This window comes from Carex rostrata, chromosome 6, assembly GCF_964058835.1.
Source record: "Carex rostrata chromosome 6, lpCarRost1.2, whole genome shotgun sequence".
Lineage (NCBI taxonomy): Eukaryota > Viridiplantae > Streptophyta > Magnoliopsida > Poales > Cyperaceae > Carex > Carex rostrata.
The window spans coordinates 5,571,396-5,641,798 of NC_135923.1; the positions used below are offsets into that span (position 1 = coordinate 5,571,396).

A 70,403-nucleotide genomic window follows, 5' to 3' on the forward strand; every position below is an offset into this window, starting at 1 on the left:
AGATGAACCATGTTGGAAGGAATCAGATTAGCAGGAGAATCGATTCAATACATTAAAGGTCAAGATTGTACTAACATTGGGGATGCACACACTGATAAGCTTATATCCTCTCATGTATGTGTTGAAACAGACTAAAGAGGGAAGGCGGCAGTTGTCACAATCAATTCCCTTGATTCCTTAGTTAATTTGTTTCCTTATTCTAGAATATTGTTCCCTAGTTAATTTGTTTCCTTATTTTAGAAGATTGTAATAATAAGAAAAAGTAAAAAAAAAATTAAAAAATTAAAAGTATGATCTAGAAAATTGGAGGGAGGTTCCTTCTATAAAACCTACCCTCCTTCCTCTGTAAGAATTATTCTTGTGTAAGAAATAAAAAAAGGTGTGTGTGAGTGTAGAGGACGTAGGTACCAAGTTGGTACTGAACCTTGTTAAATTATGTGTGAATTTCCGTTGTTCAAATTGTTATAGTACGTGTAAGGTGAGAGTCACTACTTTACAGGTTCAGATTAACTCGAAAACAGTATCTATTTGGAATAGCGTGGGGTCAGTATTATTTGTACTTTGAGATTTGTGCAAAGTTAAAAGACCGGTCCGGATCCACTGATTCTTAAAGATTTTCTTTTACGGTACCGGGAGGATCCGAATTCCACACTGATAGCGGGCTCAGCGGCCAACTGAGTAATCACCGTCAATCTTTATTTACTTTTACTCTTAACTATGTAAAATTTTGTAGTTGAATCAATTATCACAACCTAAGATTTCAGCCCAAACATGTTGAATCAGATATCTCAATGCGTGGACCACAAATACGGAAATACCAGTGACTTAAATTTATATAAAGACAAGATTTTGCATAAAAAGAAACTAAAGAAGACGGTCTTAATTTAAAATAACTTGATGCTAAAAAAATAATATCAAAATACTTAAACAGTTAAGAAAGTTCAAAAAAATTAGTACAACCAAAAGATGTGTCGTCGAATCAAACGGCACCATATTAAATATCCAACCAAACAGAAAACAAACAAGTAAAGCAATTTAAATTTATATCTAGTGAATAACTTATTTTAATATCTAAATTGCTGCAAAATATGTAAATCTTACATCATAAACGTAGAATAATACAGAGTAGTTTAATTTATTCTCATTGTTGATTATTGATTTAAATTGATAACATGGGTTAACTTATTTTAATACTTCGAGAGTAAATGGGAGGGAGGAGCGAGAGAGTCTCAGACTCTCAGGTAGGGGTGAGTAAATCGCTCATAACTCGTGAGCCGCTTATAACTCGCTCATTAAAAGCTCATCTAAACTCGCTCATTTATCCGCTCATTTAAACTCGCTCATTAACAACTCGCTCATTTACTTAATGAGCGAGCATGAGCATGACCCAACTCGCTCATAACTCGCTCATTAAGAATTTACCACACCTAATCCCTGCCACATTTAATCCTATGTAATTTTGTATAACATTAACCTTGCCTCATTAAGATTGATAGATAGTGAGCATAGTTTCATATTTAATTATGTGTAATATAATGAGTACAATGTAACATTTAATCCTGTGTAATATACTAATATTCATAGTTTCATATTCATTTTTTTTGTAAATCGGCAGAACCAAAACCTCCGCCAAAAGTCCAAAATAAGTAATAGTCATAACAACTCGCTCATTTAAATGAATTATGACAATTTATTGGATTTTATTATGATGACTTTTAACAAATTTTGTTATGCGTGAGCACACTATATAATTTTGTTATGAGTCATAAGTCATAACTCGTGAGCCGCTCATAACTCGCTCATTAAAAGCTCGCTCATTTACAACTCGCTCATTTATCCGCTCATTTAAACTCGCTCATTAACAACTCGCTCATTTACTTAATGAGGGAGCATGAGCATACCCTAACTCGCTCATGCTCGCTCATTAATCACCCCTACTCTCAGGTATGTAGATGATCTCTTTCACTTTAGAGATTTGAGCTAGCACAGAGGCAGTATTATTGGACTTTGAGATTCGTGCCAAGTTAAAAAAAACGGTCCATATCCACTAATTGTAAAAGATTTTCTTTTCAGATAACGGAGATGATGCAAATTCGGAGGAGCGAGGGGTGGAAAAATTGGAGTCCACAATAGCACTTCGCAAATTATTTTAGAAGTGGAATATTTTTTATTTGATGATTTTCGAAAAAAAAGAAACATTTTGTAAATTTCCCTCTGCAAATCTTAAAAGGTGTTGTGCCAGCATTTGATTTTCATCTATTTCACTAAAATCAAGCACTAGATCACTCACAATGCATGTCCGAAACTGTAGATCAAATCTTAACACTTTAAGTTTCAAAATTCTACCAATAAGTCATTTGTTCCGAAACCACTATTTATAATATGTAATAAATAAATAAATACAAACTAACATTACTTCCAAGGCACTCAAAATTTGCACAGTTAATTCAGAGGCGGAGTCAGACTTTCAAGTTATGGAGTTTAAATATAAACGAGGATCAATCATATAAACAAAATTTGCTACAAATGGGGATCAATTTACACTACCTATAATATTTTTATTCTAAATTATATATAAAATAGAGTATAAGTATACAAATTTCGAAAAAAAATAAAGGTCAATTGGTCCCATTAATTTAAAGTGACTCCGCAACTAAGTTAATCCTAACCACAAATTTTATTTTTTTTAAAACTTAAAACAACAATCCGCGGTCTAACGCTCAAATGCGTCAAAAAACATAACCATGAATTTAATTTACAGGCTCAAAATACTATTCATTTACGCAAACTATCCAGCCAAAAAAAAAAAAACTTAATTTCATCTACCATAAATGTATACCAACCGAATCCTCGTTCTAACCACACAAGATCGGATCTGACTTATTTTAAATTCTAAATTTATTCCTGATGATTGTAAAAATTGTTAAAGTAAAAGTTTGTTTAAGTAATCTATCCTAAAAACCATAATGTCTATTCCATGTGAATACTTCAGCGAGCAAATAGTTTGGTGGATACTATCCGAGAAATTTAGAAACTAAAAGCAATAAATAACAGTCATCCTCATCTGATTTTTAATTTTAGCATAAACAAAAGATTCATTGATCTGACACCTCGCTAAAAATATCACAAGACATGACAAGTGACACTAATTATATCACTTGATTAAGCTGGATGCATGTTTGTTTTGTGAAAAAAAAAATGAAAGATAAAAAATAGGATCAAAATCTGCTCCTCTTTTCTAAACAAAGAAGCATCCTCCTTTTCTTCCATCTCAATCGTTGAAATTTTATCAACAGCTTAGGTTAAAAAGAGCACATTCCTCTTAAATTGTTTGTCTATCAACACACTCTTTTTGAACAGTTACGGGCTAAAAGCAAATGGTGGGCTCCATCCTTGGGTCCCGTACAGGTTGGACTGGGAATTCGTATCCTCTGAGATATCTCAAACTTTGCATGACTTTATGGAAAATCCCAACCGTTTAAATACGTTCTGCACGAATCTCAAAGCACATATAATACTGACCCCTACTTCACCCCCGAATAGGCACCGGACACGTCGGTCACGCAAAAATTGAGATATCTCAGAGGATACGCACTCTTGGACTGGACGGTTCTGTGGTCATTGGATCCAAGCGAGAGGGCATAGGAGGAACCAGGATCGTGCGATAGGAATTTTTCTATAAATATTTGCACTATCATGATTCATGACAAATACTTTTTTTTTTTAATGATTTTGATAAATTTTAAAAATAAATTCATTTGATTCTACTGCTCAAAATTAACGATTTTTTAATGTATCACCAAATAATACTTAAATTATATTAAATCTTATCATTACGTTATCTATTATATGTTGACTAAGAACGTAACTGATCCCTTCTTTAATTTAAAAATATATTTGGTTGTGTCCATCTCACAAGCTCAATCTGATACAATCGTCTTTAATGGGAAATGCGTAGCATAAGGGTCTTCATGCAACGGCTCAATATTTGAATTTTTAAAATCCTAACAGTCAATCTGAACAGTTCAACATCATCTCCATATGAATATGTACTTACAAACCAAATTTTATATTTTTTGAAATTTTTTTACTATTTTTTTAGATTTATTGGATATCGCTGTTTTTTATGGTCCAGATTTGTCTAAAAAATAACGATTTTCAATAAATCTAAAAAATTAGTAAAAAATTCCCAAAAAAATGTAAAATTTGGTCTCTAAACACATATTATTAATATGGAGAACAAGATGAATGGTTTGGATTTTGAAAACTCAAATATTGAGCTGTAACATCGTAGCCCTCTATGCAACCGATAGCACCGTAGCTAAATCCTAATTCTTAGATCAAGTGTTTTACTACCTATCTAAAATAATAGTACAAAAATTCTAAAAAATATAAAATTTGGTCTGCAAGTATATATTCATATGGAGATCATGTTGAACAGTTCGGATCGACCGTTAGGATTTTGAAAAATATAAAATTTGGTTTGCAAGTACATATTTATATGGAGATCATGTTGAATGGTTCGAATCGACCATTAGAATTTTGAAAACTCAAATATTGAGCCATTACACGGAGGCCCTCTATGCTATTCGTAGTGCGGTAGCCAACTCCCTCTTTAATTGTGAACATCCATTTTATTACTTTCTTTTTCATTATATCTAAGTTATTGAAATTTGAAAGGGGCAAAAAAACCTTCAATCACGTAAATAAAAAAAGAAAGTAATAAAAATAATCTTGACAATTAGATATAATGAAAAAGAAAGTAATAAAATGAATCTTCACAATTAGAGAGCATGAAAAATAAGGGAGCATCTGTCAGTTTATTTTTCAATAAAAACAATGAAGATAAGGGGATAAATAAATGATTGTACGAACCTGACAGGCAGATGACCAGTAATTCAGATCATCACATTCTGACAAAATTTTAATATCGAGCACAACAAACAGCACACGTATTTTTTCGAAATAAGAATTCAGATTTCATAACACTAACGCTAACGGAAATAAATCTGCTGCGATTCTTTGGAATCGCAGGACCTGCTTTTTCAAATCGAATCATCCATTTAATTTGAGATTCGTGGTTAAAACTAACTGATTTTGAGATCCGTGTATTCCAGAAAATGGATGGTTTAATTTGAAAAAAGCAGTCCCAGCGATTCATAAGAATTGCAGCAGATTTATTTCCAACCTAGCGCTAAAAATAGAATTCGTATCCTCTGAGATATCTCAAACTTTACGTGACTTTATGGTAAATCCCAACCGTTTAACTACGTTCTACACGAATCTCAAAGCATACATAATACTGACCCCCTACATCACCTCCGAATGGGCACCGGACACGTCGATCACGCAAAAGTTGAGATATCTCAGAGGATACGTCGGTCACGTCGGTCACTCATAGCAACAGGCTAACAGGGTGACAGTCTCATAGAAATTCACATCATTCAAGGTAACTCAAATTTTGTGTTTATAAATGGACAGTCCGATCTATTTAGACACGAATATTAAAGAACCCAGTGCATTCCATCTCGTATGGAATTGGCCCGATTCCGATTGAACGGTTCGGATCTAAACTCAAAATTTGAGTGACCTCGTCTCCTATCACAGGATGGTTGTTTTATTGTTTAGTCTCTGAACAGTGAGCACGGAGCCGGAAGCGACAAGCAGAGAATAAATAAAGTAACCCCTCGAAGCGACATAATAACGCTTTATTACTATCCTCTGCTCCTCATTCCAACGCTAATTTCAGTTCTAATTCCCAGTTTTAGTTCTAAAACCCTAGTTTCTTCATCTCTGGCAATGGCGATCTGGTGGCCATTGTTTGTGATTGGGATTGCCTATGCTTTGTGTCGCTTCTTACTCATGCTTATTCCACCCAGTGTTCCCTCGATCGAAGTAGATACATCTGACGGTAACATTTTTTCGATAGAATATTTTTTTCTTAGTACTTTTGAGGTTTAACTGACTTTGATTTAAATAGTTTTGGAGGATTCGAGTCAGAACAAGGAGAACAGCTTCATTTATGTAAGTTAGGTTCAAATGTTCTAATTTCACGATTTTAATTTTGGCTGAAGCTATTGCATGTGATTAGTTTTAGTTCTGGGACTGTGATTTAAGCCCCCTTTAGAGAACGAGACTGGAAAACCTGTCCTCCAGGTTAAAATTATTTTGGTTCACTTGCAGATTACGGATCACATAAAGAACTGATTCTGTAAAATGATTAATCATATGAGATCAATTGCTATCTTGTACAAATCTTTATTAGTCTCCCTTGTTCATCCTCACTCGGATTTGTACTGACAGAGGAAAAAGCTGTGCCATTGCTTCAAAAAAAGATCTGTAGTCTGCTAATGATGGATACTGAGGATGCTCTAACATTCAATATTCAATTGTGTTTACTTGTTCTATCTAAATCATATTGCAGATACCAAGGAGGGGTAAGACAGTTCAAACAGATAAAGTTCAATGTTATGAGCCGGCTACGATGAAGTACCTGGGATACTTTCCTGCTCTGACACCTGATGAGGTAAATCATGCTACAGCAAATAGCATTTCAGCTTCAAAATAATATGATGTTCTTTCGCGTCACTTCATTTATGCAACATATTTATTTTTATATTTATTTACTATGTAAACTTTGTATTGGGCTAGGTTAGGGAGCATGTGGAACAGGCAAGAAAGGCCCAAAAAATTTGGGCAAAGAGTAGCTTTAAACAGAGGCGCCAATTTTTGCGAATCTTGCTCAAGTACATTATTGAACATCAGGAGCTTATATGCGAGTAAGTAACTTCAATGCATTGTTTGCAGTTCTGTGGATTTTACGTGCTTTTATTTTTCTTACCCTGATAATGATAATCACAAGCAAGTAACGAAGAACATACAAACCGGGAACTTTTTCACAAACAATTTCCATACAGGTCTCGTGCTGTACTAGTATATGTGATTATGGAAATCAGCTGAACAGTTGAGATTTCAAAGCTTGAACAGACTAGACATTCTTTCTATTATGAAAAATAAGAAACTTTTTTTTTTTCATTGTTAAGAGTATCATCCCGCGATACTGGAAAAACAATGGTGGATGCTTCTTTGGGAGAGATAATGACCACCTGTGAGAAGATCACCTGGCTTCTAGATGAAGGCGAGAAGTGGTTGAAACCCGAATATAGGTCAGCCTTTGGTTCATTAAAAGTGTCAGAATTGCACTTTAGAAGTCCCATTAGACTACTATAACTTTTTTTTATTCCCCTTGATTTTGTGGTGTAGATCATCTGGACGATCGATGTTGCATAAGAGGGCAAAAGTTGAATTCTATCCTTTGGGAGTGATTGGGGCAATAGTCTCTTGGAACTACCCATTTCACAATGTGTTCAACCCTATGCTAGCTGCAGTCTTCTCTGGAAATGCTGCGGTTATCAAGGTACGTCTTTTGTTGTGTCATTGAAATTCTGTATAGTCAAAGTGATCTCGGTATCAACTGGTTATTTTTGGCAACTAATATCAGCAGAAAATGTTGACAGGTTTCTGAGCATGCGAGTTGGTCGGGGTGCTTCTATTACCGGATCATACAATCTGCTCTTGCTGCTGTAGGTGCACCAGAAAACCTCGTCCACATAATAACAGGGTACACGGCCTTTTCCTTTTTTCCTTTTCACAATTTGTTAATCTCGTTGCCAGTACAAGCTGTATATATCTTTGATATTTATAATTTATTTATTTATCTTTGCCCTCTCAGGTTTGCTGAAACTGGACAAGCTCTTGTTTCTTCCGTCGACAAAATCATTTTTGTTGGATCTCCAGGCGTAGGAAAGATGGTATGCCCTCCCCCTCCCCCTCCCCCGGTAATTAACTGTGTTTATGTTTTGGTCAGGATACTTATTTCTATACCTTATAATAACAGATCATGCAAAAGGCTGCAGAGACTCTAATACCGGTCACTCTTGAGCTTGGTGGAAAAGATGTATTTATTGTCTGTGAAGATGTGGATCTACCTACTGTATGCATCTCTTTCTCATTTAGGGCCTTTTGCTTTTGTTGTTGCGATTTGCTAACAAAAATGAACTTCCTGTTTTTTGTTTTGAAGGTTGTGCAAGTTGCTGTGCGAGCAGCTCTTCAATCTAGTGGCCAGAATTGTGCTGGAGCTGAGAGATTCTATGTCCACAAAGATATCTATCCTGAATTTGTTGTTCAAATTGTCAAAGTCATTAAATCTATCTCCGTTGTAAGTATGCAGTATTCGCTAATTTTGCTCTTTGTACTGGTGACATGCTTTGGTGGCTGCTTGATATGGCTTTTATTGCTTAGCTTATATTTTTATCACCTTATTTCATAATAAGCCTTCAACTTTATATTTGTTAGATTCTCTAATGCCTCTAGGTTAGGGTGACATTTTTGTAGCAATTTATGCATTGATTGGAGTTAAACTGGCAGGGCCCACCATTATCTGGCAGATTTGACATGGGAGCGATTTGCATGCAAGAACACTCAGAAAAGCTTCAGAATCTAGTGAATGACGCTCTCAACAAAGGTGCTGAGATTGCTGGTAGAGGCAGCTTTGGTCATCTTGGGGAAGACGCAGTTGATCAATTCTTTCCTCCTACTGTGCTAATTAAGGTTGACCACACCATGAAAATAATGCAGGAAGAGGTACCTTTTTCACACTATTTACATTAAATTACATTATTTTATCCTAATCTGTTGCTGCATTGATAATATTGATATATGCAACTTGTATAGGGAGTGGTAGTTTTGACTTTTGAGTAGTTTAGGTTCTAAAGCCATATGCTTGACCAGTACAGCACTTACTAGAAATGGTCCATGCTCAACTTGCAATATGCCACTGGTGGCTCAATTATACCCATGTATTCTTGAGTTCAATCTTTATTTTTTACGAGTTTTTCCTTACATATGTGTTGTTTAACGGGGACTTTTAAATATAGACCAAGGTAGATGCTATTGTTTTGCTTGGTCACAAATGCCAAGTTGCTGCCTCATCTGCATGTGATACTGCTCCTAAGCATCTAATGAAAAATATGTATCATATTTTCTTTAGAGTAGGGACAATGCTGATGGATTTTGGCACCAAATGGTGCCAACTTTTTTCTTCGTGCTGAAATTAACAAATTTAATATGTTGAATATATTTTATATCATCTCAATTATACAGGCATAAAAAAATAGAGGATTATGACTTCATTTAAAAGACACCAAGAGGGAAAAAATTGGTAATTTGATTTTTTTAGCTCATGATGAATATGCTGAAATAAAGTCGAAATAATGCATTTTTTTGTGCGCGCATAGTGTATCATATGTACAAAATATTAAATCAACTACTGTTATTTGAAGGTTTTAAAAATATTATTTGAGATCTAGTTTTATTGGCACTGAAGTCATTGGCATTGGATCCCTGTATTTTTACTTATCTAGATATTTAGTATAAAGTCCTGAAATCTTGTGACAATTGAACTGGATTTTTCGGCAGACATTTGGACCTATATTGCCGATTATGATGTTCAGCACGGATGAAGAGGTAATTGAACTGGCAAATGACTCCAAGTATGGACTTGGGTGTGCTGTGTTCTCTGGAAACCAGAAGAGGGCCATCCAAATAGCCTCCCAATTGCAATGTGGAATTGCGGCTATTAATGACTTTGCTTCATCTTACATGTGCCAGGTAAATGAATATGAAACAACAGTTGATTCAATCTAAAACTGAAAGCACTATCTTGGGTGTTTCGTGACTTGCACTTGAAATATGCGTTTTAACTTCCACTGTAGTCTGTACTAATTGATATGTTGCAAACGTACAGTCTTTGCCTTTTGGTGGCGTGAAGCACAGTGGATTTGGGAGATTTGCAGGAGTTGAAGGCCTGCGTGCATGCTGTCTTGTTAAATCTGTGGTTGAAGATAGATTTTGGCCTTACATCAAGACCAAGATTCCCAAGCCTATTCAGGTTTGTATTGAAATTTTGGTTAGTTATCATACTGTTAACTTTTTACCTTTCATCAAATTCTCACTAATGTTGCATGTCTCAATTGCAGTATCCTGTTTCAGAGATTGGTTTTGAATTCCAGGAGTCGCTGGTGGAGACACTTTATGGTCTCAGTGTGTGGGACCGGCTGCGGTCCCTGGTTAATGTGTTAAAGATAGTTTCTGAGTATAATCCTGCTACTAACTTGACGAAGAAGACCCGATAAGGGCGGCTTAGTTTCCCTTTTGGCTCTGTGCAGACCCGTGTTAGGTGCATTCCAAATTCTCAAAATTATGTTCTCAGATGTTTCGAGTTGCTGTCACATTCAGTTGCTTTTTATTTATCTGGTCGATATAGGTGGTTGTTTTGGGGGGGGGGGGGGGGGGGGGGGGGGGGGGTGCATGTCTTTGGGTATTATGGTTAATGAAGATGTTGAACAGTCTTGTCAGTGTATTATGGTCAATGAAGATTTCACCGTTGCATGTCTTTGGGTAGGGATGTGGTGAGGAAAGGTTTTAATGGCTGCTCCTAATTGAAATCCTGATGTTTTGACTAGACAAGCCCTCTCAAATTGCTTGTTCATATATCGTGCTCAATTAAAAATGCGTTAGATAGGCCATAGTTGTCGTCTGAGGAAGAGTTTTGATTAGATAGATCTTCGAGCAACGTCCTTGTATTCTTTGATTGATTGCATGTCTCATTTAAGCTTCATACTGCTGCTTGTACAATATCTGTCGAACTTTGATAGCTCAGGGTGCTTAGAAATATGGTATCGTTTGGGGGCCTAATATTTACCAGTGTTGCCAAGCTATATCGATCTTGGCCAAACTTTGGTTTAAATAGTGTTTATCGTATCATAGTGGCATGGTTAAAAAAATGGTGCTATGGCCATAGCGTTGATAGCGCCATAGTTTTTATGGTCCGAAATCACTATAGTGGTGCTATAGCGTGTTATTTAGAACCTTGATCTTGGCTTCAGGGGCGGAACCAGAATGAAAATTTGGGGGGTGCCACGGCAGTCTCCATTTCTCTCTCTCCCACGACAGCTTCAGAAATACCTTTTAATGATATTGGGTTATGGGCTATTGAAATTTATAACAAGCAAATTATTTTTCTTAATGAGGCTAAATGGATACTTAATATTTAATTGTGAACTTGGGGGGTGCCATGGGTCCTAATCCTTCCATATATCTACTGTAATTTTTGATTTTATGGGGGGTGCATGCACCCCCTTGCACCCCCTAGTTCCGCCACTGCTTGGCTTTGCAAAAATAGAAGTAAAATAAAAATAACATACACATTCGGATGCTCTCCAGTGTCGATTTATACAGCTGACAGTACCGGTGTGCAGCTGCCAAAGCCGCATCCACTAATTGCAGCATAATTGTTTTATATTTTCATCAATCAAAATAATTGCCTCGTGCCTGTTGTCAAATTTGCAAGCCAAGCCAAGATATCACTTAATATGGCCTGTTGTTTGATTGTGGAGTTGAAGAGTTTACTCCCCACTTTTTAAGTTATTAAACGAGAATAAAATAGATGTAACATGAAGTAAGAACAGAGCTGATCTGAACCAAGTTATTTGACCTTTTCAGACGGATAAGTTACTTCATATATAGGTCCTCCTGTTATAAGTAAAGATAAAAATTTACAAGATGAATAAACCAAGGCAGCAAGTCCGGATTTATTCCCAGTCAACAACTTCGGTATTTAACGCAAACAGCACTCGACCCAGAATTGACATAAAGCCCAATAAATCCATATTGATCGAGCTATTGGGCTAAGCTCCTTGGTCAGATTCGCCTTCCCCGACCATTTCTTGTCCTTTGCCGCCCCCAAATCCGAGCGAGCCGGTTGCTCATTCCCTGGTTTTATCCTCGCCTCTGTAACCTGTCACCGTCTCGCAACTCTGCTCCTTTCTACCTTGACACAGCTCTAAACCCTTTTCTCCCCTCTCGTTAAAATTCTTCACTTCTTTCTCTGAGTAAATTTAACCCTTCCATGTCAAAGCGAAAATTTGGTTTCGAGGGTTTCGGGTTAAACCGACAGGCGAGGCACAACTTCGACCGGCCGGAGGCGCCGCAGCGCCTCTACATGCCTTCCTCTGACGACAATCACGAGGATCCTGACATAGATAACATCGAGTACGACCAGCAAGAGGGAGCCGAATCGCACAACGCCTCGTCAGCTGCTGACGATGGCGAGATCGACCCGCTTGATGCTTTCATGGAGGGAATTCAGGACGAAATCAGTAAAGCTCCCGCTCCAGCCCCTTCTAATCAAAAGGTTTTTAGTCTAAGAATCAGCAATAATCAGACTTACATTACGTTTAGTTCCTTTTTCTCCCCTCTATTTTTCAGTGTCCTTTTGTAACATTGAACACTTTTTTGACTGATTGAAATGACTAGAAAGGGTAGGAAATAAATATAGGTTGTTGCAGAACAGCTTGTAGTGGTCTTCTCTGCTTAATTACATGGATTTTAACAATAAAATTCTTCGCTCCCTTGTTGCATATCTGAATATATTGATCATTATTTTCATTCTGATAGAAATAACATATTATAGTTATCATTTGATTCTCTCAACAGGTTGACAAGTACATAGAGGATGAAGAAGATGATCCAATGGAGAGTTTTCTGCATTCAAAGAAGGATGCAGGGTTAGCATTGGCAGCTGATGCATTGAATGCTGGGTACGGATCTGATGAGGAGGTGTATGCTGCAGCCAAAGCTGTGGATGCTGGCATGGTTGAGTATGATTCTGATGATAACCCTATTGTGGTGGATAAGAGAAAAATCGAGCCAATTCCATCTTTGGACCATAGTGTAATCGATTATGAGCCATTTAATAAGGACTTTTATGATGAGAAGCCCTCTATTTCGGGTAAACTAGAGCTTATCCTTTATTATCATTTTTAGAAATTGAAGCCCTAGATACAAAAATCTTTGCATCAACTTGTGGTTGATTAATTCTTTTTGTTTTATATATATTTTTTTTGCATACATGTGACTCTTACTTATGACTTGGCATTGTCTCAGTGGATTGATGATTCTTATGGAGTACTTTATCTTATGGTTTTACAAACACTGCAATTTAAAATTGCAATCTTTTGACTTAATAAATCATGATAGAGGATCATCTTGACGTCAAAATACAAAACAAGACATTGCCATTCTTTTCTGTTATCAATATATATATTTTTTCTATGCAGGAATGAGTGAGCAGGATGTGGCAGATTACAGAAGAATCCTAGCCATACGGGTTTCGGGCTTTGATGTACCCAAACCGATAAAGCTCTTTGAAGATTGTGGGTTTGGGGCTCCCTTAATGAGTACCATCTCTAAACAAGGATATGAAAAACCAACACCAATACAATGCCAGGCACTACCTGTTGTGCTGTCTGGCAGGGATATAATCGGCATTGCAAAAACCGGGTCTGGTAAGACTGCAGCCTTTGTACTGCCTATGATAGTACACATCATGGACCAACCTGAATTAGCGAAAGAAGAGGGCCCCATTGGTGTAATTTGTGCTCCAACAAGAGAATTGGCACATCAAATTTATCTAGAAGCCAAGAAATTTTCAAAACCTTACAACATTAAGGTATCGGCTGTGTATGGTGGTGCTTCTAAGCATGAACAGTTTAAAGAGCTTAAAGCTGGTTGTGAAATAGTAGTTGCTACTCCAGGGAGGTTAATTGATCTTTTGAAGATGAAGGCTGTGAAGATGTTAAGGGCGACTTATTTAGTGCTTGACGAGGCTGATCGCATGTTTGATCTAGGGTTTGAACCACAGGTCCGTTCAATTGTGGGCCAGATCAGACCTGATCGTCAGACTTTGTTATTTTCAGCCACTATGCCATATAAAGTCGAGAGGTTGGCCAGAGAGATATTATCTGACCCAATTAGGGTTGCAGTGGGTGAGGTTGGTATGGCGAACGAGGATATTAAACAACTGGTGCATGTAATCCCTTCTGATGCTGAAAAGACGCCTTGGTTACTTGAAAATCTACCCCGACTGATAGATGAAGGGGATGTTCTTGTGTTTGCATCCAAAAAGGCCACCGTTGATGAGATAGAGACCCAATTGGGCCAGAAAGGGTTTCGGGTTGCAGCTCTTCATGGAGATAAGGATCAGGCTTCTAGAACTGAAACATTAAAGAAGTTCAAGGCAGGCACATACCATGTACTAGTTGCAACTGACGTGGCAGCACGTGGGCTTGATATAAAATCTATCAAGTCGGTAGTGAACTTCGACATTGCTAGAGATATGGACACACATGTGCATAGGGTTGGGCGTACTGGCCGTGCTGGGGACAAGGACGGTACGGCTTACACTCTCATTACCCTGAAAGAGTCGAGATTTGCGGGTGATTTGGTCGGTAGTTTAATTGCGGCTGGGCAAGATGTCTCGATTGAATTGATGGATCTTGCTATGAAGGTGAGGTTTCCATTTGTTCCATATATTGGACTTTGCAAGGGTTTCGTTGTATTTGACTTTAAAACTTGTTGACTAGATAAAAGGCTATAATTTAGTTATTATATATTATACTATTTCTCTTTAGTACTTACTGATTTTATTCAAACTGAAAATTTATGAACTTTCTCTTTGTTTTTTCTGATTTGTAGGATTCGAGGTTCAGATCAAAAAGAGATTCTAGGAAAGGTATGTTCATACTTCATACTGTGATACCAATGAATATTTCTTTACCTCTCTTTCCTTCTTTTGTTGAAAACTTCCTGTGCATTCACTGCTTTCTGGGAAAGTATAAATTAAAAATATAACATCAAAAATTCCTTCAGGCAACAAGAAAGGTGGCAGGGGAAAAGGTGGGGCAGGTGGTCGGGGTGTGCGTGGTGTTGACTTCGGCCTCGGGATTGGTTACAACCCTGAAGGACCATCAAGTGCTGCACCATCCCAATCTAGTGCAAACCGATCTTCTGTTACAAATTCACTGAAGAAAGGCATGGCGCAGCAGTTTCGGAGCAGTTTCGTCTCTGCTTCAGCGAATTCTCAGGGCAATTATGCTGGGGTGGTTCCTGTTGCCAGGCCAACAATGCGTGGGTTTGTTTCGGGCGGTACAATTGGTGGTGATTCTTATAGAGCACAACCAGTGGTGACCAACGTGCCGTCGTCTACAGTTGATCCTTCAAGTCAACATGGAAATAGGAGTAATGACAGGTTAGTGTGCTTTTTCAGTAAAAGTTTCCAAGTAGAATGTATATGCTTTACTATTGACTGCATATTGAGTCGAAATTGGACGTCTTTATATGCAACAAGGGTTCAATAGTATGTTGTTCCGTTTTGTCGTATGCTGTTGGCCAGAACCAAAGTATTAATTTTGAACACTTCGTGAGCCAATTACCATCACAGCTACTGTTTGGGGTTTGGAAACTTCTAGTTGCCCATAAATTTTTATTTACTTTTCGTTGTCTGATAGCACAATTCAGGATGGAGGCATAATTGAGGATTGTATAAGTTGCATTGCATAGCTAATTTGAAAGTGACCAACCTGTGATCATGTCTGATATAATATGCACGTGATAAAGTGAGATGTCAGGTCACTTGGTTTACACCTTTGGTATTGTCAACCATGCCCTCACTGGACAATTTTTTTAATTTTCTCTTTTGCCTAACATAGCTAATGTAAATTTTTGTTGTGTGGTGTGTGCAGCTCAAGGGAAAGAACGAGGGAGAGAAAACGACCTTCTGGATGGGATCGCTAGCATCTCTTCTTTTTGAATCACTCTATATCTAGGTCATCCAAGTCGAAATTGTAATCTATACTTTTTCCTTGATGAGTTGTTGTCGTCACACTTTGTAATCTTATTAAATTAGATGAGTAATTGAAGGTATGAAGCCTGCATTTTAACCATCTTCTTAAAGTAGGAATTATTTTTCTGTCGTGGTACCATTGTATAATTCTCACGATAAGATAACAAAAACTGATAGTTAGATCTTTCCTTTTTAATCTTATCTTATAGCACCTTTCAGTGCAGTCTGACAATCCCTTCTCCCGCTTTAGTTATATTCATTGATCTGTACCAAATATATGCGATAGGTTGTGTTCTTACATAACAGGTCTGTGGACACTTACATATGGAGGTACCCGACTCAGGTACGAGGTTGATGAGAAGTTTTCTGCACAAGTGGTCAAGTTTTCACACTTGCTTGTTATATTTTATTCAATTCCTCGATCAAGCTACTATTTTGAATCTATCTTTTGGAATGTATGATTATATGGATAACTGGGAATTTTAAGAAGTGGGTGGGTAATGCAACTCTCGGATAACTCCAATCTGGTAAGAGCAAATCAAACTTGAGCACAGATTTTAAAAATTCCTGTGCATTACAGGTGGGAGTCGAATTGGTCCAGATTCTGATTGGACAGTTCAGAGCTAAACTCAAACAATGTGTTAATGCAGAGGATGGGAAATCACTAGATATCTACAAATGAAATATTCATTATGGACGTTTGGTTTGTGCTTTTGAGAGGTGATTCTGTCATTATAATTTCGTTCCTGTGCTTGACAAAAATAACAGGGAATAAAAATAGTACAACGCGATTCTCTTTGCAATTACGGAAATAAGTCTGCTGCGATTCGAATTTCAGGAACAGCAATCTTGAAATTTCAGTTTTTCCAAATTCAGCCGTTCAACTTTTTATGTACATGCATCTCCAAACAGTTGGTTTTCTGTGCATATATGTCGAAACTACAGTTGGTTTTCTGTGCATATATGTCGAAACTAATTGACAGTTGAATTTGAAAAAACAGAAATTTCAGATACCGTTCACATGTGAAGAATTGCAACAGATTCGGATCTTGCAATTACAATTCTCTAGATAATGGCTATCTGCTAGCCAAAAAGAAAAGGTGGAATTTTCAGATTCCCACCGGATGGAAATCCCTCCTCAGCGCTCCTAAAACATATTCTTAATTGTTTTCGCTCCTTGCTATTACAACTCGACTTCTCTCCTGTGCTCTCCATCTCCGTTGCCGACTTCATAAGTTTGCACTCTCTCTCTCTTCTTCGATTTTTTGCTCTCTCCTCCGACTTCGGATTTAATCCATAAATTTTCTTTTATGAAAGAAACAACTTTATTTCAATTAATTGATTTAACAATTAAATGATTGCATTCAAATTAGGCATTCCTGTTAGTCTAATTCAATTAATTGATTTAACAATTAAATGATTGAATTTACATTAGATCACATATATTTATTTCAATTGCAAGATACAAAAGATCCGGCTTTCATATTCAAGTCAAAATGCAAGATAAACAACTGCGAGAGGAGCTAGATGATGAGCTAATTATATATATTTAATCAACATATGAATAGACCAATTAGAGGGATAATTTAGCTCAAGAAATATTTACTATGTGGAGGAGTTTCAGAAATAATCATTGAGTCAGTATGCTATTAGTTGAATGATATATTTTTCTCTCTTGTCATTTAAATTTTTTAATGGATATGAAGTATATAGTTTATGTATATATTGGGCTTATGTATTAAAAAGTTTGTAAAGGGATATTCTTAGATAATACTTAGTTTCTGTTACATTAATTTGTCAATATTTTACGTAAGCACATGTATGAGAATTGTTTTCTGGTTCAACTTAAACTGGTGCCTTATTGAACTGAACTAACTAGAATTAATTAAATAAATTAGTTTCCTATAAGAATTTGTTATATTTAATTTTTAATTAACTATGTATGATATATAATTGTTTATGTCTGTACGAAACTTTGACTAAATAATTAAAAATAAATAAATTGGAAGAGAAAAATTGTTCTATGCCTTGTACAGTTGTACCAGTCTACGAAGATATTAATTGGTATTATGATTTGATTAATTCAGTTTATATATATATGCGAATTAAATAAATTTTTTGAACAAAATTTAATTAATAATTTACAAGTAGTAAAAAAATGTTTCAATAGCTATTGTAATAATAGTCATGTGCGAATCAAATATAATAATGACACATTCTCTTATAATGCTCAAGTGATAACTATATACAAATCAAAAATAATAATAACACATTTTATAAAATAATATTCTTTGATATTATATTTATATATATTTTTTTCTGGAATGATATATGGGACGAAGTTCGAACCAAATGACTCGGGTATCAGGGTTGCATTACAAATTCGTAGTTCGTGAATCGATTCGAGTTTGATTCAAAAAAGTTCGTAAAAAATCTGATTCAAAATTAATTCAAATCAAATTCAAACTGGAGTAAGTTCGATTCAGTTTGATTCGTTTGCAAATATAATAATGTTCGTGAATCGACTCGGGTATGCTTGTCCATGAAATTTAACAAAGTTGTTCGGAGGAAATTTTAAGCTGCCCAAGGCGAATTCACATCCTCTCTAATACCTGATAAGGGAATCTTTTACAATTATTAGATCTGGACCGTTTTTTTTAACTTGGCACGAATCTTAAAGCCTAAAAATACTGTGCATATGGTGACCTGAATCTCAAACTGGTTGAGATTTAATCTCATATCGTAAAGTGAGGATAATCCTCTACAATACCTGAGATACAGATTCGCCCAAGGCAGTCCCCGCGATGCCAAACCACCCGGGTCGAATCAAAATCTGCTCCTATATTCTTTGAGGATCCTCCTCTTCTAATTTTGTGTCTATCTCTTTCTTGGAAGAGAGAGAAAGAAGGAAGAGAGAGAAAGAACAAGGAGAAAGACAAAAGAAAGAGAAATAACCAGGGGAGAAACCAAACTTAGTTCAAAATAACAAGAAGAGAGAATCCGTATCAATCCAGGTACATGAGGTGCAAGCTGAAATCCGGTCTGTTCATTTCACTTGGCACGAATCTTAAAGCATCCCCTACAGTCACAGCAGAATTAAGTTTGATTTAAATATAATTAATCTGGACCTTTCGTTCCTTTAAATTGCACCTCAGGTACCTGGGCGGATACACACTCGCCCCTCTCTCTCTCCCACTTGCAAGTGTAAGTGTTTGATTAGGCGCAGCCATGAGCGGAAGCCATAAAAAGCTCACCTTTTCAGATTATTTGTCTTTCTTTCGAACCCGCAATGGCGACGAACTCACCTACGATCAGCTCGTACAGGTCTCTTTTCTCTCTCTTTTTCTCCTCTTTCTTCCAAGTTCTTTCAATCTCGTACGGGTACTGGAGGCGTATTATTTTGGTTACCATCTGCATCTCCTGATTCTCGTTCAAATGGAGAAAATATGAAATAAATTTCTTTCGTACATTTTTGCTGAGTTGCTCTTTCTATTATCAGGTTCTCTTCATTCATGGATTCCTCAAAACGAGAGCGCACAAGGTCGAATTTCTGAATCAAATAGTTCTTACTTCTTACAACAAACTTATATACGTATAGTCTCCTAAAAGCTTATACCTTTCAATTTGACCTATACCTTTCAATTTGACCTTTCCCGTTGGCCGTTATTTTCATTTTAAAATTAGTTCGCAATTTTAGATTACTTATTGTACGGGCACTATTTGGCATTTGAAGTTTTTATATTAATTGGCTACGGCTTCAGAACTCGCCGTGTAAGGAGAAGAAAGGGGAGGGGAGGGAAGGGAGGGAGCACCATAAAGTTCACCTTCTCTACACTCCTGTTCGGAAGTGACAAAAATTGCCTAGTTTATATGCATAGTTCTTATCAGTTGAGGCCTCCTTGATCAGATCCAGTCACCCTTACGCAGTTACGCTCCCTCCCCTCCCTTCCCTTCACACGGGGAGTTATGAAACACACCTTTTAGGTCTTGAGTTCATTCATTTTCACGTAGTTATGGTTAGCTTTGTAGGTTCTGAGCAGACCAACCTCTGTTTCTTTGAATATTATTTACAGTATGCATTTAATATTGTATTGATCTACTTCTTATCAAAACGCACTAAAGTCCTTGGCACAAGGCAAAGTATGCAAATACAAATTAACAGAACATAAAGTTGGTACAAAGGCTGAGATTCTGGGGTACTGATGTACTTCTTATTAGTTGAGGCAACTTCTCATATAGGAGTAGACAGTTTGCACCACTATTCTCTCATTACTTTTGCACCATGAAACAGCATGAGGTCACGGAAGTCCTGGGTTCATTTGACCTTATGGACCCAACCCGATCCATGACCCATAATGGAGGTAACTCATTGCTCGGCGGTGGGCATGTGGCAGCACCATCACTGAAGCAGATCAGGAGAGACATTGATGAGATTGGGTGGGAAGAGTGCCCCATTGGCTCCATCGAGACCGTTCAACCGGCACAACTAGCAGCAGAGGCATTCATTGTTTCCCCATCTAATTCAGCTCGACTCACTCAGGTCACAGCAGAGAAGTGAAGCTGAGGGAGAGAAGAGAGGGAAAAGAAGTAAAAAAATCATAGGTTAGTTTCTAATGAATTCTATGGGCATGCCTAACAGTCTGTCCATCCAACTGTTCACTCAACTGTGCCAGATGTAGATATGTTAGGAACTAAGTTGTTGACATGAATTTTGTTGCATGACTTGGTTGGTATTTAAGTAGGAAAGTGCTAATGCGAGTTTAAAATATTTGGGAGGAGATTTTGACAGTGCTTTATCAGTATACTGTTTTTAAAGTTGGAAGGTCAGATTTGTGCACTTCACAAGGTTTTCAAACAGAGCCTAGTGTTTGCCAATCAAATACTTAACGTCCACTGAGACAAATGTGATTTGCATATATTGTTTTCAATTTAACCTGTTTGATCGTTCATGCATTCTTCTATGAGTCCTGATTTTTTTTCCCTAAGAATTTCTGCCTATCGAACCTCAAGAAATCAGGAAAGGAAGTATAACAATTATTTTGCACCCGGTGTTATCTGAATTAGAATGATACGTGCAGAAAACTAATCTTGCTTCACACTTATCGATCCAATTGTTGATATGAAAAAAAGTCTTTCTCTAGTTGCACCACCTGTTTTGTTTTTATAGGAGTATGAGTATTACTTTTCAAGACTCCGGGGTTATCTAAGCAACGTTTCTTTGTACATAACATGGTAATTATAAATACATTTCATTTCCAGATATTGCTAAATTACAAGAGTAAATACACACCTCCCACATAACATCCTCCCTCCCTCAAGACAATAGACAAGACAAACATGAAAATATTCTAATTTATGGCAGCTTGGCGAGCTCTTTGTGACCGTCTATATATACTTCTCGTAGAAATGTTTGTCTTCGGATTTGTACCTTCAAACAGCTCGTCAAGCTTTGACGGATCAACAGAGAGCCTTCTTTTGAGAAAAGCATCAAGGTCAAAATCACTCTTCTCAATCTCTCTGGTCTCATTACTCTCTCCACCTGTCTCACTTTGGTCTTTGGATCGAGAGAGATCTTTCTTTGATTTTGAATCAGGTGGTTGTTCCCATTTAAACATTCGTTTGATGTTACCCATAGCTGGATCAAATATGTCGAGCAACCCCATCACCCATAATGGATCATCCACTACCTCAGTTCTCTGTTCAAGACGAAGCAACATTATTACAAGTATTTAACTGTGTGGCTTAAATGAATATGGTTATTTCATGTCTAATATTTTAAAAATCTAAAATGAGTAATTCCATCACCAGATTCTCTTTTAGACTATCAGTACTAGATATATGGCTCGACTATATTTCCTTCTGTTATATTTTAGAATTGTGTTTTACTCCTTTTACTAAAAAATGTTTTCCCAGCATTTAATCTGTATAAATTATACTGGATCAGAATAGGGAATGCATTCTCTAATTGACCTGTTGCAAGTAGAGATTTCGAATTTCTTCAGCTCGAATGGAGTTGCCTCTCCTTTCCTCTAGGGAAGCCCATGTCATCCACGTGATATAACTCTGTGAATTGATGTTTAGTGATGATCTGAACAGCCTTCTGGCAACTTCTAGGTTGCCTATTCTCTGTTCTAGTACTCCCCAAGCCTGAAAAGAAAAGAAAAAAAAAAAAAAGCATGATGCTTCGTAGTTGTAATTTTAGATATTAGTTCTGTTTTGGCCCTTCAATGTGGTTGATCAAGTAAGCCCTAGAAACTTTCTTTTGATTCAACTAGGTCCTTTGTATTGTGTATTTTTGTTCATCTAAACCATCTTTCAAGTTTCAACAATTAGCTGACTCAAAGCAAAGAACAAACTTTGTAATAACCATCAAAGTAGGGTCAATGAGCACACATGTAAGATTAATTCGATACAACTCATGATATGTTTATATCAAAATGCAGGCTTGAACCATATTAAGTTCTCCTACTTTGAGTTCAGACCATATCATATATTAGGGCTGTCTTTTTTATGCAAAAAAAGAGAGAGATTCTAAGAAATTATTGAGTAATGCAGCCAGAACAAAGGAGGCTTCTTTGAAATAGTAATGACTGGTTGTGATTCATTTCCCTTTTATTCTTGTTGCCATGTGAGTTTCTGAGCTTTTGTATGAGCTGGCTCACCTACTACTGGTCACTTCCATTAACTTTCGACTAACAGGGGGTCAATTGAACAAAAACTAAAACGTTCAGGGACAAAATGGAACAAAAGAATATAACAGTCTGTTTTAAGTAGACATCAAAACTTTCTTCATCTCAAACTGCATTAATATAATTTGTACAAACCAAATGAATTCTATATTTGCAAATAATTCACTAGATTTCTACATTTGCAAACAATTTACACCATATTTTTTTGTCTCCACCATTTAAAGCAAGGCAAGGTCAGGAAGCATTAATTGATGTACTCAAATCTTTTTATAGACTTGACCACACAGACTTCTTTCATGTAAATAAGAACCATATAAGTTTGTTCTTTCTTTTAAATTTGTTCAGGTAAAACAAGGAGTAGATTTAGGGGCACGATTGGCAAAGCTTGGGAGTATACCTATCAATCACTCTAAGCTAATGACAGAGTACTCATTTAAGTAATCCAAAATGCAGGAGAGAATCATTACCTGATAGCATCGAGCAGCACTATCATTGGTCGAATCAATTGACAAAACTCTCTGGTACAGTTCTCGTGCAGTGCTAATATTTCCTTCCTTCCATTCCATCCATCCCCAAGCCTACACAATAATTTCAATGACAAAATTACGGAATAATGAACAATTTTACACTGACAAGCACATAGATGGTGAAAAAGATAAGGAATGAAGTCCATACCATCCAAACAGGTTGGTGCCTCGGATCAATTTTCGATGCCCTTTGAAACAACAAACGAGCAGCATTAGCTGATGTATGTCTATATTCAATCAATGCAAGAGATTGGAGAAGCACAGGATCTCTAGGGTTTAATGCATAACCCACTTTCAAAAGTTTCCTTGCTTTCTCGATATTACCCTGATTGGCCTCAAATACAGCCCACACATGCCATGCAAACCTATTTTTTGGACTAGCCTGGATGGCTTCCTGAAAGAAGAAATAAATGACCATTTTGTAAAAGTAATATATATTAATTTAAATATTTAATGAGCAACCGGTTCAGTTTTTCCCTCAGGATACACCAAAAGCTTGACAACTAATATTAAAGGATATTTTTTTTATAATGTTAGCAGTTATTTTTCAAAGGAGAGATCTCTGGTTTGTTAAACTAAATGCGAGAGATAAAGAATTTAAAATTTGTAAATAAAGAAAACAACAAACTAAGTATATTAACAAAACCAAGAATGAAAACTAAGTTTTAAAACCTGATAAGAAAGTTTTTCACCTCAAAGAGTTCCCTTGCCTTTGAGTTATTATCATCTTCTATTTCCATCTGAGCCCAAGCCTGTGAGCAGCAAAATGACAGTTAGCTTGCTTGATCCAATAATATTCCAAGACCAACTAAGAAATTAAATTAGTCTACAGGTGGCAGATGACCCAGACCTGCTTGATCTGAATCCAACAACACAAAACCCGATCCGACCAACCCAGAACGATCCATAATCCATGTCAGTGTATGAAACTGGACAACCTAAAACCTAAACCAACCGGAATCAAAATGATCCGAAACTCAAAAATAACCCAAACCTGTGATGACCATAATCAGTTTGCCTACTACCTAAAACATTCTGAACCAAATTGATTAGAACCCGCTAATCCGTAACTCAAACCTGATTGACCTACGCATTTAAAGTTAACTACGACCCGACTACCTCATGACTCAGAAATCATTTGAAGCACACCGATCCAAACATGACCCAACTTGAACATGAGATGACCAAAAACTTGAAAATGACCCAACTTAACCTGAACTTGACACGACCAGCCAGTTACCACCCCTATAAATTACCAGGAAAAGATAGACAAGTTTACCAGCCAACTTGCACAGCTTTTGGGGTTGCAAGCAACTGCTCGTTGAAACAAATGCCGAGCATGCTCGTACCGCTTATTCTTAACCTTTAGCAATGCAAGTGTTTGGTATATGTACTCATTGCCACCACAAAACTGAAGCCCTCTCCGGAGAAGATATCTAGCCCTTTTAAGATTTCCTTCCTTCATTTCTAGGACTGCCCACCCATGCCAAGCTGGCGCGTGCTTTTTATCTGCCGCTATGGAAGCATCAAAATACTCTCTTGCCCTTTTGGTGTTACCAGCTTTGCTTTCTAGCACTGCCCAACACTAACAATTTCCAAGAAATGAAAAGGCACAGTAAACTAGTGTTCTTTTAGTTTGATTTCTAATTATATTTTTGTTTTCCCCTGATAAATGCATCAACTGAACATATTGCAACCTATATGCGATTTCGGGTAATTATTGTGTACCTTCATGGTGCATTCAAAATTATGGTACATCACAAGGACCATTGATTCTAGAAGGATATAAGAGTAATTTCATTTGAGGGAGCAATTTTTAGCAATTTAGTATCACTTATTTAAAGAAGTAGATGTCATTTCCTTTATTTAAGCCACTCCTGGATTTTCCAGATTATATTAAAGTATCTGAATATGTACATGAGTCCCAATCCAAGAAAAAGGAGGAGGGTTGTGATAGGCGTGGCGAGTCAACGTTAAATACAACCTTTTTATGGAAATGAAACCCTTGCAATCCGGTTGGGTTTCTTTTCTAGCATACTCCAACTTGTTTGGGACTAAAAGGCTTTGTTGTTGTTGTTGTATCCGAATATGTACATGACCTATAGCAAACTGTGTATAACAATATGAAATAAAATAGTAAAAAAAATGTATTTATTTCTCCAGCCCAGTAAAACCAACAAAAAAGAGAGAAAGCAGAGAACCTTCTTCATCTCTCGCCTTGCTTTCCTCTCTTTGTGCTGCTAGCAAGTCTGTACGTTTCTCCAGCCAGCATTTTCTCTCTCTCTCTTCTTGATGTGTTTCGACTCTAAATCTCCCTCCAATTCAATCATGAACTTCGATGGTAAGGTATGATATATTCTCATTCTTTGGTCCAATCAATAAAAAGGTGTGATAGTATTTACAAGTCGGTACTCAGTACTACTTTTGATTGAGGACAGTCAACTTTCTTGACAATTTCGTGTTCATCTTATTTTGTTTCTTCTCTTTCTATTTTTTTCAGAGAAAGTGTTGCAGTAGACCATCCAGTACCAGTACCATAGTCCCACATAAAACACCCATAAACCCAGCAATTTTTATCCAGTTTAAAGAAAATTCTTATCCAGTTTAAAGAAAGGCTGCAATTTTTTGTTTCTTAAAAAATTCAGAGGACTGTTTATGAATGAAGGTCAGCTTTACATGTATTATACACAATGCTTTTTTTAATGTACAGTTCTCTTTCATTTTTCTGTTCTCACGTTTAGATACAATGACAGAGTCCACAAATTGAGAATTTAAAAATTATCACCTAAAAGAAGGGGGCTAGCTTTGTAAACAAATCAATAAGGAAGCAGCTTCTCTGCCATAGAAAATCTCATGCACTATAATTGCTTCAATTAGATAAGAAAAAAAGTCACGGCATGACTAGGTCTGACATCACGGCACACGTGCCTGTCACATGACGTGATTGGCGTGCCTCGTGGTGACATGACCACTCTCGGCTGAAAATGGAGCAGCATGTCACATCACACGGAGCAGCTTGACATGTCATGACAAGCATGTGGTCACGCGTCACTGATAGAACACATGATTATCCGTTAGATCTTGATCAGACGGTTAATTTTGAATTTGAAAAAAGTGGTGTGGGGACAGAGTGGTTCTGGCACTGTTTGTATTGTGCACAGACCCACATACAGTGACAGTAAGCATGCAGTATGTGCATAGACGTATGGTCACGGCTGACTACACACGACTACACGTCACATGTGGGTCATCTTTGGTCATGGCATGTGTGGTCACAGCATGATACGTGATGTGACTGCTCTCCAAAGTCACCTCATGTCACATAACCAGGTTATAGTGCGTTAGTCATGCCACGTTTTTACATCACTAGCTTCAACCCCTCGTCTCCAGCTTTAATTGCACAAAAAGTTTCTAGTTCTCAATTTTTAATATGCACAAATACCCTTATTAAATGATCTTATAAGATAAAATACAAACTTGTTATATAACTCATTAAGCTATTTGAGCCATAGTTGTACTTGTATGCTAGAATTGGATGTACCATAATTTTTGGACATACACTAAAAAATACTCTTCAGAAATTTATAGCACAACAAATGAAGAAGTAAGAAAAATAGATTAAAACCTGCCAAATGTAGGTATTTTCTCCTTGGGTTGCTTGGCAGCCTCTCTCATAGACTGTTCTAGCTTCAGCATATTTCAACTGCTTAACAAATACTTTTCCAAGGGCAACATAAATTCTTCCATCTTCTGGCCACAATGGCATGCACTGCAATAATTGATATCATATCACTTATTGAAGTAGGGTTTTGCTAAGGTGTTCTCTTTTTAACAAATTCAGAAACTTATTTGCATTAATTGTTATATATATAATTGTATGTGTTAAGGGGTAAATGAGTAATTAATTCTTTTGAATTTGGCAAGAATACAAGAACTTATATTATATTGGAGTTAAAGACTGGCTGCCATGATGTTTTTTCTTTCTAAATTTAAACGGCACGTGGCGTGGGACCTATTATCGATTGGTAAGAAGAGAAAATTGGACTTGCATTACACATAATTATGTTGAGGTTCCTTTTAAAATTTTGAAATAAAGCCTCAAACACAGTAATACTAATACAAAACAGAAAAAAAAGAAGATAAACATTGGCTTTATTATGTTTCATTTTGATTTTTTTTTTCTAAATAAATTATCATTTGCCTTCTGCTACTTCATATCTTTGCGTCTTCCCCTTTTATTTTAAGCTTTTACTAGCAACATATATGTGCTTCGGTTAATTTTTATTTTGCCTCAATTGATCATGCTTTAATTATAAGGAAAAAAAGATCATCACTAATAAAAAAAAGTAGAAATTATTGGCCAGACTTTCAATGACGTTTAATTGCAATAAAAACAAAACAAGACTAATTAAATTATCAACAACTGCTATACAGTTTCTATTGGCAGCTTGTTTCATTAATGCATGAGCATGACACAATTGTATTGGATTTTAACATAACAAATTTATAACTTCTTAGTTTTTGTATTTCTTTAATTACAAAAAACGATTATTTGTTTTCAATATGAAACCAATTTGTAGCAACATACAAACATATTAACTAGTAAAGTATTTGTTCCTTGTCTCAAAAAAAAGTAAAGTATTTGTTCCAACTTAAATTTAAATTTTGGATTCATTTAATTATCAGAACTAAAAGATCAAACATCAAGTATAAGCTGACAACTTCAGCTAATCTGACTAAAGACAACACAAGCAATGTAACTCATGTTTCCTATCTGTCGGTGTTCATCATGCAATCCAAAAAAAAAAAAAATACTTTTAATTCCTTCCATCAGATTTCACAGAAATAACAAGTTTTTGTAAAGATCAAGAGAAATAGGTTTAGGAAATATATGAAGAAAATAAACAAACAAACTTCGAGTTATATAGTACAATTCACGAACTGAAAACAATTTTTCCATAATATTTTCTAAAAGAAGATATAATAAAGCAACAATATTCTGTATCTTAAAAACAACAAAAAAAGTTCAATTCCAAAAAGCATATATTAATTTCTAATTTTAAAATTGGAATTTAAAAAAAAAAAATGATTCACATATATTTTTTAAATGATGTTACATTAAATACTCAAATTTATAGGGATTAAATGAAAAAAAGCACCAAAAATTATCAAGTAGCACAAAAACTATATTCAAATATAGTTAGCAGTGGACTCTTTTACTAGTAGCGATTAGAGATATATTATGGAATAAAATTAACCCAATCAGATGTTCATAGTAGAAGCTACGCGGGTCCAATATCTAATAAACTTAAATAAATAAAATATATCAATTTTGAAGAGTTTGAATATTGTTTTTGCAAAATACGCTTGAAAATAACACTATTTTTCGTCAGTTAAGAGGAGCCTTTGACATGCGCTGCATGAAGGAAGATGCATTCAAAAAAAAAAAAAATGAAGGTAGATGCACTTTTTTATATTGTTTTACTCTAATAAATTAATTGAATGCACTTGTTATACTTTTTTACATATCATTATCTATTTTTATACTATTGTTGTTCATATGAAGTTCCAGTCTGAAGATAATCCACATCTCGAAAGGCTCTTAATACTACACTAGTTATTGTCCAAAGGATATATTTATTGGTTGATTAAACGTGGCAAAATTATTGATTTTATTGGTGATGCATACAATGAATTATGCCTTGCAAATATATGTGACAAGTATGTATGTAAGGTTTTTTATTTTTGAATTAAAGCCTGTAGGCATTACCGAGATATTTTTAATTACCATCCTAATAATTCAAAACTAATACATTACCATCATTTATTTCAAAATTCAAAAAACACCACCCACGCGAATTCGTATCCTCTGCATTAACTCAAAAGGGAATCTTTTGAGTTAATGTATCTCGACCATTCGATTTGTTTCAAAATTCGTACACACTAGATCCGCACTAATATTGAAGGGCCCCCCTATGTTATAAGCAAAGCCAAATTTGCTCCATTTAAAATTAAACGGTTGAGATTTATTAACTCAAAAGATTCTCTTTTGAGTTAATGAAGAGGATACGCATTCCACCCACGCAAGCCCAGCTAGTGCACCAAATGACTTGCGCACCAACTTTTTTATTTTTTTTAAGTTCTATTCTGTGTGTTTGAAATTTTTGTAATAAGTTTTTTTTGTTATTCTATTCTGTTTTGTTTTGTGATGTTTAGAACTATATGTTCGCATCAAATTAGATGGACAAATTGTAGAAAATAAAATGCACATGTTTAACAAATAAAGGTTTATACTAAGTTCGAATTAAAAGTTACTACAACAAATTAGTAACATTTTGTACTAAGTTGGTGCGCAAATTACTACAAATCATACACACAATCTAATCAACGTTTTATACTACAAATTATACGCATAAGAAAACATAACTTAAAAAAAAAAATTGGACCAGTCCAATTCGGTGCGCCAACCCAACTTGTGTGGGTGGTAAAAACTCAATTTTGGTGCATACAATTGTAATGTATTAATTTTGAATTAATAAGGTGGTAATTAAAAAAATTTCGGTAGGCATTATGTATGTAGGGTTATTTCACGGGTATGTGAATAATAATATCTTTTTAAAAATATTTAGAGAGTATTATCTATTTATTCATCTTAATTGGGAATTCAATCACTGCATATCGTCATCAAATTAAATTTGCTGATTTTGAAACATAAAACTAAGGTCCTTTCAGAATATATATTTTCCTTCTTTTTATGCAATTTGTTTCAGAATATATTTTGTAAAAGAAATTTAGACAGACCGTTGATCCTGCAAAAATGTGATATTTGTTAAATTTTAATAATGTGCTTGTAGACTTCCGGTCAACAATAAATAGACTAATCTCTACTTGACAAAAAAAAGAAAAAAAAGTTGTGTTTTAAACTTTTAATTAACTCGAACATATATAGCAGTGTGATACTTAATTATAACATGTCTAAAAGAACAAAATAACTTTTAATTGTCATTTCATAGTGTAATGACAGAATAGAACAATAATTATTTATGCGTAATAACTAGTAACTACAAATTGTCTTTTTTTTTTTTTTGAAACATTAGTAACTACAAATTGTCATCAGCAATTTTTTTTTTCTTAAATACAACTGTTTTTACTATATTCAGAAAATTGCAAGTTCCAAATGTAATACACTTAGCTAGCCAGGTAAAGATATTAACAGAGCATTTTTTGCTTATGTTGTGCAAAATTAAAGTGATTGAAGTTTCATGTGACAAAGGATGACAAAGGAAGGATTGCGTGCAATCAAGAACCATTTTAAATTAATGTGATTGAATTTGACAATTTTGCCTTTGATCGAATTAACGGTCTAAATTTAAGTGCCACAAAATAACTGTTATGATAGTGCAAAATAAATACCATAACAAAATTTAATTGGAAACAAGACTCATTGAAGAATAGTAACATTTTCTACCATTAACAAAAATATTTGATTAAAAAAAGGGTTGTGAACAAGTAATTGCAGCAATGCACACCAAACCCAATTTTCAAAGTTTGAGAATTCTCAAACTGAAGCAACTTCGTTCTTTTGATTGAATTGCTGTAGAACAATCATAACTAGCTTGCAAGTAGTAACTAAAAAAATTGGTTAGAATTATACCTTGAAAAGGAGCTCCTCAGCCTTATCAAACTCAAAACGTCTCGTAAGTTCCTTTGCCCGATAGAGTGCAAGCTCCAAATTGATCAGTAATGGCCTCTCCGCTGGAGGTGCCAGTCTCTCTGGCTCAAATATCGGTAGCTTCTTAGCAATTTCAGAAATTTTCTCGTCAATCTTTGACGAATAGGATGAATTCACGTCATCTCCCCTCGGCGAATCTGTCAGTGACCGTATCGCCTCCTCTTCCGCTGTCAGATCCACCATTGGTCGTCGTGCGATGAGTACTGGTTCCTCAGTCTCGTTTTGTTCTGGTTTGAGGTCTTTGCCAATCTTGATTTCTTCATGGAGCGGGGTTGATGAACTGAGCTTGTGGGAAAAGCGAAGAGAGTTTGAACGGGGAAGAGAAAAGAGGCTGCTGCAGATTGAGGTACTAGAATTGAAAACTGGATTAGGATTTGAACTAGGATTTGGAGAGAGATGGGGTAAGAGATACGATTTAGAAATAGAGAAGACTTGCATCTCTTTTCTCTCTCTCACTTGCGCATGCGCACGCTCGTTAAAAATGGTGAGAGAGACGACGGATATGTCAAAAGAGAATATAAACGATAGGGAAACAGAAAGCAGGTTTTTATTGGTCGAATTACGAGCGTTAACTGGTTCAATAATGAATTGGTAGAACAAACTGATAGAGAACTAGGAGGATGAACAACTGGTAAAGTAAAAATCCAAAGCCAAAGCTAAAGGGGTGGCAGCTGAGCTGGAGGTGGACAACGCGCCACGTCGCGTTAATTTTGCCATCATGTTTCCTAAGACGGAATAGAAGAAGCTGACAAAATAATGGTAAAGAGTACAAATCACCGCATATGCATTGTTAAAGGAATATTGATAAAATAAAACTAATTTCTACTGTAAAAATTGTCTAGCCTAGTAGTTTGTACTCTTTACCATATTTTAAAGGTCATGAGTTATAATATTCTTCAATACAAAATAATTTTTGAGTTTTTTTCAAATCCACATATTCAAAATCAAATATGACTGCATGAGATTCTGTATGCAGAAGGCCACCGCATATGCATACATCCGCATTTAAAAACACTGGTAAGAAGATATATGCCCCTTGGAAATAAAGTCTTAAGCTCTAATTCAGGCAGTTCAGGATCTCACAACCATGGACCTGTTAGATGCAACAATATTCGCTGGATGCTTACCAGATCATTTGGAGAGCCTAAATATGCTAAGACTTGAGAGAGAGTCCATGCATTAAATTCGTTGTGGAGGGAGAAAGAAAGCAGTAGCTACAAAATTAGCCAAGTGCCAACCATGCAAAAACAGGAGGCCGGAGTACACAGTTCATATCCCCTCAAGCAAAATAAGTACACAGGGTTCACCTTTACCTTGGTTCTTGTGTAATTTACTCTTAGCTTGTAGGCCTACAAGCTCTGTATAGCAAAGATTAGTGGCCACCCTTTCAGCAACACTCAAAATGCTGGAGTAATGGAATTATATAAGAACAAAATTGACAGTTAAAGAATGAGCGTTTCAACATAAAGATGCACATTGACAAGTTCAAGTGTCTCATTTCTTCATAAAAAACTACAGTAACAACTGGTCAATGACCCAGTCACCAGTTCACCACCTAGCACTTGCTAGGTTATTACATGAGTCGAGGTTATTAAACTGATATCAAAATTGGCAATTCTGGCATGAACAACCAGGTAACGTATATCTATCCAAAGCAAAGTATAAAAAAATACAAATAAAAAGGAATACTATAATCCAACTAACATTTCAGAAAGAACAACAAATCAAATCTGAAGATAATATTATCATCATTCCCATCTCCTCTTCCTAATTGGTCTCAGATGCTTACCATCATTTGCAACTGGATCTGCCTCAACTTCTCTTAAGGCCTTCTTCTCGCTCTCTTGATCTCCTTTCTTCATAAAAGGCGACTCGTTAAATCTCTCCCCTCGTTTCTGCATCTTATCCATTGCCTCCATTTTTCTCTCAGAGAACCTCTTCCCTCTCTCTCCAATTTTGTCTGTCACAACTACCTTCTCAAAATCACCATTTCTATCAACTCTTGAGATAGTGTTTAGACCAGCTCGGTAGGGGAGATTGTTCGCACAGAATATATGCTACAAAGTTTCAGTATAGCAAGCTATACCTTTTAAACCTTTGTTACACTCTGTCAAATCAGATAGCAAGTGTACTATCTTATCGATGAGTATGCTCAGGTATCGATCCACAGGGACGGAAGAAAATGGCCGGACTTATCCTAAAATTACTTGAGATTCTAGAAGTGAGAGAAATTGGTTTGGTTTAATTCTAACAATTCTAATGATTTATGACAAGTTTAAAAAGCAATAAAAGAGAATTAAAGTTGTTTTCAATTAATAAAAGGGAGTTTCCAGGGTCAGATTTCATTTCTGTTCAGCCCCGAGGCATACGGCCCGTATGGCTTCCCATACGGCCCGTAGGGGACCCCGAGTTAATGCTGCAGCTACTGTTTTCTGTGTTGATACTAATATTTAGGGTTTCTATCGACCAGATCTAGATACCTAACCTCAACTTTCGCATTTTGGCCTAGTACCCGATTACCGGACTCAAATACTTCCCTCTTAGATGCGTTAAACCTCAACTTTCGCATTTTGGCCTAATTTATCTAAGTTACTTGTTGGTTTACTAAAAGTATCCAAGGACTTTCGCCTCAAGGAAAGTTTCACCTTTCGGGTACTCCTTGGTTTAACCCTACTTCATATACTTTATTCGGTTGGATTAAATGTCATAGACTTGGCTCCTAACACTTAGATGTGCGCATTCATCTAACGGGATGACTAATCAATTCAAGGAAGCACAAATAAAGCAATCAAAATACTACTCAACAAAGTAAAAACAAAGCATTCAACACAAAATCCAAGTAGCATGCAAACAAAACCAAACTAGAAACTACATCTTAGCCCTAGAAACAAAGTAAATTAGCTACTCATGTTCATAAGATAACACAAATAACAGAAAATAAAAGAGTTCATGACAAAACAGTGGAAAATCTGAAGATCCGTTGCAAACTCGTGTTTTTCACTTCTCTCCTCCTCTCCTCCTCTTGTCTTTTGCTCCAAGAAAAGTTGTCCAAGTTCCAGTGGTGAATCTCCCTTTTTTTGGTGAGGAAATATCTCATTTAATGCCCTGGATCGCGTGTGCAGAGGCTTCCTTTTCGGCCTCCTTGATTTCAGCTGATTTCAGATCCTGCTGGATTTTTCCGATTTAGCACCCTACGGCCCGTAGGGTACCCCATACGGCCCGTAGGGCTGTGTTTTGTCTCGGAGACTATGTGCCTCTGTTGTGGAATCTTCTGTGTGGTTGGGCAGATCCTGTACGGCCCGTAGGGTATGTCATACAAGCCGTATGAAAAATTGTCAGATCCAGTTTTTCGCCCTTTTTCCTGCAAAATACCAAACAAAACATAGCAGTACCACATTTCTTCGAAATATAAGTAAAAAGTTCACATTTATAGGCTTTAAAACACAGGTTTAAGACCAAATTAGGGCTGTAAATTAGACATAATATGGAGATATCAAATTCCCCCAAGCTTGAACTTTGCTTGTCCTCAAGCAAAAATTCTAACTTAGGTGTGATTCTGGTTGTTGGACTTACCTAAATGCAAGTTAATCTACTAAGAGGAAAATTTGCATGGTCTTGCGTTCGTTAGAAACCTATTAGAGTCATTTTGGATAGTGATTTGGTTTCCTTTGGTCCATTTTGATTCACCCCACAATTCAATCAATCAAAACCTCATATTCAAGAATGTATTGCTATTTGTAAGCACCAAGTAATCAAACGCATCAATAGTTCATTTTCTACCAAGTTTATGCCCTCATTTGTAGTGATTTGTTTTTCTTTGATACCCCCCCAAGCTTGGAACAAGCTTAGGTCAGAAAGTCGCGGACTACATGTGTTGACATGTGCAAAGATTTTTTATTTAATTTATTTTTATTTTTGGGAGACGAGCTCAAAGGCGTCCTTAATGGACTTATTGCCAGTACTCTTATTTTCTCCATCTTTTTTTTTATATATATATATATATTTTAATTTGTTTGCACATATCATGAATACACATATCCAATGGTATTCTCTCATACCAATGGATATCCCAACCTTTCTATTGTTTTCAAATCTCATTTCTCTATTTTTTTACAAGGCACAGTTCGGTTTCAGATGCTTTCTTGGTACAATTCAATTCTTAGCTCTACAAAGTCCCAAAACAAACTATCATATACAGTTCTTTCAACCAAATGTGTGGTTACTTCCAATTTCACAAATTCAACCATTTCTCAACCAAAATTTCCCAAATTGGTCCCTAATTCACGCAATTCACACAAATTAATCCTCGAAACATGCAAACACAAAAACAAAAAGAACAAAACTACATGCAACTAAACAAATCAACTAATCACCCCCCCAAGCTTAGTCTGAGCATTGTCCTCAATGCTTCAAGACATGCAAGCAAGTAAACTAAGATAAAAAGATAAAAGCTGGGGTAGTGAAAACAAACCTGATCAGTAGTCATAGGAGGGGTCGAAGCGCCAGTTGCGAAACTGGTCCTCAATGTCACCAAGGCGCTGAGCATAATCAAACATGTGGCCACTGATCTCATCCAAGCGCTCGCCGTGAATGTCTGTCTGCTGCTGGATAGCTGTGATGTGACAGCCCTGCTCCAGCTGAGTATCCCTGATGTCCCTCATGATGGAGTAGATATCCCTAAGAGTAGGGTCAGCCAGGTGTGGGGGTGCAGACTGTGATGGTGGTGGCTGGGTAGAAGAGCTGGGTGCATCAGAGGGCGGTGGTGGAGGAGCTGTGATCAACCAGGTGGATGGGTCATGTGGTGAGATGGAGGGGCCAAATGGTAACCTGCGTGAGGCACCATTCTCAAAGCGCCAATCATAGAAGTCCTGGAGACCCGCTGGGCCACGGGAGATAGAGATGAAGAGGCCCTGGCGGTAGTTTTCAGCGTCCATAACGGTGGGACCAGTGCATGGCTCTCTACCCGGTATTGCTCCCAATCCAAGCTTTCGCTTGATGAGTTCTACATAGGCCCCCATCTTGATCTTGCCACCGCTCTTCTTGTTGTCTCGCTGCTGGATCCAGTGCTGGACCATGAGAAGGGCCAGGTCCGGATACTCGGTGTCGATACGGAGCATATTGTCCATGAGCATGAGATCACATGTGTTGGCGCGGTTCAGAGTCTCGCCTCGCGAAAAGATGGTAGAAGCGAGGGCGCGCTGGATGACACAGAGAACGGGGTGAGGGATGAAGCGGGCACGGTATTCTGAACTGGCTGATCTAGGGCAGCCGGTGATCATGCCCCAGAAGGTATCCCTATCCCACCCCTCACGGAAACTGAGAGTGTCAGTAGTGGGCTCTCGGTTGAAACTGAACCACTCGCGAAGAGAAGGGAAATAGACTCGGTGAGTTCTATTGCACAGCCTGAATTTGATGAAGGGGACATCCTGATTGTCCCTCTTAAGCTTGAGAGAAGAGAGAAATTCCTTTGTGTCCATTGCGTAGGCTGGGAGGCGGAGGTTCCAAAAATCCATGCCAAATCCAATCCCAGCAGTGAGGAGGACGAAATCATCCTCCACTCCAAAACTGTGGAGTGTGTCCAGGTTGACCATTGCTGTGTTCTCAAACTTCTTCTTTTGGAGATTGATGAAGTTTTCGTACATCCGACGGGTTGGCATCTCAAAATACCGTTCCGCGAAGCGGTTGGATCGGTCGGTGTATTCCCCAGAGTATGTTTGATCAGAGCCAGAGTCATATGGCTCAGGGACTGGATGGGGTGGTGGTTGTGGTGTGCGGTCTTGGCGGCTCTTTCTGCGGTGTTCACTAGATATGGCTGTCAGGTATCTCTGGTACGGGCTGTAAGGGTGTGGGTACGGCCTGTAAGGTTGTGGTAGACTTGGTTGGTTTCGACAGAGAGGTTCTACAGGGCGTAGGGTTTTGGGTATGGGCCGTAGGGTCGGGTGATTTTTGCTGAGAGATAGGTTGCGGCTGGTTGAGGGATGGTGGTTGCCGAGAGATCGAAGGAGAAAGGCGAAAAGCAAAGAAAATTCGAAAAATGAGTAAAATAAAGAAGGAGAAAGGTAAGGGTGCTTACCTTGGAGAGGAAGGAAGAAAGGCGGCCGGCGGTGGGAGTGTATGGTGGAAAAATGGCGAGAGAGAGACGGCGGCGGTCGGATCGGCAGGGAGAACGGCGCGCTTCCTTCGTGCAGAGGTGGAGATCGTTCGGCTACTGGCGGAGGCGAGCGGAGGAGAAGGCGGCGACGGCTAGGGTTTGGGGGTACGACTTCTCGTACGGCCCGTAGGAGGAAGATGACAAGGTGGGGTTCAGTGGGTCAGGGGTTGTCGGGTGGCTGTCGGGGGGGGTATAAAAAGGTAGATGGGTGAGTTGAAGGGACGCGAAGAGAGAGAGTCGCGACTCTTGTGTGTTTGTGCCGAATGGATGCTCTACGGCCCGTAGGGCTACGGGTACGGGCCGTACCAATTCCCCAGATTTGGTTTTTCCTCCTATCTGATCTGATTTGAAAGACAACTAAAAATTGAAGAATCAGAATTAAACTAATATGAAACTAAACATGTAAAAACTGAAATTAAGATAAAAGAAATTACTAAACAAAACAAATTAAAAAGTGCTTGGGTTGCCTCCCAAGAAGCGCTTGTTTTAGGTCCTTAGCTAGACCACTTTGCAAATTAAGCTTCAATCGGAGCGGGGTCAGAAAGAAACTGAACACTCCGCTCATTCATCAGGTGGTCAGCAACATAATGCTTGAGGCGCTGACCATTCACCTTGAAGGTACCACTTTCCGTGCTCCAGATATCGACTGCTCCAAAAGGATACACTTTCTTCACTTGAAATGGGCCGGACCACCTTGACTTGAGTTTATCTGGAAAAATTCTCAATCTAGAATTAAACAAAAGTACAAGATCTCCCTCTTTGAATTGGCGAGGCGAAATGCGTTGGTCATGCAATCGCTTCGTCTTTTCCTTGTAAAACCTAGCATTCTCATACGCATGCAGCCTCATTTCCTCCAACTCATGCAAGTCGAGGACACGTTTTTCTCTAGCTGCAAGTAGGTCCATGTTGATTGCTCTTGTGGCCCAGAATGCCTTGTGCTCAATTTCAACAGGGAGGTGGCACGACTTTCCATACACCAGCTTGTAAGGGCTCATGCCAATCGGTGTCTTGAAGGCAGTGCGGTAGGCCCAAAGTGCATCATGCAGCTTGAAAGCCCAATCCTTCCTCGTCCTTGCCACTGTTTTCTCTAAAATCGACTTGATTTCCCTGTTAGAAATCTCAGCTTGGCCATTAGTTTGAGGGTGGTAAGAAGTAGATACCTTATGAGTCACCCCATGTCTGCTCAAGAGATTGTTGAATTGTCGATTGACGAAGTGCTTGCCTCCGTCACTGATGACAGCTCGAGGTACCCCGAAACGAGGGAAAATGATCTCATTGAAAAGCCTTTTCACAGAATTCGAGTCAGCCTTGCGGCATGCCATTGCCTCTACCCACTTTGACACATAGTCAACTGCCACCAAAATATACTCATTCCCTCGAGAGGAAGGGAATGGACCCATGAAATCAATGCCCCAAACATCAAAAATCTCTACCTCAAGGATAAAGTTGAGAGGCATTTCACTTCGTCTCGTCATGTTTCCGGTTCTTTGGCACCTGTCACAAGCTAGAACAAAAGATCTTGCATCTTTGAAAAGAGAAGGCCAAAAGAAACCAGATTGTAATACCTTGGCAGTAGTCTTGGAGTATGAAGAGTGTCATCCATAAGCGGATGAGTGGCAATGTGCAAGAATAGAACTTGTTTCCTCGTGTGGAACACAGCGTCGGTATATGCCATCAATTCCAATCTTGAAGAGGTAGGGCTCATCCCAAAAGTAGTACTTGGCATCAGACTTGAGTTTCTTCTTCTGCTAGTGGGACATTGTGCCAGGCAAATCTCCAGAGACCAGGTAATTCGCGATGTCGGCATACCAGGGAGCTTGCTGTTTGCTCTGGTTGGTCTGCGTACGGCCTGTATGGAAGTGCGTACGGGCCGTATGCTGAATCATACAGACCGTATGAACTTCTGTACGGCCTGTATGGATGTCCTCCAGGTCAGAACTGAATGCGAGGAGCTGTTCATCGGGGAATGAGTCATTGATCGGGAGTTCGATTGTGGTGTCCTCTTCCCAACGAAGCCGGGACAGATGATCCGCCACAGAGTTCTCGACTCCTTTCTTATCTCTTATCTCAAGATCAAACTCCTGCAAAAGAAGAATCCATCTTATTAGCCTTGGTTTTGCATCTTTTTTAGTCAAAAGGTACCTTAGTGCAGCATGATCGGTGTAGACCACTATCTTCGAGCCCACCAAATATGATCTGAATTTGTCAAGGGCGAAAACAATGGCGAGAAGCTCCTTCTCGGTTGTGGTGTAGTTCATTTGGGCCGGATCTAACACCTTGCTAGCATAATAGATAGCACAGGGCTTCTTGTCCTTCCGCTGCCCCAGAACTGCCCCAACTGCATAGTCACTTGCATCGCACATCAACTCAAACGGTAGTGACCAATCGGGTGGCTGTAAGATAGGTGCAGAAATAAGGGCTTCCTTTAAACTGCAAAAAGACTTGACACAATCATCAGTAAAAACAAAATCAGAATCTTTAATAAGTAGATTGGTCAATGGTTTCGCAATTTTCGAGAAATCCTTTATGAAACGGCGATAAAAACCTGCATGTCCGAGAAAACTTCGAACCCCCTTGACATTTGTTGGGATTTCGAGTTTCTCAATTACCTCAATTTTTGCTTTGTCAACCTCAATCCCCCTTGAGGTGACAACATGTCCCAAGACTACTCCTTCTTGGACCATGAAATGACATTTTTCCCAATTGAGGATTAAATTCACTTCTTCACATCTCTGCAAAATCTTACACAAATTAGCCAAACAAGAATCAAAACAAGTACCATATACAGAAAAATCATCCATAAAAATTTCAACTTCTTTTTCAATAAAATTAGAAAAAATAGCCATCATGGCTCTCTGAAAAGTCGCAGGTGCATTGCAAAGACCAAAGGGCATTCTACGGTATGCATAGGTACCGTATGGGCATGTGAATGTGGTCTTCTCTTGGTCCTGCGGATGAATGGGAATCTGAAAGAAACCTGAATAACCATCAAGATAACAGAAATATGAGTGATTAGCAAGCCTTTCTAGGAGTTGATCAACAAATGGCAAGGGAAAGTGATCCTTGCGTGTAGCCGCGTTGAGCTTCCGGTAGTCAATGCACATCCTCCAACCGGTTGCAACGCGTGTTTGGATCATCTCATCTTTTTCATTCTTCACCACTGTTGCTCCCCCTTTCTTGGGAACCACATGGACGAGGCTCACCCATTTGCTGTCAGAAATCGGGTAGATAATACCTGCTTCATAAAGTTTTAAAATTTCTTTCTTTACTACCTCTTTCAGATTTGGGTTGAGCCGTCTTTGGTGTTCAACTGAAGGCTTGTGTGTGCAAATGGTTGGATCGATCCCCTTCAAGTCCTTGATAGAATATCCAATCGCGCCTTTGTGGGTTCTCAACTTCTCCATGAGCTTGGCGGTTTGGTCAGGGGTCAATCCTGCATTTACAATAACAGGACATTTCTTTTCTGAATCAAGGAATTCGTACTGAGAGTGGCTGGGAGAGGTTTTAATTCGGGAGTGATCTGCTCTGTCTGGTTGGTCGTATGGTCCGTATGATCTGGGTACGGGCCGTATGCTTCAGCTTCAGCCTGAGCCTTCGATTCCTTCTCAATCTCTAGCTTCTCTGTTTGAAATTCCTCTGGTCTACGGCCCGTATGATTTGGGTACGGCCCGTATGGATATCCTTCCAGACAGACAGGTGCTGTGTCTGCCGTGTAAATCGTCTCAAGCTCGCTTGTTTTATCCTGCAAATCAGATAAAAAATTGAAATGATACCTTAGCGAGTTGTTGACTTGCTCCAGAAAATTCTCTTCAACCAATTCATCAACCACATCGATCATATAACACGATTCGGGTTGAGCGGGGTACTTCATTGCTCGGTCGATTTGAAAGTGAACTTTCTCATCTCCGATGTTCAAGGTTAAAGTCTCATTTTTCACATCAATCAGCGCTCCCGCGGTTCTCAAAAATGGTCTTCCTAGAATGATAGGGACCTCCTTGTCTTCCTCCATTTCCATCACAACAAAATCACCGGGCACATAGAACTTACCGACTTGTACCGGTACATCTTCCACTATGCCAAGTGGTAGCCTCACTGAAGAATCCGCAAGTTGTAAGGTCATTCGTGTGGGTCTAAGTTCTCCTACACCCAATCGTTCGAAGATAGTTCGCGGCATGAGACTCACACTAGCCCCCAAATCACACAAAGCTCGTCGGATGGTGGCCTTGCCAATCGTGCATGGGATAGAGAACTTACCCGGATCTTCCAATTTTGGTGGAAGTTCACTCCTCAGTATAGCACTGCACTGTTCAGTCAATTTCACCGTCTCATGCCCCCCCAAGCTTCGTTTATTGGATAGGATGTCCTTGAGAAACTTAGCGTAGGTGGGCATTTGAGTCAATGCCTCGGTGAATGGAATTGTAATGTGCAATTGCTTCATAACTTCAATAAACTTGAAGAACTGTTCATTGAGTCGGGTTTCTGCTAATCTCTGTGGGAATGGAACTGGTGGCCGGTAGGGCGGTGGCTTCTCGGTCGCCTTCTTTTTCTGCTTGTCAGCTTCATCTGGTACGGGCCGTACGGGTCTGGTACGGGCCGTATGGTCTGTCTCTTCATTCACAATTTCAATAGGATCAGGTACTGGCTGCTCAGAAATCTCAGGGGTTGTCTCTACGGGCCGTACTGGATTCATACGGGCCGTAGGTTTGGCTTCTGGCTCGACAGGCATGGTTGGTCCTTGGTACTGTGTCCCACTTCGCAATGTCATTGCCTTAGCCTCTTCCCTGGGGTTAATATCTGGTTGGCCTGGTAGCATTCCAGGTTGTGGTGGTGCGGTTTGGCTCCCATTTTGAGGTTTGTTTTGGGCGGCCAAACTAGCCAACTGAGCGTTGATCGCTTGCATCTGTTCGAAGAGCATTTGATTCATCTTCCCTTGCTCATGCATAAAGTTCTCCACAGCAGGGGTAACATAGGGTTTAGATGGTCCTGAGTATGGTGCACGGTTGTTCGAGTTATTGAATGCAGCATTGTTGTAGAAGTTGCGGTTGTTATTGTTGCTGCCAGAAGGGTTGTTATTGAAGTGTGGGGGGTTGTTTTGCTTCCACCTCCAGTTCTGTTGTTCAATCGGGTCCTTGGAATAGGTTCGGGTGAAAGGAGGTTTTGGGAAGTAAGATGGCTCATTGTTGAGAGAATTCACTTGCTCGGGTTCTTCATCTCTTTGCGCAAGCGGACAATTCTCATACTCGTGTCTATCATCCCCACACATAACACAAGGTTGTGGTTGCTGATTACCAAGCGCTTTGACACTCATCTTGTCAAAAGCCTTCTACATGGCATCCATCTTGGCGGTGAGAGCGGTGATCTGATCGACCTCAATTCGGCCTCCTCCAGTTCCTCGAGTGCTCCCTCGACCGGACCATTGTTGGTTAGTTGCCATATTGTCAATTAAATTCATTGCCTCGGTAGCCTCTCGATCCATGAGAGCTCCACCTGCAACTGCATCAACAGAAGTACGAGTGGTATCAGTTAAACCAGAATAAAAAGACTGAACAAGTAACAATTCGGGAATACCATGATGTGGACAAGAGTATTGCAATTCCCTAAACCTTTCCCAGGCCTCATTCAGTGGTTCATCAAACCTTTGTCTGAAACTGGTCAGTTGGGTCCTAATCTCGGCAGTTCTTTTTATGGGGGAAAAATCTGGTCAAAAACAGTTTGGACAGTTCCCTCCAAGTAGTAATTGAATCCCTTGGTAGTGACCCTAACCATTTCTTGGCTTTATCCCTAAGAGTGAAAGGAAATAAAGCAAACCTAATGTAATCAGCTGTTGCGCCATTAATTTTAATGGTGGCATAACACTCAAGAAAAGTTTGAACATGGGCATGTGGATCCTCATGGTCCATGCCATGGAATGTGTTTTGCTGGACGATGTTGACAACGCCCGGATTGAAGTTGGGCTGGTTGCCAGCAATCCTTGGCAATCGGATTGCTCCTCTAACATCTTCAGCTCTCGGGACATTGAACTCTCGCAATGTCCTGGGCGCATAGTCTGCTCCTTCATCATCAGAGAATTGATCCTGTACAGGAGGATCCTGGATGGGTGGGTCCTGAATGGGTGGATCAGTGATGGGTGGATTAACTCCGTCGTTATTCATTGTGTCCTGTTCTAGGTCTGTCTGGCCTCTGTTGTCGGCTGGTACGGGCCGTATGAATCTCCTACGGGCCGTACGGAGAGGTGACAGATGCGGTGGTGCTGGAACGAATGAGTTGGAAGTCTGCCCTTTGCTTCTGACTTGATAGTGGTTCTTGGGCAGTGACCCTTCCAGTATGTTCCTGCAAAGATAGAAAAAGAAAAATTAAAATTAAAATATAGAATCAAGCAAAAATAAGAAAAAGTCTAGAATTTTCTTTGCCGTTCCCCGGCAACGGCGCCAAAAACTTGTTCGCACAGAATATATGCTACAAAGTTTCAGTATAGCAAGCTATACCTTTTAAACCTTTGTTACACTCTGTCAAATCAGATAGCAAGTGTACTATCCTATCGATGAGTATGCTCAGGTATCGATCCACAAGGACGGAAGAAAATGGCCGGACTTATCCTAAAATTACTTGAGATTCTAGAAGTGAGAGAAATTGGTTTGGTTTAATTCTAACAATTCTAATGATTTATGACAAGTTTAAAAAGCAATAAAAGAGAATTAAAGTTGTTTTCAATTAATAAAAGGGAGTTTCCAGGGTCAGATTTCATTTCTGTTCAGCCCCGAGGCATACGGCCCGTATGGCTTCCCATACGGCCCGTAGGGGACCCCGAGTTAATGCTGCAGCTACTGTTTTCTGTGTTGATACTAATGTTTAGGGTTTCTATCGACCAGATCTAGATACCTAACCTCAACTTTCACATTTTGGCCTAGTACCCGATTACCGGACTCAAATACTTCCCTCTTAGATGCGTTAAACCTCAACTTTCGCATTTTGGCCTAATTTATCTAAGTTACTTGTTGGTTTACTAAAAGTATCCAAGGACTTTCACCTCAAGGAAAGTTTCACCTTTCGGGTACTCCTTGGTTTAACCCTACTTCATATACTTTATTCGGTTGGATTAAATGTCATAGACTTGGCTCCTAACACTTAGATGTGCGCATTCATCTAACGGGATGACTAATCAATTCAAGGAAGCACAAATAAAGCAATCAAAATACTACTCAACAAAGTAAAAACAAAGCATTCAACACAAAATCCAAGTAGCATGCAAACAAAACCAAACTAGAAACTACATCTTAGCCCTAGAAACAAAGTAAATTAGCTACTCATGTTCATAAGATAACACAAATAACAGAAAATAAAAGAGTTCATGACAAAACAGTGGAAAATCTGAAGATCCGTTGCAAACTCGCGTTTTTCACTTCTCTTCTCCTCTCCTCCTCTTGTCTTTTGCTCCAAGAAAAGTTGTCCAAGTTCCAGTGGTGAATCTCCCTTTTTTTGGTGAGGAAATATCTCATTTAATGCCCTGGATCGCGTGTGCAGAGGCTTCCTTTTCGGCCTCCTTGATTTCAGCTGATTTCAGATCCTGCTGGATTTTTCCGATTTAGCACCCTACGGCCCGTAGGGTACCCCATACGGCCCGTAGGGCTGTGTTTTGTCTCGGAGACTATGTGCCTCTGTTGTGGAATCTTCTGTGTGGTTGGGCAGATCCTGTACGGCCCGTAGGGTATGTCATACAAGCCGTATGAAAAATTGTCAGATCCAGTTTTTCGCCCTTTTTCCTGCAAAATACCAAACAAAACATAGCAGTACCACATTTCTTCGAAATATAAGTAAAAAGTTCACATTTATAGGCTTTAAAACACAGGTTTAAGACCAAATTAGGGCTGTAAATTAGACATAATATGGAGATATCAGAGATGTCTTTCAAATCTCAAAATCCTTGGATTTCTATCTTGGTCATTTGCAATACAGTTTGTTGACCTCTTGTAGTGTTGATTGCATTCTTCACCTGAAATTTCATAGTATTTTTGAGGCAACTGCAAACCAGATTAGATGATATTCAAGAGACACGATTAATTGCATACCAAATGTTAATTAGGAAATGAGATGAAGTATCATGACATATAATAAAAAATCAGGGAAAGGACCATCATGGCATATGCTCCAAGTTAAAAATGCCCCATCCAAAAACAAATTATAGTAAGGAACCAGCATGCGCTATACAATGCTAAACGAACATTCTTCCTAGTCATGTAACTCTGGTAGTTAGCTGTAACAAAGATCAGTAGGATTAAAGAGAACAGTATTTTACTTGTCTATGTATTAGTAAGAAAAGAGCTTTGAAGATTTTAAGAGGACTAAAAAAGACTTAATTCAAGTAAAAAATTTATGGTTAAGAAACATGAATATATATAACCATAATAGAAAAAAAAATACTGCTACGAATCAAAGCATAGCCAGTTACCAGTCACGACTTTTATATAGCACCTCAACAATTCATTAAAGTTGGTTCACTTACATTGAAGCAAATTGAACATATACCATGATGATCACCATTAGTACCCCTAAACTAGGAATCAGTCATGTCTGGAAAACAACCACTAATACCAGAATAAACTAAGTGAACTATAACATGTGAAGCTTTGAAAAATATATTTAAATGAACCTCTCTGCAAATTTACAGGCTACAACCCAAACAATGAACAAAACCCACATGCACGACACCGCAGCAATGACAACCGAAAGCCACCACACAACCTAATAAAACTAATTAGCTATCCATTTCTGAAAATTTTAATGGGCATATGTTTGTAAATCTTTATTTTATCCAGCTACATCTTTTCACAATGCTATTTTTAATAATACTTTTTTGTAAATGAAAAAAGAACTCATTAGGATGAAGCTCTCCCAGTCAAAAAAAAAAAGCAAAGAAACTGGAGACAGCCCATACAACAATTGCTCGCACACATCCACTCAGCACAACAATATTATGTAGTACAATTGTATAGATTTGGGTGATCCCAAGTACCTTCTTTCGGTCATCGCCAAAACGAATATTAACTGCTTCTTTATGCCTTAAAGCCATATCACAATCTCTCTCCTCGCAGCTGTCTGCAATATAACTCCTTTTTCTCAAATCAACAGACGTACAAATTCCGTTATTACCCTCAACCAACCCATCAATGCTGTACCATCTCCTACTATTCATAAATGGCTTATTAGTAGCCACATTCCTTGAAATACCACCATAACAAGACCCTCTTTTAACAAAGCCTTTGTTAACACTGTTAAATCTTCTATTAATCGGCCAGTTGTATCTCCTCTCATCACACCTTTCTTTGAGAGTGCTCGATACAAACTCATCTTCAGTATACGAGTGTCCACAATCAAAATTTTGTCTGTAATGGCCTTTCTGAGACGGTATATTTTCATTGTAAACAGTTGTTTGCTTGAGATGATGTATCTCGCCTTCAGGATACCCCATATAACCCCCACTGTTATATTTCATATTTCCAGTAGTACTACGTCTGTATCTGCCTCTTATTTCATACATTGGATTTCTAGGGTCTTATACACCCATATAATGGTATCTCCGAATACCAAAGGGTGACCTATTATCCTTTTCATGCCACATGGCACTAGGTACTGCTAGTTGCTTTACAAATAATTGATCTCTTTGCTGCTCTTTAGTCGATAAAATTCTTGAATTACATCTTAAACTCCTATGCTTCATAGTCCTCCAGCTGCTACTATAACCAACAGAAACAGAAGTATATCTGTCGTGATATTCCTCAATTAAACTTCTATTTTTAAGCACTTCAGCCTCTTTATCAGCCTCAGTTGTACTACTAGATCACCTTGTAGATTGAAACTCGGCTTTTTGTTTGGAGGAACTGTGAACTCCATTGAAATCACACTCCTCAACTGATTCTATAGAACAGCGATCGGGATCCATTTTAGCAATTTGGCTTTCGCTTTCTTCTTTCTCACTATAAGTACACAGCAAAGAATCTGTATCTAGGCCATAATAAGTATCATTTTTTTGCAGACCCAAGCACCTGTAATACATTGCCAAACATGTGTAGGGTTATAGAAAGCTTATCTAAGTATCATTGCATGGGAAATAAACTGATAAAGGAAAAATGATATCTTATTTGGGAACCTACTATTAGGATCGTATTGCATAATATACCTTTCTATTGTCTCATTCTCATGTTCCATTAATGCACTCTCAAATTCTCCCTCTTCAGCTTTTGGATTCTTATCCTCTATTATATTTAAACTGTTTTCATCCTCCAAGGAACCGTCCATATTTATCTGAACACAATCGTATGGAAGCAATGTAAAAGATAGATGACATTTGTGCAGCATTTCACAATACTAAATATATATAAGAAAACTGGGTAAAATAATAACATAACACACATGTATCACCACATTTGAATCTCTTTCTGTAGGTGGTCGCCATATATCAGTAGAAGGTAAACGTTCACCAAAATCACTTCTAACAAGAATAGCTCTTCCCTTTGGCTACAAAAGATATAAAATAAGGTTTTAATAATTAGGAAACTATTGATAATTAAACTTGTCACACACTTAAATTGCAATTTTCTAAAATAAGGGAAACAATGTCTGATGCAGAAGTACCTTCTCAGGTTCCTTACTAATTTCCTCGTCTATAAATGATGGTCTGTCATGCCTCACCCGATTCAACATTGTATCTTTGTCCCGTAATAGATGCTGACAAAATAAGTTTTATTAGTCGCAAAATTTTGCACTGTTTGAGAAAAAAATTATGCAACCACAAAATAGAAGGTACCAAGTCTCGGCAGTAGATTTTCCAGCTATCTTCATTGAGGTCGTAGTTGAAGTAGTCACTTATTTTCGCTCCTTCATTCCTCCAAGGCTTATAATCAAGTTCTTCTATGTTTACATTAAAAATGGTAATGAGAAATGTAATTAACAATCATATCACATATCCAAAGCCAAGATTTTAGCAAATAAAATAATATAACTAGAACAATTTAACACAGGATACTGCCACAACTGATACTCTATGAAATTGAGGTCTGATGTGCAGAAGTTTTTGTACAATGCAAAAATTAGTGGCACAACATGTTACAGCCTACAAAATAGATTATATAACAAAAAATATTAAATGAAATTTTACCAGTTCCTTGGCAAGAAGAAATGATCCCAAAATCCTCTTCCTTCCCTCCAATCTTCCTTCCCTCCAATTTGTAGCCTATAAATAGAGGCTTTGTAATCTTGTATTGGACACACATATGAGAAATATATGAATAAAGAGATTGTCATCTTTTCCTCTCTATTTTGTTTATTCATCTTATGCTTGTTTATATTTATTTTATAACACGTTATTAGCACGAGAGCTCTACTAGTTGAAGATTCGAGGTGATTTTAATAACTTTTATTTCAATTTCATTTATATAAATAATACTTCATAGTAATTGCTAAATGAAATAAGTTATCAATTTATTTATATTTATTTTGAGATGTTTAGTATGATTCATAGAATTTTATATGAAGTGCATTTTTTAATTTAATCTTTTCGAAGAAGATTTAAAAGAAAAATCTTCTTGAAGAAGACTTATATGATGTATAAATATTGTATAGTGGTTCATATTTTTTTTCTTCAATAATTGAATCTTCTTGAAGAGGATTTCAAGAGATATTACGAAAATTCTCAATTTTATAAAATACACCGAGCAATTGGCCCGAAGCCATTGTAGCCATTTTATCAACTTGAAGAAGATTTCAAAAGATATTAAGAATATCTTCCTGAAGAAGATATAAAGAAAAATTATATGATGTGCAAATTTATCATGATGTTTATATATATATTTTTTTCAATAATTTAATCTTCTTGAAGAAGTTAAAAGATATTCTAAGTTGATTTATTATCTCTTTATGGTTGAAGAGATTATAATGAGTTGTTGGACAAAACAATTCAATTTGTTCTACTTCATTTCTTGAAGTAAATATAGCAATATATAATAATAAATTTGAAAGAAAAACTTGTAGACGTGGACGTACAAGAATGAGTTTATTATCATGGTGATTATTACAAAAATACATATTTTCACCTGAAGTGGAAAGATAATGAAGAAAATTTAAATAATGTGCAAAAATTAATGTGATGTTCATATTTTTTTTAATAATTTAATCTTCCTGAAGAAGATTTATGTGACTCACAAAAATTAATATGACAATATTTCAATATATCTTCTTGAAGAAGATTTCAATAAGATTTATATGATGTGAAATTTTTTGATGTACTCTTCCCGAAGAAGATTCAATAAATATTTCGAGTTTATACATTATCTTTTACATTATATTATGTTAATGAAATGGCCCGAAGCCATATGAATATAAATTATATTAATGAAATTGGCCTGAAGCTATTTCATCAATTTTATCAATTGACCTGAAGTTCAATTATAATAAATTATTGAAGCCACATGTCTTGTTTTGGTTGAACAAAATAATAATTATACATGAAGTGGAAAATAATATGATGGACAAACTATTAGATATGAACGTGATAATGAAGAAAAAGCGCATCATTCCACTAGAAGTGGAAAAATAAATGAACAAAAAGAATTACCACTAGAAGTGGAGAAATAATTAGAAAGTGAAGAGAATGACAAATAAGAAAATTCATACTAATATTAGTCATGTACCTGTCGTACGCCAATGTACTTGTAGTATGTCAAAACATTATATTGAACTATTATTGACAAACTCAATTTAGTCAAATGATTTGACATTATTTGAATGATGAAAAAGAGATATATAAAATATGTGACATTTATGAAAAATTGAGCCCTCACTGTTTGAAAAAAAAAATAGTATATCAAACTTATACAAAATTATTTGAAAAGAGATGATTTACTTTCATAAATCATTTAATTTTCTATTAATACAATGCCCTAAAAGAAGCTTGTTCATTTCTATTAATACAATGTCTTAAAGAAGCTTATCTATTTCATTAGAGGTATTACATTATAAGATGAAATTTTAATTTTTATCTTTTATGTTGTTACGAAAAATTGTAAGATAAAAAATGAATAGTTGTTCATTCTTTATTTTGAAAAATGAATTAATACTTATTTATTATTTATATTGACTGTAGTGCATAAAAAAATGTAAATGTAAGATAAAATTTGCTTATTTATGTTTAATTTTTTAAAATACTACTTATTTTTTCTTTTTATTATTGATTATTGTTGAAATGGTGTTTATTTATTTTTATAAAAAAAATTGATTGAAAGCTCCAGAAGAGTTGTTTTGTTTTTACATGGAGAAATATAAATTTATATTGATGATGATGTATTATATTCTTGTAAGTCTCAAATAAATTAGTTATGTTTTAAGAATATCCGCCGAAATGGATATCATATTGAGACAACTAATGAAAAAATATTGAATATATGAAAAACAATGCATATTGAAAATAAATTGCATATGTTTTTTCTCTGACTTGTACTACACATATATTAATGCAATTGAAACACATGTTATTGTAAACCAGAAGTTAACATACAAGAATATGTTTATAGTTTGGCATGACCGGTTGGACCATTCCGGATCAATAGTGATGCGAAAAATAATAGAGAATTAATGTAAACATTCATCAAAGAACCAGAAGATTCTTTAATCTAATGAATTTTTTATGTGTTGGTTTTATTTCTAGAACGTATACAATATGATATTTGTGGAACAATATATCCAACATGTGAACTATTTGAATATTTTATGATTTTAATTGATGCATCAATAAGATGGTCACATGTATGTTTATTATCAAATCACAACCTGGCGTTTGCGAGATTACTTGCTCAATTGATTTGATTAAAGAGCATAATTTTATGATTATCCAATTATGAAAATACATCTATAAAATATCGGAATTAATATTGAACATCCTGTAGATGTTCATATATAAAAAGAAGATATGATATTTTACATGCAATAAAACTAATTCGCATCATGCCAATTAGCTATTATAAAGCTTCCCCTTATAATTGATTTTTGATAACATACCTAATATTTCCCATATAAGAATTTGAATATGCGATATATGTTCTAATTGCTCCACCACAATGCACTAAAATGTGATATAAAAAAAAAGTTGGGAATTTATATTGATTTTGAATCTCCATATATAATAGAGTATTTAAAACCATTGATGGGAGATTTATTCATGGCTAATTTTGCCGGTTGTGATTTTGATGAATAAAAATTTCCAACCTTAGGGGAAGAAAACTATCAGCTGGAAAAAAAATATATTAGTATGAATTATCATTGTCTTATTTTGATCCTCGTACTAAAGAATGTGAACTAAATGTTCAAAAGATAATTCATTTGCAAAGATTAGTGAATCAATTGCCAGACACATTTACAAACTCAAAGAACGTGACCAAATCACAAGTACCAGCTGCTAATGCTCCAATTAAAGTCGGTGTCCTTGTTGGATAGACTAATTATAACACGCATGAAGCGTGGAAAAGCAATCGGTTCCAAAGATTAAAAATATAAAAATCCTCGAAAAAGAAAAGGAGCAAATAATGAAAATGGTCAAGTCAAGGATATGATAATTTCAGATAAAACTCCAGAAGGGAATAAAATTATAAGTAATATTGGAGTTCCAGCAGAAACTCAGGTATCTAAAATTCATGAAAATAAAGAGATCTCGATAAATTATATCATGAATGAAATAAGATGGAACCGAGATGAAATTGATATCAATAATTTTTTTGTATATAATATAACGCTAAACATAATAAATATTGAGGATCATGACTAGAAGTCTATTAAAGAATGTCGACAAAAGAATGATTGGCCAAAAAATAGAAAGGTGCAATTGAGGTAGAGGTAAACTCTCTTGAAAAATGAGAAGTTTTTGGACCTGTAGTCCTTGTACCTCAAGGTATAAAACCAGTAGGATATAAATGAATATTTATGGGAAAATAAAATGAGAAATGTGAAATTTTGAGATATACTCATATATGGTGGATGCAACAACTTTTTGATATATAATTAAAATGGTAGTCCATAAAGGACTTAATTTGCACCTCATGGATATTGTTACAGCCTATTTAAATGGCTCGCTTGATAATGATATTTATATGAAAATCTCTAAAAGATTTAAGATGCCTGAAGCATGTAATTTAGGTTCTCGAGAACATTATTCAGTTAAATTGAATAAATTTGTATATCGATTAAAGCAATATGGACGCATATGCTATAATCGTTTAAGTGAATATTTATTGAAACATGGATATAAGAATGATACGACATGTCCATGTATTTTCATGAAAAGATATATAAATGATTTTATTATAACTGCAGTTTATGTTGACGATCTAAGTATCATTGGAACTCCTGAAGAGCTTCCAAAGAATAAATTATTTAAATGAAGAATTTGAGATGAAAGATCTTGGAAGAACAAAGTTCTGCATTGGATTGCAAATTGAACATTTAAAAATGATATTTTTATGCATCAAGAAAATTATATTGCAAGAGTGCTGAAATAATTTTATATGGATAAATAACATTCATTAAGCAATTCGATGGTTGTAAGATCATTAGATGTGAATAAAGATCATTTAGACCTCGAGAAAATGATGAAGAACTATTTGGTCCTGAAGTACCATATCTTAGTGCAATATGAGCACTTATCTTAATGAGAATTCAATACATGATATATCATTTATAGTAAATTTATTAGCAAGATATAGTTCTTCTCTCACACGAAGATTGATATCACTTTATTAGACCTATTATTTCGACTTGTTTCCATACAAAAATCTATGTTTTGAACCAACAAATGGTGTCTTTTACATTGAATATCCATAGAATGTGGTACTGCTATGTTTTGGTTCTTACTTTGCAGGAATCAGGCAAAAACGGGCAAAATCAGGGAAGTTACTGAATTCTGAGACATCTGATGCGACCCTCATCACATCTGACGCGACCCTCATCAGAGTCGATGCGACCCTCATCAGAGCTGATGCGACCCTCATCAGACCTGATGCAGGTCGCATCGCGAGCTTCCAGAGCAGACAGCAAAGCCCCAAGTCAGATTCGTTGCCTATATAAGCAGGTCCTATGCCAGAATTTCGAGAGCTTTTCCCCCCTTTACATTCCAGATCACTTAGAGAGCAGAGATCAAGAGAGAAGAAGGAGATTGGAGCTTGCTTGAAGAAGAGGAGAAGAGAAGATTGCAAGATCCTCTCCAATCCACCTTGGATCTTCGAGCTTCATCATGATCTGCCTATTCTCTCTCTCTTTTATGCTTTCTTTCACCATGCTTGAGTAGATCTTTAGTTCCTAGGGTTAGGATGTAGTCTCTAAACTTTGTCTTTGAGTTGCATGTTGTTTTGATCTAAGTTTGAACTTGTGTGATTCTTTGTTTGAGTATTCATTGATTGCTTGATTTTGATTGCTTGATTGATTCTTGATTGTCTACTGTTAGATGTCTATAGCATCTCTTCTAGTAATTTGGCCTTGATGTTTCTTGCAATTGTGATTGAGTATTTGAAGTAGATCTAAGATCAATAGTAGCCGAGAGGTGAACTTTCCATTATCGAAAGGTTGTGGATACTTCTAGCAAACCAAACAATCAATTTAGGTTAGATACCAGTATGTGAGAGCTACAGGTTGAAGCCTCGCACAAGAAATCAACTTAGATACGAACACATGTCAGCTCTGTTCGAGGGCCATGCGACCCGCATTAGAGATGATGCGAGTCGCATCATACGGGTCGCATCAGAGATGATGCGAGTCGCATGATAGGTCCAGAGAAGGCAAAGTTTGGGATGAAACCTGAAACCCTGGGAGCGCCTTTTATCATTGTTCAAAACTAAAACCTTTAATTGTTTTCATTCACTATTAATCGAATTGCTACTTGAAATTAGGAAATATAGACAAACCAAACCCAACTCTTCACACTTCTAGTACCTAACTAGGACAAGTAAGAATTTAGAGTTCGAATTGTACCGTCCCTGAGGATCGATACCCGATTATACTCCTCGATAGGGTTGTGCACTTGCAACCCTAATCGGAAGGTGTAACCGCGGTTTTAAAAGGTACGCTCCCAAGCGTACCGAAACTTGCGTTGCGCTTTCACGCGAACAAAGATATTGACATATAATTAAACATATATTTCGCTACCTATGAGAAAATTTAGCAATACACAAAAGCAAGTCAAGTATGTGTTTGATTAAGATATGTGATTTAACACATTTGTCAGACATGTAGATTGTCTTTTAGAGAAATGATCCCGAAGATCATATATGAATATAATATTATATGTGTTGCTCAATGAAAGGAATGATACATTAAAGGAGATAGAACAAAACATATTTCACCAAAATTCTTTTTCACATATGATCTCGAAAAGAATAATGTTATTAATGTTTAGCAAATCCGTTCAAGTGAAAAATCCAGCAGATTTATTCACTAAGACACTCCCTACTGCAATATTCAAAAAGCTAGTTCGTAATATTGGAGTTCGCCGACTTAAAAATCTTGATTGATGCTGTCATGAGGGGGAGTTAATATGCACTATATTTTCCTTAATCATGGTTTTTCCCACTGGGTTTTCCTGATAAGGCTGTAGTTGCATATTTAGAAGAATATTGTACTATTTTTCCTTCACTAGGTTTTTATCCCATAGGATTTTTCCCAGTAAGGTTTTAATGAGGCATATTCTTATATAATTGACATCCAATAGGGAGTGTTATGAATATATATTAAATGTGTGGATGTCATTCATTTTGTAACTCCCATATTAATCCTCAATTTATTTCCTCACTACTCCATGCATATTGATGCCCACTACTATTGGAATTCATTTCTCCATTTATTATTTGTATGGCTTTCATTTACAATTTGTAGCCTATAAATAGAGGCTTTGTAATCTTGTATTTGACACACATATGAGAAATATATGAATAAATAGATTGTCATTTTTTCCTCTCTATTTTGTTTATTCATCTTATACTTGTTTATATTTATTTTATAACAGATTGGTTAAGAAAAACATCATCCAGCTAGCCCGATTTTTTTTAAAAACATCCTCAAAAAATAAAAACATAACAAAAATATTCTCTAATTTTTATAATTTCCAAAAAATATCCTGACTGTGCAACGGTCAGCTATAATTTTTTTTTTTTTAGAGATATTTAGTATATATAGAATGAATGTTTTACATATAGACACTAATTGCTTTTATATTTTTTTTCTTTTTTTTTTCTCTTATTTTGGATACTCATTTTCTTTGATTTTGTAAATTGAATATATGACAAATGAAATATATATGTGTAAAACTATAGCTGAATCTTAAATATTGTATATAACTCATATACTAAGAAAATATACTCTTGTTCTCTTTCATAAAATATTGACAATTTTCTTTTTATTTTTAAGTCATTTTGTGTCATTTTTTATAAATCATAACAAATAGTAAAAAGATTCAAAAAATAGTAAAAATTGATATTATGTTCAGAGTAGAACTAGGGTGTTCCTAATTAAGTCCACCAAGTTCCTTTGTGAACTCAACTCTAAAATATATCGGATTGGCTTCAAACGACAAATTCAAACTGTTGAAATTCTTCTACCTTACTAGTGATGCATCTACATGTGAAAATTTTAAACTTTCAAATTAATTTACTATAAAGTCAAGTGGTCAAAATTTAAAGGTTTATAAATTAATTTTAATGCATTCATTTTTTGGACGTCTTTTGACCACTTGACTCTATATAAAATTAATTTTAAATTTCTTATATGAAGACGCATCACTCGTAAGGTAGAAGAATTTTAACAGTTTAGATCATCGTTTGAAGCCAATCCAATATGTTTTAGAGTTGAGTTCACAAAGAGGTTTGGTGCACTTAGGAACACCCTAGTTCTACTCTTTTGTTCATTATATAACCAATTTACTGAGCTACTTAGATTGAAGTTTGAAGTTTATACGATAGGTTTTTGACTTACCGTTATTTTTCGGAAACTTCAATTGTAGTTTTGAGGTCTTAAACAATATTTTTTTTTTGCAATTCTGGGTGTGCGGGACATTTTGTAAGGTAAACCGCAATTTATCTTAAAAATCCATATCTCCTCCTTCCAAGCTTTCCAAAAAGTCGTCGAACACTCGAAACGGAGTTTCCTACATAAAGTTATATTCAGTCAAAGTTCGAACTATTTTAGACAAATATATTTGGATTTCAAAATAAATGTACGTGATACATTTAGCTTTCAAATAACTCAAATAATATTTATTCACTTATTCTTAATGAATTTTTGGATTCATATTATATCAAATTTACTGTGAGACCAATATAGACTAAAATCAAACAATAAAAATATCCAAAAAAAGAGAAGAAAGAATATAAATTATAGAAACAGTACAATTAGTCTATATGTAAAATATTGATTTTATACATACTAAATTAGTTGAATATCCTTAATATTGGAGTTTAATAAAAAAAAAATAAGCTGTTGATTGTTGAAAACTTGTGTAGAGACTCGATCGGTCCTTGTGATTGTACAGGTATAGTTTTTGTCAAGTTGTCATTCTTGTTGTATGTTTTCTCTAAAACCAATATCTCTATTTTTGTTACACGAAGTATTTGTTTGAAAATGTATTCGTTAGACATGGATAGACAATAAGATCCGTGCTCTATTTCTTTTTTTGTACGTGGTGGGTTTCATCACTGAATAGGAGATGCACACCCACTATAATACTATATCGAGTCGAAGGACATGCACACCCACTTAGAGTGGGAAAATGGGTATGGCGGAGCCAGTTCCGTCACGAAACGGCATGGCACATGTTATTGTTATGTGTCGTGACTCGCGTGTCTTGTGTCGTAACCATTTGCATGGCATGACCAGTTTGTAGAAAATTTAGCACGACACGTCACGTCACACGAAAGATCCGATCACGGCATGGCATGTAATCACGCGAGTCATGTGTAATTAGGACCGTTAGGTTTTAATCAAATAGTGAATCTTGAATAAACTAATTTAAATTATAAAAAAATAGTTAAACATTTGTCACGCCATTGGTCACGTTTCTCACGTTTAACCAAAAGCGTGACTCACGTACCGTGACCACCCCTCAATATTTTGGTCACGGCACGGATTACTGTTCACTTAATCACGGCACAAGATCAAAGTCACGACATGTTAATCACATCACGACACAACATGGCACGTTTTTTCCACTCTACACCCACTGTATCGAGTTGGATCGAAAAAAAATCAATATCTCATATATGTACTATGTGTTAATAGATCCAGTGTCACCTTCTATTGGTTAATTGATTTGCTTATCTCTACTCGATTTTTGAATTAAATATAGATTAACTTAAGAGTGTGATGAAAATAGATAAAAGTAGATCTAGATTAATTTATAGGAAATTAAAATTTATAGAAGTAACTCGAGATTAATTTAGAATAATTTTTATGTTTTGCTTAAGCTTTCGCATGTAATCTTAGTTCATTTGCATCGTTTGTATTTCCTCCTTTCCATAACCCTTTCTATTTCTCTTTAATTTCTGTTCTTTTTAAGAGAAGACAAAACCTTTTTTTAATTTGGTACGAAATTAATTTTTAACCGTTTTAATTAGAGAAATAATAATAATTGAAAAAATAATTGGAAAAATTGAGCTAGTTGAAAAAAATATTATTGTTATTCCGATAATCAAATTGAGCCCTGAAAATGTGCAAAAAATAATTCTCAGGATAACTATTGAATTAAAACAACTATGTGAATGACTAGAAGAAACCTTTGAAACCCTTCTTTTTGCTGTCAGTGTTTAATTTTCATTATTCAAATGAATCAAATCTGAATAAAAGAAGAAAAAAATCAATGATCTTGTTGTCTCTAAAGTTCACGAAAGCAAAATCTTATACAAAATAATATCAAAACTATGAAAGCAAAATCTTATATAAAATGAACTCTAAACTTTAAATCTAATACAAAATATTACACCAACTGCCCCTAATACCAAAAATGAATACATCAGAAATAAAATAACAAATCTACAACGGAAAATGAAAAATTCCTGCTTTCACCTCATTGGGGACATCTCAATCGGCATGAATGGCACATTCTTTCTCTTTGATACCCAATACCCGACAAAAATTGAAATGCAGAAGGCAACTACTGAGAGGAGCAGCGAGAAAGCTGTCATGGCGTCCCAAGAACTGTTATTGGAATGTGAAAGAGAGGCCTGAGATGCTGATGCAATATCAAGTGGTATCCAGTTGCAACTGCCGGAATAGTGCTGCGACTTGCTCCATGGATGGCCTCCAGTAGGGTACCAGAAAGCAACCGCAATTTTGCTAACCTGGCCGATGGTGAATTGTACATCCTGTAGTGATATGTGATGATTAGATGGAAAGCACCATTTCAGTCATTATTAGTACCAGCAGGCAATTGGTGTGTAGCTGCAAGTAATGGTTGATATTTTTTTCAGCTGGTTTTGGGATCAATATCGAAAATTTCCCTTGAGAACCTAAGTATATAACATTTTATGGACTCCCTGGCGTTAAAATCTTCTAAAGACACCATCAAATGGTGTTTATATTGCAGTTAAACTGATTAAATCATTAAATGACACCTTGCCATTAATTGTTTTTTAAAAGCTTGGCATATATATATGACAAAGATGAGTAGAAGCACTAGTACCTGTTGGAAGCGGTCCATTGTCCTAAGCGGCCTTGAGAATTCAAAATAGTATGTTCCCTTCTGACCTTGTGTTGCATATGGACTATCCCCTTCAACATATCCTATTGTAAAATATTGTTTAATTTTTCACAGTTCAATATTATTCATTGATCAAGTTTTCTGCTTGAGCTGATGCCTTCATTACTACTAAAAAAATCTAACAAGTACCTGAATGCAGCATTAGTGAATTGTGCCACCATGCTCCATGCCAATCATTCAAAGCATTTGTGTTATTCACTGCAGCAGCATAACATTAGAAAAGTAAAGCCAAAATCAGTTGTTGGTGTTTGATTATCAAATCACTTTGTAGATTTAAAGGAGCTTACCATCAGGGCCCACTCCATCAAGGTACCGACAATGTGGATTCCATGCATATACGTCAACAAGATGACCGAACCTTCAAATAAAACAAATAAGAAGAATAAAAAGGAAAAATGAGAACAATCAATTAAACATTTTTGCATAAGAATTGTCCTATGAGAAGGAAATGAATCTATACCTGTCACCACCATTTCCTGCTGTGTTGTCAAATATGTTCCCCCCATATAAGCGGCCTGGTATAGCAGTGCCAATAGAGAAATGCATTATATCAACTTCATGACCTTGACAGGATTGGCTTGTGCAGGTTCCAGGCAAATTTGAACATCCGCCCATCTAAAAAGGAAAAATACTCTAGATACTTTAAAATTAAAGAAAAAAAACAGACTTGGTGAAAAAAAAAAGAATTTTATTCATGTAGCTTTTAATATAAGATGGGGAACAAGGCTTTACACTGTCGTAAGTGGCATTTTCACCAACTTGAAACATGAGAGCCACCGAAGGGCATTGTGTGCTATCACTGAATTTACAAAAATGAATGAAATATCCATCAAAAAGGTAATTGACATAATCAGGATTAAATCTCAAAATCTTAAATTTTTCTGTAACTGTTTCTTTCCTTTCACTGCAATTGTATCAACTTAGTAACAAAATGAGGATGAAGTCTTAAACTTTACATTTTGGACAAGGTACCAATAAAAAGACCAAATGGCTGAAACCAGCTGATTTGAATTATACAAAACAATTGAAGCCTGGTCAAATATAATTCCACATATTCCCAAGATAAAACTACTTGACAAAATACAATAGCATAGTAAAAGGACAAGATTACCCTTTGGCGTAGGTATACTCCCCATCAACTTGAAGTGCGAAGTACATGTTGCTGCCATCATGAATTGCCTACAGTCCAAAATGAAAAAGTAAATTGCATCCCATATAAACAAAAGATGGACAGTTTAATCCATGATATAAAAAAAAGAAGTTCATGAAAGTCTTCTCGTGAAGCAAAGAAAACTCATAGATCCATCATTAAGACAATGGGAGGACTAAAATCATGATATCTTGATTCCTAATACCTAACAACCAAGAAATGTGCTATTGGTAATGATTTCACCAAATTTAAACAAATACAATAAAGCAAATTACTCACCAAGAGTGAACATTGAGCAATCAGAATTCAGAGGAGATTATCACTAGTGATATTAAAAAATTAGACAATTTGGTGGCGATTTATATGAATGCTACGTGCTACGAAAAGTTATATTTATCACTGAAGATAGCAAGTAAGTAGACATCGGTAAAGTAATCAACTATAATTTGGGTGAATTTTGCAGATTTGTCAGTTCTTCAATTAAGCAATCTGAAGACAATTTCAAATTTGATCCGCCACTGAAAATAGTAAACTACTGAGGATTAAGCAACTAAGAAGCTCATCAAGTCCCTGACTTAAAGAGATAAGCAAAATTTGAAGAAAAATAACAGATTTATTCGGTCAAACCTTCACAGTGATCTTGCCACCTTGGTACTTCTTATCCTCATCTGGATCAAGCGCAGGACGCAGCTCAAATTCCGAGCCGTCAATCGCATCCCAATCGTCCAAGTGTCCATCGACGGTCACTATTCCCTGACGATACTCTGCGAGTAATCGCACGTTGGGGTCCATTTCGCAGCTCGAATCGCCATGGTGCTCGTGTGACCGTACGCACAAAATCGCAGAGAACGAAATAGCTATGGCGACGAGAAACGACGCAACTAGTCGCCTCATGGTTGAAATCTACGAGAGATGTACTTAAAAATCGGGGAGAAATTGAGAAGGGAAGGTAGAGGGCCGCCTCGCAACAGCTGAAATGAAAATTTGGCTCCAGATGAGGCTGAATCTTGTATTTGGGTATGTTAAAGGACGGTTTTATCCCTAATTCTAGTTGACTGGGAAATAAATCTTAGTGAGGAAAGAGTTTGGTAATTAGGTGACACGAGACGGGCAATTATGTCATTTGGATGCCAGTTTCCAAAGTTGACCTGACGACGATTGGTCGTAGTCATAGATGGGAAGGATCTTTGCAACGAGAGGCTGCTCGAGACCTGAATTTTTTTTTCCGATTTTTTTTATTAATCGAAAATAAAAATAAAAAATATCGTGAAAGGTAATAGTTTTGGTGGAAAATCGAAATTTATGAAAAGCCGGACGGTTTATCTCGTCTAACTACAGTATTTGAATGATATAAATCATTCCGTTCCGTTAATCTTAACTCTAATTAGCGATTTAATTTAAAAAAAAAAATTTGGATGGGACATAAGCACTGTAGCATTAATTTTCTTTTATTCTCTTAGATAAAATCAAACTTAAAAAAAAATGTTAGTGTTAGACAAGATAATCTATTCCGTCTAAGATATTTTTTTTCTTCTGCTTAGTGAGATTAGCAGAGAACTATTGCACTAATCTGAACGGAATGGTTTACTCCGTTTTTTTTAGATTTTGATTTTTCAGCAAAACAATATATTTTTTATTTTATTATCGATTAATAAAAAAATCGTTTTTTTTTTTTTTTATTTCCACTTGCGATTCCCTGTATTCATCTGTCCGGTAGCTCACAGTAAAGATGCCCGTGACTGCCTTGAAGGGATTCATACCCCGAATTCACATCCCCTCAGGTTAGCTGACTGAGTATAATTGAAACGGACGGTCAAGGATTGTCCTTTTAATTTGACTCGAATCTCAAATCATAAATAATACCGACTCCTGCGCCATCCCGAATAGGCACTAGCTGAGAGTAAATCTACACCGTCCGTTTCAATTGCGTTGAGTCACATACCTGGAAATATACGGATCCTTCATCCCCCTACATAAGTTGATCCAGACCAACCGGAGGAGATCCAACTCATCCACTCGAGTACAAATGGGAAATTATAATTATTCAGCTTGATATATATATATTATTTTTGAGTGAACACAGGATGTTCGGCCTTTTTTATTAATATTCCTAAAAAAAAATCAAAATTTTAAAAATAACTCTGTCCCCAATTTTTTTTTAAACATGTCCTGACCGCCTGGGCCCAGGACGGCCCAAATAACTCCACGGGGCGCCAGACCTTGGGGCGGCCCACAAGGCAAGTGAGGCGCCACACCCCCGGGCGCCCCATATGTGACTGATTTAAATTTTGTTCTCTGCCTGTCAATTCTCGATTTGAGAACTTCTCTCGAGGCGAGGAGCTGAGTGAATAGGTATTTTTTAATTATAATAATTAGTTATTACATTTTAATTATAATAATTAGTCATTACTGTTACAAATTTACTGTAGCTAATTTACTGTGACTGTTGCACATACTGTAGCGTAGTGTACATTTACTGTAGCAATTTACTGTTGCACATACTGTACCGTACCGTACATTTACTGTACTAAGATACAATTACTGTACACCTACTGTAGCAAAATTGTAATTTTTTTTTATATATTTTTAATTATTTTCCAATTAGTCATTTATTACTGTACCCATTATTATGTCATGTAATACTTGCAATTTTTTTTTTAAATGTAGTTTGTTAAAGAAGAGATGTTAGTGTTAGTGTTGGTGTCCTAGACCCAGATCATATCTATGATATGTTTAGTTTATTAGTGAATGATTTTATCATTTTGTATCTTGAGTATTCATATTAGTGGATCATTTGAGTTGATGACTTAAATTGTAGAACTTCACAATGAATAAATTTGTTTATTCTTAAATGTTCCTTATCTTGGCAATCAGCAAGGTACACTGGTTGACCATATAAGATAAATGTGGTGATTAGATGATGACCATGTTCTATAGGTCATACGATAAGGAGTTATCGATCTAATCACACATGTGCATACATGGAGATGTATGGCACTGGACAGACCCAAGAATGAAATATCATATGGATTGTGTTCTGTGTCATTGATATTTCATTGTGTCTAGAATTCTTTGGTTGAGATATTTATTTTTCTTACATAAGGGATGTGTATTGTTGGGACTGTCCAACGCTCTCTTTAACCAGGAGTTATAAAGGCAGTTACTGCAGTGCATATAACTTATACGAAAGAACGATACGTATCAAGAAACCATTGTCCCTTATATGTTAATATAAGTGATGATATCTCTGGGTCCCTTGATAAAATTTATATTATGTGCATGCAATATGATTATATGATAATCATATCATAATTAAACTTCAGGAAATCAAGAAAGAATAATTGGTAAGGATGACACATTCCAACCTTACAATTATTTGGATATCATGTGGCAAGGAATTGACACAACAACATTTTTAATGTTACAGGGATCGTGATTTTGCATTGTGCTTTTTCATCCACGTCATTTGGGTAATCAATATACCATGGCTAGTTGTATCATTGATTTATAGAATTAAAATGTTTAATTCTATTGCCATAATGATGGGATCCCATAGGGTCACACCATATGAAAGATTAAAAGAAAATATATTAATAAAGCATATGTGATATGTATATAATATGTGCTATGTTAATTATAAGAAGTTATAATTAATTTGTACAAATTATATGTTATTAATATATGAACAATTTTATGACATGGAGATGTTATAAAATAATCCTAGTAATATTTAAAGTATGTGTGACATATTTTAAATAGCTTTTGACACATGAGAGATGCATATAAATTAACATGAAATATTAATTTATATGTTGGCCTCTTTTAATGTATGGGATTGTGGACTTAATTAAATATTAATATGATTAATATGTTTAAGCCCAAAGCCCAAATATATGCTGGGGAGAATTGATTAGTAATGGCATGATTTAAGGAATATTTAAATATGTCATTAAATCTAATCAATCTCATTAAAGAGCAAAAAAATTTCTGGACAGATTTTTTAGGTAACTTTGAACTGGAATTTAAAAGGGAAAATACTAATCATTCTGGACGCATGACGTATGTAATCTGTAGCCCTTGGAGTCTAGAATCCAATGGTGAAGATTTCAAGTCGTTTGGAGTTACCTAGAAAAAGATATAAGGATTTTAGTACCGAAAGGTCAGAAATTCTGTGAAAGATATCTTGGCCGAAATTTGCTCTTTTGTCCCCTCTTCCAATTTTTTTCATGTGTTGAGATCTAGAAATCCTCTAATAAGTTTTCAGAAATTAAGAAGAGGGTTAAACTAGGATTAAGTTTCTACATGTTAATCTCTTACTAGCCTTAGAGATACAAGTATTTCTTTAATCTCTCGGTGGATACCTAAGGAGGCTCGTCATTTGAGGGGCTAAAGCACAACCACCATTGAAGGAGGAAGGGAATAAGAAGTTACTAAGCAAGACAACTCTTCTTGATTTGATTTGGAGATCAAATCCAAGGTATTATGTTATTCCATTATTGATTAGGCTAATTAAGATTGTTTCTTGCACTTACAATAACTAGATCGTTTGTTTTGAGTCGAATAAATTTTTCGTTTTATTCCTTGCTATCGAAGCATCAAAACTTTCAGTTAGTTGCACTGTATGTCGGCGGCAAGCTAGAAAGGGGTGAAGACGGCGTGCATTACACGAAAGAAGCCGCATTTGGCTTCGAGATTAATGAAAATATCACATTTGAGGAACTGAAGCAGCTAATATACGAAAGGGCAGCTGTAAATCCCAACAGGTATGAAATAGAATTGGCTACATGGATTGACAACTCACGTGGGGGGGGGGGGTAGACCTTACTTTGTTAGGTTTCCAATAACAGATGCCAATTTGTGGAGAGTTGTGTATACTCAATTTGTGGCTTGTGGGGTCCCGGTATTGACATATATTCGAAGAAGGTTCCCCGGACGAGGGCCGGACCTTCAAGTTCGGCTGGGGCTGGACCTTCAGGTTATGATAATTCGGGCTATGACAACCAGGTGTACCACCAGCACTCTCCTTATGACAACCAGGGGTACCACCAGCACTCCCCTTATGACCACCAGGAGTACCACCAGCAATCCTCTTATGACCACCAGGAATATCACCAGCACCCCCTTATGACAACCAGAGGTACCACAGCCCCGGTTATGACAACCAGGGGTACCACAAATCTCCAGAAAATACTGAAGAGTTACCACCACCACCCAGACAGACACCCATAATCCCTAGATTTCCAACTATGCCAGAGTCAGGACCGGTACCCGTTAATCAAACTGATATTGATATTGATGTAGATGCTATTGATGTCGTACCAGAAAGGGAAATGGAAACGGGGGATGAGTACCAAGGGGTTTGGGAAGCTTATGACTTATCAGATGGTGATGCAAATGTACCAGGTTTATCTAGGACAGAAAAATTCCCGATTAGAGGTCGGGGGAATAAGCATCCGGTTGCCACATTCAACGACACCACAACTTTCGAAGAGGCAGACATTACTTTCTTTGGTCCTCGTGTTGAATACAATAAAGAACTTGCCGCAGGACAACTTTATACCAACGTAGATGAACTTGTAAAGAAAATAAATGAGACTCATGTTCACGGCAACTGGGAATGTATAATACAGAAAAGGGACCGAACAAGGTTAATTGTGCTATGTAAAACTCACCCGCGCTGCGAGTTTCGCCTTTTTGCAACCCCTGCGGGTTCAGGGGAAGCATGGATAATTAAGAAGTGTGAACCACCTCATACATGCAAGTCTGCGTCCACAAGAACAGACCATGCGCAGCTGACGGCATCACTAATTGCCGATGCAATTGAGGAGGAAATTAAGTTGGATCCATCGATGAGCATCAAGGCGGTGGCTATGACCGTCAGACACAAATACAAATATGTAATCCCAAAATACAACAGGCTGTGGAGAGGTCGTGAACTTGCCATCTGCAGGATATTCGGTAGTTGGAAGGATTCATATGACTATCTGGCACCATTGCTCCAGGCCATGGCAAGTACAAATGACGGTACCGTATACGAGCGGTGGCATGACCCTTTTTTTGATAAAGACGGAGTACTAATAGAGGGAGCTCAACAATTCAAGGGCATAGCATGGGCTTTTGGTGCTTCATGTCTGGACGTTACGAGGGGAGGCTACTGATAGCATGTGCATATGATGCTGAGAACCAGCTGTTGCCTTTGGCGTTTGCAATTGTTCAGAAAGAGGATGGTGAGAACTGGGGATTCTTTATGCAATTTTTAAGAAGACGGGTGATTGGGGAAGGGAGATTTTTCTGCGTGATATCAGACCAGCACAAGCGTATTGTAATGACCATGGACGAGATGGGTGGTAGGCGACCGTCGGGCAATCGGGCTCGCCGTTCTGTTTCCGACAGGCGCACGGCAGGTATGTAGCATTGTACAAAATTCATTTATGATTTTATTATATTACTAATCAAATTGTGTTCTTATTTCAGATGCCATAAACGCGCACAACGAAAGAGAAAATGCTAGAGTTGTTGCTGAAGCAACTGGTAGAACACAACCCCCTCCTGCCAATCATCTAGTAGCCAAGCCTCTACAAGTAATGCCGCACCTGCAGCTCGTACTAGTACAACTAGTCGTTTGTTAGGTTTATTGAGACGTCGTGGCAGGGGCAGATAAACTTGTTTTTTTGCTTGTGTGAACTTATTTGTTTGGTTTGAACTAAGTTATGAACTTTAATTGCGCTTTTGATTGTATTGTTGAACTTTGTATTGTTGAACTATGTTAGACTATTTTAGAACTATACTTATTTCTAGCATATTAAAAAATAAAGTAACATAAAATTCATAAGATCCAGATACATTACTAAATAATACAGTACCGTCGAGTCCATTAAATAAAGTAACATAAAATTCATACAGCAACAACTAGTTCAAACTACGCAATTATACAAACTGTTACAGTTCAAACATAAAATACCACAATAACATACAATTGGGGTCTAAGCCTTACGAGCTGAGGAGCTTGCTCCCTTCTTTTCCTCAGCCCGACGGACGCACGCAGGACACTCCCACGTAGTAAGACGAGCGTCATTTAGCGGATCTGCACACGGGTCCATGCAATTGGGGTGAACAGCTTTGCCACATTTATAACAGAAGAACATATCCACCATATCTCCCTTCAGCTCACATAAGCAGCACTGTCCCCATCCAGGTGGAGGGACCCTGTCTACCCAGCCTTCCATCAGCATTTTTCTAATTGATGGATCAAGAGTGCTCAGAAATTTTTCATTATTTTTGGGTGAAAACATTCTTTCCAAATTCCTCATCGCGTAGTCTTCACTCGTCCAGAAATTATTAATAAGTGCTCTTTTTGCTTCGCGTTCGGTTTCAGTTCTTCCTCTATTTTTTTCCAACTTTGGGTGTCATTGTAACTAGGGTTTCAAATGACAACAATTGATTAGGAAAGCTAATTATGTGCGTAATTAAAGACTTATTGTACAGTAATAAACGACTAATTAGAAAATAATTTCAAAATATTTATTTTTTTTAAAAAATAATTAAAAAAAGAAAACTCACTTGTTCGATCCAGAGAGAAGCGAATCGAGGCACGAGGCAGTGACGAGCGTGGTGCGAGGCAGAGAGGGGTCGGCTCAGCAGGGCTTCTTTCTTTCTTTCTTTTTTTCTCTTTTTTTCGGTTTTTTTTCGTGTTTGACAGAGGCAGAGAGGAGGGGGAGAAGGGCTTTCATGGGTCTAATTAGATGGGTCGTGGGGCGCCCGACCCTGGGGCGCTTCACTGGGGATATGGGGCGCCAGACCCTGTGGCGCCTCACTTGTGGTATGGGCCGCTGGGCCCTGGGGCGCCCCGTGGGGTTATTTGGGCCGCCCTGAGCCCAGGCGGTCAGGGCATGTTTAAAAAAAAATTAGGGACAGGGTTATTTTTAAAATTTTGATTTTTTTAGGGATATTAATAAAAAAGGCCGCAGGATGTTTGGATGTCAAACTATTTGATTATTTAATATCTACAAATAATTTTTTTTTTAGATTTTGAATTTATAACTTTTCACACATAAAACATTATCTTTGTTACTAGATGAAATGCTAATTCTTTAATCCAATATATTCACATTCCGAGTTTGTCCAATGTCAAAATCACAATTAAATATTACTCTATCAAACTTGAAATTAAATATATTTTTATTTAATTTAATTTGAGAAGCGGTTCAAATACCTCTTTTTTTTTATCATGTCTATGTTTTTTTTTAACTTTTTTAATAATGAAGATTCTAAAACTTGCATATTAAAATAAAATATTTTCTCTACGTGCACATAAAAAATTATCACTTTTCGATATTTTTTTTATATAAATCAATAAGTTAAAGATCAGCATCCAGATATTATTCATATTAGCGTATTTTGTGAGCTCTTGAGAACAATTAAAATAATATTGAAATATCATAATTTTTTAATGTGGTCGAGAAAATAATATAGAAAATAATTATTTTATTATGGCATTTTAATTTAAATTTTAAGTGGTTTTAAAATATAGACATAATAAATGCACAAAAATGAAAGTATTTGAACGTCTTAAGACTTCATTTAATTTATAATTAATTATATTCATTGACGAAAATGCAATATGACACCCTCGATAGACGAATCGGAATAAATCTTGCCCAAAGAGCTTGAAATTTTTAAATATACTCTCAACAAATAAATAATAACTAAGGCTACAGATTTATTAGAATTCCAAATTTATCTGGATCACAATGTGAAATGGTGACCTCATTCTTTGGAGGCTACCGTTTCATGTTGCTTCTCCATTTGAAAACCAAAAGTTCGGCCAAAACTTTGAAATTAAATACATTTGTTTAATAATTTTTAAAAATAGAAAGAACAATTAATAATTTGAATATGTTGGAAAAACATCAAACTACATAGGTTAAACATCTTATAATTTAGATGTACTAGAAGGACTCCAAAATATTTTTCAAGCAATATTTTTTCTTGCTGTAAAAAAAATTAAGCTATTTCTTAGTGTGTTACTAGAAAAACATAAAAATGCTTTTGATCTGAATTATTAATCCCGGTTCAGAAGTCATAGTAAATAAAAAAAATCGTTGTCCTTCTAGTATATTAAAATTTTAAGCTTCACTATCTATTTTTAAAAAATGTTACTTGTCATAATTACAAAAGTCAAATCACGTTGAACTCCAGATAAATCTGCAGTTCTGAAGATTTTGTGATTTTTTTTTTTTGTTTATTTTTTTGGCCAAGGGTCTTAATAAAAGTTTCGGCCAGAGAACAGTTTGCACCATGTAAGTCAATAACAAATAGTGGGGGTTATCCCATGTAGGCATGCATCAAAGTTTATTAAAATTTTCTTCTGTTTGTTTTGCAAGTATCTAGATTAATGCATTAAATAGTCAGAGCATATACTCTTAAATGATACAATGTTAACATGTATCGACAATGATATATATATATTTATATTGATCTTGAACAAATTGTTTACCTTTTATTTTTAAAGGTTCGTATTTAACATAAATGAATAAGATGAATTTTTGTTGTTTACAATATTGATAACGGTTTCTTAAATCATAACTAGACATTTTTTTTTTCTTTTGTGTGTGTCAATGTCGCTACATATGAAACATTATATTTTTTGTATAAATGATATATTTGACCTATACAAAATCGTAAGCTGAAGAGACTACACACTACACAATAAAATAAAAAAAACTATGGGATAACTATGTTTTCCGAAAGAGATGATTTATTAAAATTTTAGGTCAAACATGTGGAGTAAGTGGTGGAGTAAATTCTCTACTTTATTTTTAAGAAGTCAAACGAGAAATAAATTTGAAAGAGTAACATTTTAGTTAATCAGAATTAAGTTACTCCACCTATGAGTTTCACAATTAGAGCAATACCATATTATAATTTTTTCTCTTTTCATGAGCTTCATCAAACATGATTATTTTAATCTACCTTAGCTCGGGATAAGAAATTTAAACCGAATTAACTTTACTCTACAACCAAACATGACCTTAACGCTTAAACAAAGCAGATATCCGATATCCGAACTTATCCGGAACTCATTATCTGAATCCCGAACCCGTTCATGTGTTTTATACCGTCCTACCAAGACGTCATATATATATAGCCTCTCTACTTGCCCTTCTATATTGTTGTTAAGTGTTGCCCTTCTATATTGCTGTTAAGTGTTGTGGAACTGAGTGACATCTACAAAACAGACAAATTAAGCGCCTGGCCGTGTGCTGATTCTAATAATATGTCAAGTTTGTTGCTGAGGTTTCTATATTGTTGTATTTGGATGCACTTTCGACCCACTTAAGACAAATTTGCTGTGTTTAAGCGTTACTTAACCACTGCTTGGAAGTTGCAAATAAATACTTGTAATAGTATAATTTATTTAATCACTTCGGATCTTAGTTGTATTTGATTTGCAACTTCCAATATTTATTTAAATAGATGAATTTTCATATTTAAATTTTGTTAATCAAGATTTGTATAATAAAATTCATATGACTTAATTATATGTCAATTATTGGTTTTGTACCTGTATTTTATAGATTATTAAAGTTCATATGACATAATTAAGTTGGATACATATAATTAACATTATAAAA

At 36.4% G+C, this 70,403-nt stretch overlaps 6 protein-coding genes and 1 non-coding gene across 12 annotated transcripts; 4 read left to right on the forward strand and 3 right to left on the reverse strand.

The window, feature by feature from the left end:
- The first annotated feature begins 5,647 nt into the window (after positions 1 to 5,647).
- ALDH22A1 (aldehyde dehydrogenase 22A1) lies at positions 5,648 to 10,588 on the forward strand. The gene is made up of 15 exons (XM_078304144.1): positions 5,648 to 5,911; positions 5,981 to 6,024; positions 6,425 to 6,526; positions 6,652 to 6,779; positions 7,044 to 7,166; positions 7,264 to 7,417; positions 7,518 to 7,621; positions 7,733 to 7,811; positions 7,898 to 7,993; positions 8,081 to 8,218; positions 8,428 to 8,643; positions 9,478 to 9,669; positions 9,806 to 9,949; positions 10,038 to 10,324; positions 10,408 to 10,588. The coding sequence occupies exons 1-14, from the start codon at positions 5,800 to 5,802 to the stop codon at positions 10,191 to 10,193; spliced, it is 1,788 nt and encodes a 595-aa protein (XP_078160270.1). The 5' UTR covers positions 5,648 to 5,799; the 3' UTR covers positions 10,194 to 10,324; positions 10,408 to 10,588.
- Positions 10,589 to 11,715: 1,127 nt separating this feature from the next.
- LOC144556165 (P-loop containing nucleoside triphosphate hydrolases superfamily protein) lies at positions 11,716 to 15,941 on the forward strand. 3 transcript variants are annotated; one of them, XM_078304665.1, is made up of 7 exons: positions 11,716 to 11,852; positions 11,978 to 12,253; positions 12,556 to 12,850; positions 13,179 to 14,407; positions 14,596 to 14,632; positions 14,770 to 15,148; positions 15,642 to 15,941. In XM_078304665.1, exons 2-7 carry the CDS (start codon positions 12,062 to 12,064, stop codon positions 15,691 to 15,693), a joined length of 2,184 nt encoding a protein of 727 aa, XP_078160791.1. In that variant the 5' UTR covers positions 11,716 to 11,852; positions 11,978 to 12,061; the 3' UTR covers positions 15,694 to 15,941. The 3 variants fall into 3 exon arrangements, with proteins under 3 accessions (XP_078160791.1, XP_078160790.1, XP_078160789.1); XM_078304664.1 differs by having other exon boundaries at positions 11,728 to 11,865; positions 11,901 to 12,253; XM_078304663.1 differs by having other exon boundaries at positions 11,739 to 12,253.
- A 2,700-nt stretch (positions 15,942 to 18,641) lies between these two features.
- LOC144556168 (uncharacterized) lies at positions 18,642 to 20,723 on the forward strand. Of its 3 annotated transcripts, none has more exons than XM_078304668.1 (4): positions 18,642 to 18,756; positions 18,898 to 19,066; positions 19,242 to 19,334; positions 20,034 to 20,723. In XM_078304668.1, exons 2-4 carry the CDS (start codon positions 18,971 to 18,973, stop codon positions 20,298 to 20,300), a joined length of 456 nt encoding a protein of 151 aa, XP_078160794.1. In that variant the 5' UTR covers positions 18,642 to 18,756; positions 18,898 to 18,970; the 3' UTR covers positions 20,301 to 20,723. The 3 variants fall into 3 exon arrangements, with proteins under 3 accessions (XP_078160794.1, XP_078160797.1, XP_078160795.1); XM_078304671.1 differs by having other exon boundaries at positions 18,651 to 18,756; positions 19,242 to 19,283; XM_078304669.1 differs by having other exon boundaries at positions 18,677 to 19,066.
- Positions 20,724 to 20,972: 249 nt separating this feature from the next.
- HCF107 (high chlorophyll fluorescent 107) lies at positions 20,973 to 31,438 on the reverse strand. 2 transcript variants are annotated; one of them, XM_078304666.1, is made up of 8 exons: positions 30,613 to 31,438; positions 26,584 to 26,727; positions 24,238 to 24,543; positions 23,651 to 23,710; positions 23,107 to 23,352; positions 22,899 to 23,009; positions 21,713 to 21,889; positions 20,973 to 21,438 (listed from the first exon to the last, which is right to left on the reverse strand). In XM_078304666.1, exons 1-8 carry the CDS (start codon positions 31,126 to 31,128, stop codon positions 21,091 to 21,093), a joined length of 1,908 nt encoding a protein of 635 aa, XP_078160792.1. In that variant the 5' UTR covers positions 31,129 to 31,438; the 3' UTR covers positions 20,973 to 21,090. The 2 variants fall into 2 exon arrangements, with proteins under 2 accessions (XP_078160792.1, XP_078160793.1); XM_078304667.1 differs by lacking the exon at positions 24,238 to 24,543 and having other exon boundaries at positions 30,613 to 31,301.
- Positions 31,439 to 42,405: 10,967 nt separating this feature from the next.
- LOC144556343 (small nucleolar RNA R71) lies at positions 42,406 to 42,512 on the forward strand. The gene has a single exon (XR_013512350.1). It is a non-coding gene; the product is annotated as a small nucleolar RNA R71 (small nucleolar RNA).
- Positions 42,513 to 45,620: 3,108 nt separating this feature from the next.
- On the reverse strand, positions 45,621 to 47,767 carry LOC144556169 (uncharacterized). Its single transcript, XM_078304672.1, has 5 exons — positions 47,643 to 47,767; positions 47,471 to 47,563; positions 47,249 to 47,353; positions 47,016 to 47,140; positions 45,621 to 46,881 (listed from the first exon to the last, which is right to left on the reverse strand). Exons 2-5 carry the CDS (start codon positions 47,537 to 47,539, stop codon positions 46,677 to 46,679), a joined length of 504 nt encoding a protein of 167 aa, XP_078160798.1. The 5' UTR covers positions 47,540 to 47,563; positions 47,643 to 47,767; the 3' UTR covers positions 45,621 to 46,676.
- A 9,960-nt stretch (positions 47,768 to 57,727) lies between these two features.
- LOC144555721 (heme binding protein) lies at positions 57,728 to 60,951 on the reverse strand. The gene is made up of 8 exons (XM_078304127.1): positions 60,397 to 60,951; positions 59,731 to 59,798; positions 59,352 to 59,418; positions 59,080 to 59,234; positions 58,907 to 58,977; positions 58,749 to 58,817; positions 58,542 to 58,642; positions 57,728 to 58,224 (listed from the first exon to the last, which is right to left on the reverse strand). The coding sequence occupies exons 1-8, from the start codon at positions 60,661 to 60,663 to the stop codon at positions 57,922 to 57,924; spliced, it is 1,101 nt and encodes a 366-aa protein (XP_078160253.1). The 5' UTR covers positions 60,664 to 60,951; the 3' UTR covers positions 57,728 to 57,921.
- Between the last annotated feature and the right edge of the window lie 9,452 nt (positions 60,952 to 70,403).

Bases quoted from the DNA above. Each gene is read 5' to 3' on its own strand.
- ALDH22A1 (XM_078304144.1), top strand. From the start codon at position 5,800: ATGGCGATCTGGTGGCCATTGTTTGTGATTGGGATTGCCTATGCTTTG. The intron at 6,025-6,424 runs GTAAGTTAGGTT...ATCATATTGCAG, and splicing joins AGGAGAACAGCTTCATTTAT to ATACCAAGGAGGGGTAAGAC. The intron at 7,418-7,517 runs GTACGTCTTTTG...AAATGTTGACAG, and splicing joins GAAATGCTGCGGTTATCAAG to GTTTCTGAGCATGCGAGTTG.
- LOC144556165 (XM_078304664.1), top strand. From the start codon at position 11,969: ATGTCAAAGCGAAAATTTGGTTTCGAGGGTTTCGGGTTAAACCGACAG. The intron at 14,408-14,595 runs GTGAGGTTTCCA...TCTGATTTGTAG, and splicing joins TGATGGATCTTGCTATGAAG to GATTCGAGGTTCAGATCAAA. The intron at 14,633-14,769 runs GTATGTTCATAC...AAATTCCTTCAG, and splicing joins AAAAAGAGATTCTAGGAAAG to GCAACAAGAAAGGTGGCAGG.
- LOC144556168 (XM_078304668.1), top strand. From the start codon at position 18,971: ATGAGCGGAAGCCATAAAAAGCTCACCTTTTCAGATTATTTGTCTTTC. The intron at 19,067-19,241 runs GTCTCTTTTCTC...TTCTATTATCAG, and splicing joins CCTACGATCAGCTCGTACAG to GTTCTCTTCATTCATGGATT. The intron at 19,335-20,033 runs GTATAGTCTCCT...ACCATGAAACAG, and splicing joins CTTACAACAAACTTATATAC to CATGAGGTCACGGAAGTCCT.
- HCF107 (XM_078304666.1), bottom strand. From the start codon at position 31,128: ATGCAAGTCTTCTCTATTTCTAAATCGTATCTCTTACCCCATCTCTCT. The intron at 26,728-30,612 runs GTATAATTCTAA...CAATTATTGCAG, and splicing joins CTGAGGAGCTCCTTTTCAAG to TGCATGCCATTGTGGCCAGA. The intron at 23,711-24,237 runs GTAAACTTGTCT...TGCTGCTCACAG, and splicing joins AAAGCTGTGCAAGTTGGCTG to GCTTGGGCTCAGATGGAAAT.
- LOC144556169 (XM_078304672.1), bottom strand. From the start codon at position 47,539: ATGTTGAATCGGGTGAGGCATGACAGACCATCATTTATAGACGAGGAA. The intron at 47,354-47,470 runs GTACTTCTGCAT...TATCTTTTGTAG, and splicing joins TTAGTAAGGAACCTGAGAAG to CCAAAGGGAAGAGCTATTCT. The intron at 46,882-47,015 runs GTATATTATGCA...AATGTATTACAG, and splicing joins GAGAATGAGACAATAGAAAG to GTGCTTGGGTCTGCAAAAAA.
- LOC144555721 (XM_078304127.1), bottom strand. From the start codon at position 60,663: ATGAGGCGACTAGTTGCGTCGTTTCTCGTCGCCATAGCTATTTCGTTC. The intron at 58,978-59,079 runs GTATAGATTCAT...TTTTATTTGAAG, and splicing joins GCAGGAAATGGTGGTGACAG to GTTCGGTCATCTTGTTGACG. The intron at 58,818-58,906 runs GTAAGCTCCTTT...ATGCTGCTGCAG, and splicing joins TGATGGAGTGGGCCCTGATG to TGAATAACACAAATGCTTTG.